The sequence below is a fragment of the Simochromis diagramma genome, unplaced genomic scaffold (genome assembly GCF_900408965.1).
Source record: "Simochromis diagramma unplaced genomic scaffold, fSimDia1.1 OVJJ01000205.1, whole genome shotgun sequence".
In the NCBI taxonomy this organism is placed as follows: domain Eukaryota; kingdom Metazoa; phylum Chordata; class Actinopteri; order Cichliformes; family Cichlidae; genus Simochromis; species Simochromis diagramma.
In genome coordinates this window covers 8,985,368-9,056,626 of record NW_024386782.1, presented here as the reverse complement: position 1 = coordinate 9,056,626, position 71,259 = coordinate 8,985,368, and the positions used below count along the sequence as shown (strand labels likewise).

The following is a 71,259-nucleotide window of genomic DNA, read 5'->3' as shown; positions in this document are numbered from 1 at the left end:
AATAATATGTTTGTAATCATAAAATAACAATACCTGATGTAGATAGCGGCCATTTGTTTCCCAATTATACAGAAGAGCTGGGTCCATGTTGTGTTGTCTGTAGTCAAAGTCTACACCACTACCAACAAGCTGACCATAGGATTGACGATCTATGGTCATGTCATACTGGCCGGTATAGTAATCCTGCATATTAGCTGCAGAAATATCAGTCCTTCCATGCATCCCATTCTCGTGAACACCAAGGGTTCCAATAGTGCTTCCACTCTTGTTCCCGATCCATGAAGGATTCATCATTACACCCTTTACTGCTTGGTCAATCTCAAAAGTGGGACCATTGATGAGACTTGCATCCTGTCAATCAAAGCAAACGTGGCAATTAAATAAATGAAGCAGAAGGGGAAAAGAAAAGAAGCAAATATGGTTTCCTTGTGAGTAACGGTAAGCCAAGGCAATGCTTCCGCATTACTGTCCTTACCACTTCGTCCCCTGGGGCCTCCGTGTTGGATTTGAGTAGGATTCCTCCAGTGTCTGCTGAGTCGTCAAGTTGCAACTTCTCTCTCTTTGTTAGACAGAAAAATGCAAGGAGCAGGACTGCAACAACAAAGCAAGCGTGTTCAAAATGACAGCTCACAGAGTACTTTTATGTGCAGTAAGCGTCACAAGAATAAGCATAGCAGCATTATACACTACACTATTGTATGCAAAATTGCTTTTTGCATATTGGAAACTGAACAAACTACGAAAGAACCTCCAGCTAACCCTTACTACTTATAATTACAGTGGAAGACTCACAGAGCAGTAGGAGGAGGGCCACAGGCAACAGCATAGTCAGTATTCCCAGCGCTCCGAGCGACACAGACCTGTCCTTGCCAGGGCAGACGCCATTCTTGCACTTGCAGACTCTCAGATTCACTGTCTGTGTTTTGCCACTACCCTGAAGATCTGTAACAGTCAGGTCAACGGTGTGCATCCCCAAATAAAGCGGTTTGAGCTGCTCCAATGTAGCTGCAGTGTCTAAGAAGGAAACACGTGATAATTATAAAGAGACTCAAGCTTAACCAAGAAAAGCACCAAAAAAAGACTGAAGAATATTGTTTCAGGCTACATCATGTGACTTTAACATATACTTAATACTAAGATTTGTAATAAAATATTTATACTTCATAAAACAGAGTATTACTGTGTGAATGTATGTGATTTATGATTTTACTGTCCATGCAGTAAAACCCATGTCCACATTTTTAGCCCCCAACATATACTAATCTACTCGTTTTAAAAAGTGCACAAACAAAACAAAAGATGCGTCGACAAGTTCACGCAGTTCCAAGTCTTTTTCTCAACTACATTTGTTCTTCATTACATATTTACTTCTGAAAACCGAGTATTCACAGAGTTGTGAAACAAAACAGCTCCACAACACCCTCACATATTTGTTTCTTTTCTCACCACTGGAATGATACCATGTCACTTTTTGGATCACGCTGTACATAGGGTACTACAAACATTTGTAAAAAAAAATCTTTTCGTTCACATTTGATTAAAAAGATACACTTTGCGCTTCATCGTGTACAAAGACAGCCACTTACCATTAAGACTTTTCACAGACCATGTGCCATCATTGTTATTTGGTAAACTGAAGGCGAATGGGGAAGAAAAGGGACTCTGATCTTTGTCTTCGGCCACCACCACCACAGAGCCGAGCACTCCATCCTCCTGACACAACGTGAGCTCACTAGGAATCGTAGGAATGTTGTCGTTTTCATCCTCCACCCAAATGACAACTGTTCCTGTTGCTGACTTGGAGCCTGAAACACAACAGCATTACTGGTTCTCACGTAGTCGTGTGGACATGTTGGCACACAGGAACAATGGAACACACCATTTTCATTACAACAACGCGGTGTCACCTAAGTGCAAGTTTTAAGTTCTGCCAAGCACTGGGATATGTGCCCAATTTCCACAAAACACTCAAAGGAACATGAGTCATTGTAAATGACTAGCCACTTGATTTTTTTTCCAACAGGTTTTATCTTGTCAACAGGTGTTCTCATGAAAAATAAAGCCGCTCAGACAAACAGCTCAAGGTGGAGCTTGTACTTTTAACAACTTTCGGATTGTTTGACACACCGCAAGAAGAAATGAAGGAACGGCAATAAGGTTTATTTAGTCACACAAGGCACTACCTCAAATGATCTGGCAAATATCCATCAGGTAATATAGAATTGAGTACAGAAAGGACCACTTGTGTATTATTGAAGGTTGTGTTTTCTTCATCAGTACTGAAGTGCCTACAAAAAACTTACTAGCATCAACAGCCCTCACTGTGATGTTGTAAAACCCATCGTGAACAAGCGGTGACTCTCTGTCAATTGTGTTTGCCACCCTCAGCTCTCCCGTGTCTCTGTCAACATTGATCCAGGAGCCCGGGTCTGTGATCTTGAAATACCTAAGAGACAAAAAAGTACTCGCATGTTCACTCTTGTAGTCCAAGTCACGAGAACAAGTGTTATTGGGGCAAATTGAAGTCCTTACTTGATGCCTTTGCTGCTCTTCGTCTCAGGGTCTGTAGCTATATAAGTTCCTATCACTGTGCCATTTGGTGTGTTCTCTTTGACATTGAAGCGGATCGAAGGAGCAGAGAATTCTGGGCCTTCATCGACATCGGTGACACTGACCTTCACAGGGATGGAGTTCCAACTGGCACTGCTGCCACTCAGCGGTGCTTGATTTTGTGCCGTGATCTGAAGCTGTACACTCTTCGTCTTCTCATAATCTAATGGCTGAAAAAAAAGAAAGACATTTAAAAGTTTATGACTATAAATCAGTTTTATAAAGGCGGACTTTCCGTTAGATGTGATCCATGTAAAATGCTACTACCAACATTACTAAATGATAATAACGAATTTAATAAGAAGTCAGTCTCACCTTTGAGACGTACAGAAGCCCTTCATTTGTTTGGGGGTCAGTAACAATCCTGAAATTTCCATTTTCATTTCCTTGAGTAATGACAAACTTTGATATCCAGTTTGGTGTGTTTATCAAATCTTTATCTTGAACTGGAATCCGAAGTAGAAGTTTTTCACCTTCATTCTCTTGCACAGCGGCATCATACTAAAAGAAAAAACACGTTTTTTGGGGGGAGGGGAGATTACTAAACAACCAATGTTCATGGAAAATAAATATGACAAATGTAAGTATTAGTTATTCAGACAGATTACATACTGACAGTTTTTTCAAACACTTACAGATGTTTTCATGAAGGTTGGCGGGTTGTCATTGATGTCACTCAGAACAATTGTTGCTGTTGATGTGGCAACCAGACCATTTGCTGCACCATCCATATCCTGGATTTGTACAACCACCAAATGGTTGTCTGTTAACTTAAAAAGAAATGTTGCAAAATATAATAAGGAGAACATGTCAATGCTATTTTCATTTAAATAAAGTTCACAGGTTTCACTGATGCAGAAGCAGTGCTCACCTCTCTGTCTAGGGTGTTGGTTTTTGTAGTGATAACACCTGTTTCCGGATGAATGGCAAACATGGCTGTTCCAGTTAGGAGTGTATACCTAATCTTCACATGGTCGGTGCCAATTTGGTCTTTGTCGGTTGTATTCACCTTTCCCACCATAGTCCCTGTTTGGAAACCACAATCATTTAGAGCAACTGCACTGAGGCCAAACACCACAGATTTATCTGTTACTCTATTTTGCTTTTCTCACCTACACTACAGTGCTCAGGAACCGTAAACTGTAGAGGACCTACAAACTCCGGTGGATTGTCATTTACATCATCTACAACCACTTTCAATGGCAGATTCTCATCTGTCTCCTTTTTTGTGATCGTGTCCCAAGAACGCACCACAAACTATAAACGAAAAAGACAAACGTGTAAGCAAAGTTAAAGGCAAAAACATTATAAGACATATATAAATTGTGTCACTTCCAGGTTTGAGTGAACAATATAAAAAAATGCGTAATAGAGAATCAAAACTCAAAACTAACAAGTTGACAATCCGTCATTATTTTATTTAATGATAAATCGTTCTTTTTGAATGACTGCTGAACAGTAATGCAACTGACTAAAAACCTTAAATCATTTTCATGTTCACACTCACACTATATACTGGGAACGCCTCACGGTCCACTGCTTTGAGCAAGAACAGATCCCCTGTGTCTCTGTCCAGTCTGAACACTCCAGTTGGATACTTATCGAATCCTTCTCCTTCGACAGTGTAGAACAATTTATATCTGGCTGAGGTATCTGACACCAGCTACAGGGAAAACCAAATAAAACACACATATTAAAGAAAACAAAAACAACAAAAATTCTGTTATTCAATTTTCATAAAGCAGCCTACTGTGAGCTCTTTCAGCTCGTAGCGTTATTAAATAGATCAAAACTGTAGACAGTTTCCAATCTGACATGCTGGTAATGTAACTTAAAAAAGAACATCAAAGGAAATAATCACTGAATTTAATTAACAGGCGTGACTCCTGAAATAATCAGATAATTTGAGGGGGGAAGTGAGAAAAGAGAACAATGTGTACTGAAAATAAACATTTGAATAGCACAGTGCTTATAAATGATATGAATTATACATTTAATTTACCCTTTCGACTAGTTTTGGATAGGGTCCTACGTAATTCTCCACTACGTTGAAGTTCGGAGGTGCCCAGCGTCTTTTAGACCGACTCAGGAATTCTTGGCCTCCGTGCTGTGACATTCCAACAAGTCAAGATATGTTAGAAAAAAAACGCACCATGCTTTCTGAGCTGTATAAACGGCTCACAATATGCAGTTGCCTTACATGTTTTGTCGGCATTGTACTGCGGACAAGGTGAACTTCCATCTTACTTTCCGGTCCACTATTGTCCTGAGCGCACACAAAAAATGTCCGTCCTCTTTCTGCCACTGAGACAGACGTTAAAGCTACCACTGCTCCATTACTGTTTATTGTAAAACTCGGGTCCTTCACAGTTAACAGCGTTGATTTGGCATCACAGCCGACGGTTTCAACTGAAAACCGAAAAAGGGAAAGTTAAAAAGAGCCATAAAACACAAAACAGTCGGCCTACAACACTTTTTCACACAGACGGAATGAAAAAAAAGTAAGCAGAGCAGCACCTTTTGCTACTTGGTATTCAGGTGGAATTGTTTCAGGTACAATTACGTAGAGAGACCTCGGGAGAGAGCACGACTCCACACAGGACAGGATCTGAAGGTGAAAGTGAGTTTCAAACGGGCTTGTGGCGTTTAAATGTTGCTATAGCAAACGGCATTGACAGAAGTAACAGACAGCAAAGCGTATTGGTGATGTAGGAGTGCTATAAAACCAAACTAGAAGCGCTTACCAGCATTAGGCAGATGGTGGAAATTAAAACTCTCCCCATCTTTGGAAGAAAAAAAAAGTAAAAGGCTGACTTTGTCCTGGGTCCAAGTGGGGAGAGTCCGGTTAGTGTTTCAGAGAGTAATAGAAAACAAATGCGTCTAGTCTACTCGAGAGTTTCGTCTCTTGTCTGTTGCTTCACTTCTCTGTTAATGCGAAAAGGCAGGCGTTTCTCAGACGGCTCTATCTGTCGCTGTTGGGTGAGTCAGCGGACACACCTTTGCTGACACACCCAAGTGAAATTTCAAACAAGCGAAGTACCTTTGGGCTGTGCTCGCTGGTGTCTGCTGAGAAAGCCAACTCCCTCAAAGCTGCTGATATTCGCGTTTTTCCCGCCAGCAGGGGGAAACATTACTCTTTTACTGGAAGACATTAAACCGCTCTTTTATTTCCAATTAAAGAATTTTAGCAGGAGCATAAGAGCTAAAATACATGTAATTAAAGCTTTAAGCACTATTTGTATAAATCCATGCATATAACGCAAAAACAATAGTCGTATAACACTAGCGCATGCTGCAGGTACACTTATTTGCAGAAATACTGGTCTGTCTGCCTTTTGTCAAGACTTGTCCCAGGTCTACATAGAAAATTGACCCCTACGTCCTCCTCTCTTCTTTAGCTCTACTCTGTAGGAGGAGCACACTTGAGCTCCTCTCTGCACACCACAGGAATTTGAGCCGAATGAACCCTGGTGTGGGAGAGGCTGTGGTTCCCACAGCAAAACGCTCACAATCTTTATAAACTGCTGATAAAAGTGAAGAGACAAAAACGATGGACCTACGTTGTTTAAAGTATGTCCATCTGGATATACTTTAATAGTTAGATTGTTATTAAAGGAGCTTTTTGAAAGCAGGGTATATGGGTCTGCAACAGGAAAGGTGAGAAAAATGTCAGGAAGACAGTGGGAGTCATGGGCGTGGACATAATGAAGACTTTAAGGCTTTAACGCTTTACCAGCAAATGCAAAACAGACACAGTAAAACCCCATGCGATGTTATTCCCGAGATAAAAAAGTAAAAGCTAACTGCTATCGTACTCAGGCTTCTGTGTGTTCCCAGAATTAAAAGTCTAAACAAGCCTATGTGTAACAAACAGATCATATTTCCAGTTATTCAGCTGGTTTAATCATTACTGATGAAATATCCCCCACAGTATCCTGATAAGATTACTCATAACTGATGTTTTTAGATTGTACTTTTGCTTTTGCAGAGTTGTGCAGTGACGAGAAAGCATAAATGTAACCTTTCTCTGGAAGACTTTTTTTTTTTTTTTTTTAGCTTCAAATGAAATTCCTAAGATGTCTTGGTGTCATTGCCATATGACCTCATGCATTTTACTCCCAAAATGTAGCTTTCTGTTAGTTTGAACTCATCTGTTACGAAATGGTGTGTTTTGCCAAGACTGCACGTAAATGCTGGGGAGCTAAGAAAGGATGTTGTGAGATGCAGTGTTTTAAAGGAAGTGAAACTCTTACAAAGGGAGTATAAAGGTATCTGAGCTGCCACTTCACTGGGTGTGGACAACACATGTTCAAGTCCCACACATGCAAGGTTTCCTGCCACTGCTTTGAAAGCACACACGCAGGTTTTGTGTTCTAAGTGCTTATTAATGTTGCATTAATACTGATAATTAGATGCCAGTTATGAGGATTCTTCAATGAAATTGAATATTTTTATTTCATTTGTTAACATTTAATCCCAAAAAAATACTCTTGCCATGCAACCCTGCTTTAATTAAAGATTAATCTTGTGTTTATTAATGTCAGATAGGCTTGCTATATATTCTAAATAGTTCTATAGTTCAAAATTTGATATAAAAACTTATTATCAGCAAATTATTGACTTGAGTCAAGTTTGATCCTGAACATACTGCGAGGACATGAAATATGAACAGTACACAAGGGTTAACTCAGCGGCTCGGTTTATGACTGTGACACACGTGCTTGACGTTACAAAGTTTCTGGATCCACCCAAAGCAGCTACAACACCCAGCTTTCTCCACCCTTTGCATGAGTATCAAATAAAGTACTCGCGTCATCACGTGTACGAGAGTAGTATTCTACTGAAACCATCTGAGGATTAATTCACTGATGCCAAAGTCATTATTACTAATACCTTTGTGATTTGTAGCGTGTACTCTGTAATCTAGACTGGTCATTCTGAAACGTGAAATGATTTCCTCAAAGATTTTCCTCTAGAGCAGTCATGCGTGTCTACATAGACATGTTGAATTAGTCTGTGTTCATAAGGACTAATACATCAACCAGTTATTTGATCAGTGCATAAGCAAATATCCTTCTTTATGTATTCCTGAATGTGTACTGCACTCAAATCGGCCAAAGAAGTTTCAGTGTTGTTGTTTTTCTCAGAGTTTCAGTGTTGTCAGCTTACTTCTGCTGCATTTCAAAACTCAGTTTTAGTTTGGCACCGCATAATTTGAGAGCCTCGTTTTTTTCTGTCTCCTGCTTTTCATGATGTTATAAATGATCTGTCATAAATCATGTGACACCATCAAAACCACTCTCTGTGTTTTTAAATACTAAGAAAGCCATGGAATGAATGATTGATTGCTTATAAAAATTAAAACAAAACAGCAATTGCATAATTCCCCCATATTATGTGATATATTGCCTCCGTGGTGCTCCCTACCATCCAAAAGTCATTGGGAATTCTTGGTAACAGCCAATGGTTTTTCAGTCTGCTGCTACAGATCTATCAGCATTCAGAGTTGTGGCCAACCAGCACTTGTATCACCACCAAGATTTCACTTAGACTCCACCAAGAATTTCCGATCTATTCACTAACTAAGACATTTAAAAAAAAAAAGTCAGTTATAATATTTCTCATTGCAAATAATACCAGCATAAGCTATGTTTGCTACTTGTGATACCATATATCACAACCTATTGTATAGCTTGTTGCAAAAAATATGCATATATGGCACAAAACATCAGGATCGACATAACAAGGTGGTCATGACTAGATATAAATGGTGATAATATGATATACACAGGTGGCTCAAGCCAAATTCTTGGAACTTTCCTTTTTTTTCTGGCATTTCTTTCTCACCATTATGGTTGTGAATCTTACTTCATGGGATAGGTAGTCTAAATCGAAATCAAGCAAGGTTAGAGAGAGCAATGAAGGAACGCCATGGCCATAATCCACGATGCCAGAGAGAACCCTGAATAGCACAAAAATGTGTGAAAATGAAAAGAAGAAGACCACAGATTCATGCATATAGTGTAGTGAAGGAGGACATGCAGAGGGTGTCATGGTCCTGGGTCGTGTGACCCAGTGTTTTATGTATCTTTTGTATTCATTTATGCTTTAGCTTAGTTAATTTCTAGGGTGCTGTTTAGCCTTTTGTTTCTTAGTTGTTTATGTCATCTCCCTGTACTCAGTCTCCCTGGTTCGTGCGTCTACCTGTCATGCGTCATGTCTGCGTGGTTATGTTTAGTTCATGTCATGTCTAATCTCCATGTTTCCTGTTTTAGTTTGAAAGTCTGTATTCAATGTCAGTGTATTTAGTTTCACTTCTCCTGTCCTGTATTTAGGTTCATGTGTGTCAGCTGTGCTCCCATGTGTGGCCACTTCCCCTGATCATCCCTCATGTGTATTTAGTCTCTGTGTTTCATGCAGTCTGTGTCGCGTCGTCTGTGTTCCCACCCTCCATGGGCTCACAGCCAGTCTTTACAGTCATCGTCATGGTTTTCTGAGTCTTCATAGCGTATCAATATCTGCTTCCAGGTTCGTTTAAGTTCAGTTTAGTCACGGTATTTCTGCTTTGTTTGAAACCTGTCATCAGCCATAATAAAGGCTCGCTTTCAGTTTAAGTTTACTCCGGTCAACTCTCTTGTGTTCGCACCTGGGTCCACCACACACACCGCCGCACGGTCTGTCTCCTCAGATCGTGACAGAGGGCTTGTGTGTGAGAGGAGGATAACAGGGATAATGTGAGATGGAGGCAGATGATCCATAGTGGCGACCCTTAAGGGTACAGTCAAAAAAGAAGATTATTATTTCAACCTGAGATTCCTTGCCTTTGGCCCATTTTGTGTGAAGAACATATAAAATATTTTAAGTGGCTTCAAACTCTCACCGACCCACCCAGCCCTCACATGTTTGAGTCCACTGAACCGAAGGGTCATACAAGGCTAGAAGCACTTTCACCCTGTCCTCCTCCTAGATCACCTGCTATTAGTATTTCTGTGTAAATTTGGTCCGTGTGTCTGTGTGAGTGTGTGTTTATTGTTCTAAGGTGAATCTACATCTCACCTACTATTGTTAAGTTGTTGCCATGGTTTAACTGTTGTAAATTTTAAGATGGTAAACAATACTGAGATATATAATCACAGTCCTAAATACACTCCATTTACTTTATACACAAACTAGTGTGGCTTCAGGGCAGTAACCAGCTAAAATAAACAAAACAGCAATGAACCAGTTAAACCTACTGTGCAATCCTATGACTGACTCCTTATCAAAGTGAAACTGGAAAAATGACAAAACAAACAAAGTCTACACAATCTCTTAGGGCAGCAGATCAGCACGTCCCTGTAAAAAATAAAAAGTAAATGAAAATTGCTGTATGGCAGTTGTAAACCTGAGTTAAGACTTGTATTGATAATAGCAATAAAAAATTGAAATCTGGGTAACTGTCAATATTAGAGATATTTTTACCCAGAATCCATTTTGCAGAATATCGACTGCTGGATTTTTATTTGTGTTCTCGATCTTTATTGTCACAGTGTTAATGCCTTTGTGGATGTTTGGTTCTCCAAGCTCACCACTTTTACACTTTAAGAATTTAACGGGCAGTTTCTCAAAACATATTACCTGGAACCCTCCAAACCTCTTCGTTTTGCACAGTCTTTGTTTTTAATAAAATGCTGACTGGACTCATATGATTCTCCACCAGAAGGACGACAGTTCCTGTTGTTGTCATGGAGCCTGCAATACAACAGTAGCCTAATGTAGAAAATGTGTACATGTTGGCACACAGGAACAATTGCAATTACGAAGTGTCACCTACAGTGCCTCCTTCTTGATTCCATATTTTTTGCACACTTGTCACAATTCCATGTTTCAGATCATCAATGTAGATTTAATGTTCGACAAAGATAATCTGAGTAAATACAATATGCTGTATTTTTTTTTGTTTTGTCTTGTATGTTGTTTTTCATTTATTAAGTGAAATATGTTATCCTGTGTGAAAAGGTAATTGCTCCTAAACAAAATAATTGGTTGGGGCAATTATCTTAGCACCAAGAACTGCATGCAGTCAAGCAACTGGAATAACTGGGATTGAGTCTTTCACATCACTGCGGAGAAATTTTGTCCCACTGTTCTTTGCAAAATTGTTTTGATTCAACCACATTCGAGGGTTTTCAGGCATGAATGGCCAATTTCAGTTGAGAAAGTTAAGACTTTGACTAGGTCACTCCAGTCAGAGATGGACTTGTTGATGCGTTTCAGATCATTGTCGTGCTACATAATACAAATGCACTTGAACTTTATGCAACAAAGTGACAAATGGACATTCTCCTTCAGGATTTTCTAGTACAAAGCAGAATTCATGGTTCCATCAATTACGAGAAGGCATCCGGGTCCTGAAGCAGCAAAGGAGCCCCAGACCATCACAGCATGGTCTCACCATATTTGACTGCTGGTATCATGGTTTTTCTGGTTTTTCTTAATTGTGTGTTTGATGCTAGATGTAAAAGAACTTAAACCTTCCAAAAGATACTTTTGTCTCGTCAGTCCATGGAATATTTTCCCCAATGTCTTTCCAGAAGATGTTTTTGGAAAATATGAGATGAGCCTTTGTGATCTTTTTGGTCAGCACTGAGTTTACCTTGGAACTTTCTCATGGATGCCATTTTTACTCAGTCTCTTTCTTATTGTTGACTCATGAACTCTGACCTTAACTGAGGCAAGTGAGGCCTTCGGTTCTTTAATGTTGTTCTGGGTTCTTTTGGGACCTCCTGGATGAGTAGTCGATGGACTCTTGGAGTAATTTTGGTCGGCCAGCAATTCCTGGGAGGATTCACCACTATTCCAGGATTTCTCCAATTGTGAATAACGGCTCTCACCGTGGTTCTCTGGAGTCCCAAAGCCATATAAATGTCATTGTAAGACTTGCTGCTTCTTTAGGTGGTGAAACAATGTGTAGATTTTTGAGGTTTTTAGCATGCTTTACTTTGTCAGAGAGGGTTCCAATTTAACTCTTTAAGACCTACCATAGAACCAAGTCCGTCAGAGCTTATATTATCTTTTTACATGTTGTAGAGCCATTTTGGGGAGCATTTCAAGTTGATATACATCAATACAACCATTATAGCCCACATTTTAATAATATGTCTGCATTAAGTGCATAGTAATTACATAAATTGCAAAAATTTAAGAGGCTTATCCCTCAAAACTTTAAATACAAAAAAGTTGCACAAAATAGTTTCCCACCACAGGAAATTTATTTTAAGTGTCTTCATAGTTTTATTTTTGAAATACACCAATTTTTATATATTGCAGGAAAAACGAAAATGAATATTATAATGCAAATTTGCAAAAAAAAAACAACAGCATATGCATCAAAATAAACTGTTTCCAGCAGTGCAATATGAGTCCTCAGCATCCCAGAAACGACACAGAAAGTCATAAAGTCAAACATAACTTAAAAACACCAGTATAGGCTCATAAGGCCTTGATGAGTAAAAAACTACATTTCCGCAAAATGACGTCACTTTTGGTTTCAGGCAGGTCATGGCGGACATGCGATAGTTTGCGCTGATGGACGTAGGAAGTGTTACGAACAGCTGATCGGCTCGGCAAAGCATGTTTCTTGAATATTATGTTTTTGTTGCTGCAAGTGCTTTTTATGCAGTTTTTGCAAAGCTATATGTGGAAGGAAACTGTGACCTAGGACAAGCTGATGGCATAAGATGTAAGTACAACTCCTCCGGTTTCATATGCAAAATAAATTATTGCGCTAGCTTACGTGGTTGCAGTGCTACCGGGATTTAAAAATAGTTAGCAAAACGGAGTATGCCCACTCCAACCGGCTTTAAAGGGTTAAGGGATTTGCTGCTCTTCGTCTCAGGATCCGTAGCTATATAAGTTCATATCACTGTGCCATTTGGTGTGTTCTCTTTGACAATGAAGCGGATCGAAGGAGCAGAGAATTCTGGGCCTTCATTGGTGACACTGACATTCACAGGGATGGATTGCCAACTGGCACTGCTGCCATTCAGCGGTGCTTGATTTTGTGCTGTGATCTGAAGCAGCACATTGTTGGTCTTCTCATAATCTAATGGCTGAAAAAAAGAAAGACATTTAAAAGTTCATGAATATAAATTAGTTTTATAAAGACGGACTTTCCGTTAAATGTGATCCATGTAAAATGCTACTACCAACATTACTACAATTCAATTCAATTAAATTCAATTTTATTTATGTAGCGCCAAATAGAGCAGGGCGATATGACCAAAAATATTTATCACGATATACATTTGAAAATTTGCAATAACAATATAACTGACGATATAACTGACACTAGACAAAATACTTTACAACTCCACAACTTTATTAGTGCAAAAAAAACCCATCAATGTATTTTCACTTAAACAAGCAGGTGTTTTATGTGAATTAAAGTTATATAAAAATTTAACAGTGCAAATGCAAATTCCTTGCTGACAGTTAAACCAAAAGGCATTTCCAGTGGAAATTTGCTGACATATCCTCAGCATAACCATGTATAATATCCACAAAACTTAAAAAGAGGTTATACACACACAATACCGTAATATTATGTTGAAGCACAGTACGTATCACTCCGCCAGGCTCCTGACTACAATAGCCGTAATGCTTCGACAATCCATCAAGCAGTCTTGGTTCGTAGCTAAGCAAAGTCGTACTAAAACATCCCATCCATCCATCCATTTGCTTCCGCTTATCCTTTTCAGGGTCGCGGGGAGCGCTGGAGCCTATCCCAGCTGTCATAGGGCGAGAGGCGGGGTACACCCTGGACAGGTCGCCAGTCTGTCACAGGGACAGACAACCATTCGCACTCACATTCACACCTAGTGGCAATTTGGATTATCCAATCAACCTATCCCCACAAGTTGCATGTCTTTGGACGGTGGGAGGAAGCCGGAGTACCCGGAGAGAACCCACGCAAACATGGGGAGAACATGCAAACTCCACACAGAAAGACCCCGGCCTGATGGTGGAATTGAACTCAGGACTTTCTTGCTGTGCAGCAACAGTGCTAACCACCTTGCCACCGTGCTGCCCCGTACTAAAGCATTTGACAGATTTTCGAGCGCCGTGTACTGCATAAAATCGTTTTGAGGTCAATAAACACAACCAGAATTCATACATAAGGCCCACTGGATTATAAGGGGCACTGTCGATTTTCAGAAAAATCAAAGGATTGATTTTAAGTGTCCCGTATTTTCCAAAAAACACGGTAATAACGACGGCCCGCTAGCATGCGCTACCAAAAATAGTGCTTTGTTGTGTCTCGGACGGACGAAAGCTAAACCAGTTCCACACCACTGAAGTTGCAGCATTTTTACAAACCAATTCTGGTTCATCCGTTTCATTCAACGATTTGCTTTCGCCGCCATGCTTTTTCCGACGTGTGCGTATGAAAACAAAGGCACTGCGCATGCGCGTTTTACCCATATTCTATCGCGATATTTCATTTTTCTATCGTTGCCCAAAATTATACCGGTATTACCGTGAAGGGTATGATATAGCCCAGCCCTAGCGCCAAATCACAACAACAGTCGCCTCAAGGTGCTTTATATTGTACCGTACAATGATATAAGATTGTTATAATGATAATAACGAATTTAATAAGAAGTCAGTCTCACCTTTGAGACGTACAGAAGCCCTTCATTTGTTTGGGGGTCAGTAACAATCCTGAAATTTCCATTTTCATTTCCTTGAGTAATGACAAACTTTGATATCCAGTTTGGTGTGTTTATCAAATCTTTATCTTGAACTGGAATTCGAAGTAGAAGTTTTTCACTTTCATTCTCTTGCACAGCGACATCATACTAAAACAATGAGGATGTTATGTTATCAGACAACAAAGTGAAAATTAAGTACAAAAAGTCCTTAAAATGATTATTGTTCAACAAATATGATTTCACTTATTCAGACAGATTACATACTGACAGTTTTTTCAAACACTTACAGATGTTTTCATGAAGGTTGGCGGGTTGTCATTGATGTCACTCAGAACAATTGTTGCTGTTGATGTGGCAACCAGACCATTTGCTGCACCATCCATATCCTGGATTTGTACAACCACCAAATGGTTGTCTGTTAACTTAAAAAGAAATGTTGCAAAATATAATAAGGAGAACATGTCAATGCTATTTTCATTTAAATAAAGTTCACAGGTTTCACTGATGCAGAAGCAGTGCTCACCTCTCTGTCTAGGGTGTTGTTTGTTGTTGAAATGACACCTGTTTCCGGATGAATGACAAACATGCCTAATCCAGTTAGGAGTGTATACCTAATCTTCACATGGTCGGTGCCAATTTGGTCTTTGTCGGTTGTATTCACCTTTCCCACCACAGTCCCTGTATTGGAAACCATGATCATTTAGAGCAACTACACTGAGGCCAAACACCACAGATTTATCTGTTACTCTATTTTGCTTTTCTCACCTACACTACAGTGCTCAGGAACCGTAAACTGTAGAGGACCTACAAACTCCGGTGGATTGTCATTTACATCATCTACAACCACTTTCAATGGCAGATTCTCATCTGTCTCCTTTTTTGTGATCGTGTCCCAAGAACGCACCACAAACTATAAACGAAAAAGACAAGTGGACGCCTCACGGTCCACTGCTTTGAGCAAGAACAGATCCCCTGTGTCTCTGTCCAGTCTGAACACTCCAGTTGGATACTTATCGAATCCTTCTCCTTCGACAGTGTAGAACAATTTATATTTGGCTGAGGTATCTGACACCAGCTACAGGGAAAACCAAATAAAACACACATATTAAAGAAAACAAAAACAACAAAAATTCTGTTATTCAGTTTTCATAAAGCAGCCTACTGTGAGCTCTTTCAGCTCGTAGCGTTATTAAATAGATCAAAACTGTAGACAGTTTCCAATCTGACATGCTGGTAATGTAACTTAAAAAAGAACATCAAAGGAAATAATCACTGAATTTAATTAACAGGTGTGACTCCTGAAATAATCAGATAATTTGAGGGGGGAAGTGAGAAAAGAGAACAATGTGTACTGAAAATAAACATTTGAATAGCACAGTGCTTATAAATGATATGAATTATACATTTAATTTACCCTTTCGACTAGTTTTGGATAGGGTCCTTCATAATTCTCCACTACGGTGAAGTTCGGAGGTGCCCAGCGTCTTTTAGACCGACTCAGGAATCCTTGGCCTCGTTGCTGTGACATTCCAACAAGTCAGGATATGTTAGGAAAAAATGCATAGTGCTTTCTGAGCTCTATAAACGGCTCACAATATGCAGTTGTCTTACATATTTTTTCAACATTGTACTGCGGACAAGGTGAACTTCCATCTTACTTTCCGGTCCACTATTGTCCTGAGCGCACACAAAAAATGTCCGTCCTCTTTCTGCCACTGAGACAGACGTTAAAGCTACCACTGCTCCATTACTGTTTATTGTAAAACTCGGGTCCTTCACAGTTAACAGCGTTGATTTGGCATCACAGCCGACGGTTTCAACTGAAAACCGAGAAAGGGAAAGTTAAAAAGAGCCATAAAAGACAAAACAGTCGGCCTACAACACTTTTTCACACAGACGGAATGAAAAAAAAGTAAGCAGAGCAGCACCTTTTGCTACTTGGTATTCAGGTGGAATTGTTTCAGGTACAATTACGTAGAGAGACCTCGGGAGAGAGCACGACTCCACACAGGACAGGATCTGAAGGTGAAAGTGAGTTTCAAACTGGCTTGTCGCGTTTAAATGTTGTTAATGCTTCTGGGCATTAACATTTTTGCTATAGCAAACAGCACTGACAGAAGTAACAGACAGCAAGCATTAAGAGAAATGTATTGTAGGCGAGACTGAGGATGACTGCAGCCCTTTGTGTATCTGCAATTACAGCTCACAGAATATTTGTGCTGGGATTGTTACATATTGACATTAAAAATAGCCTTGTGTATCAACTACAAATTGGCAATATTTATCAGTATATCACAATTATAATTCAGTTCATTTCCCTCTCATAGCGATAATGCTTTTATCACCGACTGTCTTGAAAAGCTGAAAAATGAGTAGTACAGGGAAAATGTAGTTATTTGTTATCCGTAGGATAGCTTTAACACTTTTTAATATGATTTTACAATCCTCCCTACCCCAGTCATGCATACTTAAAACTAGTTGTAGCAGTATAGTGGTTTAAAGTTAGCATAGTTGGAATGCCTTAAATTTTACCTAAGACGTGGCTCTTTAAAAAAATACAGGTTACACGACTTAACAAGTATCAGTACTAATCAAAGTAGACAAGTGATGAAAAAAAATACTGGAAATCATCGATTTTACTGTAAACTCTGAATTCTTCTTCACACAGCTTTGCAATTTCACTTGCAAGGTCAGAGTGAGTTTTCGTACATGGAACTAATTGCATGTTAGGTAATCCCTACTTACTTAGCTTTTGCATTGAACCTTTGTTATAATACCCATGGTCATCCCTAACAGTGGAATAAAGAAAACTAGAAACACTTACCAACATTAGGCAGGTGCTGGAAATAAAACATTTTGCCATTTTTGAATAAAAAAGAAGAAGCTTTGTCACTTGTCTGTGCCCCTGCTTCTAACATGTGGTCATTTATCAGCTGCAGTATCTGTTGCAACAAGTGAAATTTCAAACAAGCACAGTATCTTTGGACTGTGCTCCTCATTGCCAACTGTGAAAAACAACTCCCCCCAAAAGTTCCAAACATTTTTACGATATATATATATATAGTTTTTTCCCTGAAACATTACTCTTTTACTGCAATACACAACTAAAAATGTAATTTTCCCTTGCTACAAATACACGTGAGGCATGTTGCATTTATCAAAGTGACCAGGTCTCCAAAAAAGTAAATGTGAGCCAAACACTGTATTTGTGTCTGTCAATGTGGGACATGTCAGAAATGACAGGGGGTGGACAGTTTGGTGTCCAAATTAAAAAATAAAAAGGATATATATAAATGTGCCAGTATACCAGATTTGTATTTAGCATGTAAAGGTCAAATAAATGATGGTCAACTCCTTTGCTAAGTAAGGGTAAAGTGAATTTGTTCTTGTGGTCTCATTTGATACTCTTTATATACCCCTCTATTTTTTTCTAGTTGCTTAACTGTCTGGGAACCATCATTGGACTTCAATATGCATCCATAGACTATCAGTGTACTTCTTTTCTTGGTCTCATCCTCCCCACATGCTGTTTAAACCAGTGTTCTGTGTTTCCCCTTTAATTTCCCAGTTTGGTGTCTTTGGCTCCAGCCAGCTTTGTTTCATATTTTCTGTAAGCTCCAGCAGTAAAGCTGTGTTTTAGTTTAGTTCTGCTTCTGAGTCTTGCATTTGGATCCACATTCTACAAAGCAGGACACTGTTGACAGTGCAGTTACATCAGATCACCCTATGCATTTTGCATATGAATGCATCAGTACAAAGCAATAGTAATAGTCTTATAACACTATGGCATGCTACAAGTATAGGCGCTTGAAGAAATACTGGTCTGTCTGCTTGTTTGTGGAGGCTTATCTCAGGTCTACACAGAGACTGACCCTGCTTGCTCCTCCTCTCTTGACTGCAGCTCTACTGTGTAGGAGGAACAAACTTGAGCTCCACTCTGAACACCACAGGAATTTGATCTGAATGAAGCCTGGTGTGGGGGAGACTGTGTAACCACAGCGAAACATTCATTATCTCTATAAACTGTTGATAAAAGTAAAGCAGCAGAAACACTGGCCCTACGTCATTTAAAATACGTCCAGTTCGGAAATACTCTACTGGCTTGACCTTGTTTATGAAAGCATTTTGAAGGCAGGATATATGGGCCTGCAACAGGAAAGGTGAGAAAAATGTCAGGAAGACTTATGGTGGGAGACATGGGCGTGGACATAATGAAAGTGCTTACAGCTTTAACGCTTTACCAGCAAATGCAAAACAGACACAGCAAAATACCATGTGATTTTATTATATAAAAAAAACGTTAATTATCGTTGTGCTCAGGCTTCTGTGTGTTTACAGAATTTAGAGTCTAAGCGAGCCTGTGTGGAAGAAACCTATTGTACTTTTGGTTATTCAGCCGGTCTCCCTATTTCTGACTACTTTTTCCCAACAGTATCCTGGTAAGATTAGTCATAACAGATGTTTTTACATTCTAAAATAACCAACTTTTTGCTTTTGCTGAGTTGTGCAGTTTGGAGAAACCGAAAATGTGAACTTTCTCTGAAATATTTTCAGCCATTTTTCTCACTTCCGATTAAATTCACCCAGTGTCTTTTCTGTCATTAAAACATGTCTTCATCCAGTTAGCTCATCTAGTCTGAACACATCAATTGCAAAATGATGACGAAGAAATCTCCTTGTTTGTTTGCCAGGATTCCACCCAAATGCTGCAGGGCTGAGACCAAATGTTTTGAGAAGCAAAGTTTTAAAGGTACCGAGTGCTAGCACTAATTGAACAGCTCACTTTGCAACAGTGACACACATGTCCCCGAGGTAAGAAAGTTCTTCAATCCACCTAAAACACCTACCACACCCAGCTTTCATCACCCTTTGGATGAGTGCCAAATGAGGCATTCACATCATGTGTAGGAGAGAAGTATTCAGGTGAAACTAGGTGCTTAAGAGGATTGATTCACTAATACTAGTGTATTATTACTAACAACTACGTGTTTGGGAGTGTGTGCTGGAGACTGTGAGGTGTCATAATCAAAAATGTTCCTCAAAGACTGTCACATGTGTCTGCTTAAAAAGTTGAACTGGCCTTTGTTCATAAGGACTACTAAATTAAACAATTATTTGGTCATTATCTAAGATAGTACCTTTATTAGCAGGTATTAGCACCCTCAGACTTTTTATGATGTTTTTTGTCATAAATCATGACACAATCGAAACCATCCACCTCTGTGTTGTGTTTTTAAATGCTCACCAAGAAAGGTATTACATAAATTTTAGTCTTAATTAAAAGAAAGAAAGAAAGAAAGATTTTTGTAATTTTTGTTTTGTAATTCCAGTATTATCAGAAAAATGTCTGATTTATTCGTTAATGCAAAATAAGTAATCAGATTAAATTCCCATTGTACTGTCGCAACACGCCTTGACCATTCAGGATAAACCTTGCGTGTAGCCTGGCAACCAAACTGTGAGTGTGCCAACAGCTAGTCAGCTGGGAACCCAGAAACTAGCGGTGCACTCTTTAGGAATTTCACGGGCACTGGTAAAGTTTTTCATATAAGTGGGAAAGCACGTTAGCCAAAAGGACTGTGATACATTTTTAGGTGCACAAAAAAGGAAATAAAATAAAAAAGAATGTAGTGTGGAAGTGGAAATGTAAAATTGCAGTTTTAGATGGTCAAACGTGAATAGTTTGGATTCACGCGGTCCATTTTGGAGACTTTCTCTCTTGTTTCGGTCTAGTTCATATTGTTTTTCATAACAAACAATGCGCTGCTCGGAGATATTACAGACCAGAACAAAATGGACATAGGACTCCACCTTTCTCTGCCTGCTATCAGCAGTCATGAGTAACCAGAGTGGGGGGGGGGGAGAACCGCCCAGCGCTGTAAAACTTCTTCCTACCCCTCGGACGGTCAAAGTGTAAACGCAGTTAACAATAGGCTGCAGATGCAGTCAAACTGAAGCCGAACTCTTACTCGAGGATTGACAACGTTTTGTTTTATTTCTAGACGCGATGGGATCACTACTGAAAAGCAGCATTTTTATTCTCCTGGCGTTCTTTCAAGCTGTAAGTAACACATTCAGTAAGTGCAATGTATTGTTACGCATTTAGTGTCGAATGGAGAAAAGCGGATCTATACAGGTGTGGCTCTGGCTTGTGGTGTGTATGTGAGCGCTAAAGATGCCGAAGATGATATGTCCTTAATCTTCCTGTTAAAAAAAGAGAAAGAAAAAAAGAGAAGCGTTTTCATCACTTTTATCACTTTTATTCGAAGGTCACAGGACAGTTCATTTGGTTTATTTCGCCATACGGGACGTGGGAGGAAAGTTTCGGGGAACAAAGTCTTAATCAGGTCCACTTGTAAGGCAGACGTAATGATTACATTATTAGATATTCTGCTACATCATAACACAGTGGGAATAATGTGCAGGTGGGGTGGACTTCACATTAGATAGATAGATAGATAGATAGATAGATAGATAGATAGATAGATAGATAGATTTGTATAATAATGTACCTTTTCCTCGTTTTTTGTTCATTTGCAGCTTGTTCCTGTGGGAGCAGAAGGAAATGGACGACTGCTGCACAGGCAGAAGAGACACTGGATCGCACCGCCCCGAAAGCTAATTGAGAACTATGATTACACCGGCCTTGATTGCGTTGCTAGAGTGTGTATTTATTTTGTGAAGAATTCCATTGTAAAATTAATGTTTTTCATCTTACAAATATAAATATACATATTTATATGTATATTATTTTCCACAGTCATACAAATATTTTTTTTATGCTGGCAAAGCAACAGTTTAATGCGTTTTAATGTATTTTACTGTGTGCATCAAATCATTTTCAAGAGCTGCATGTCCTTCAGCCACCTTTGCTTTTCACTTACTTGCCTTGAACAAGCATACCGGTATGTGAGAGTTGCTTCAGAGGCAGACACTGGCAGACTGCCATGTTCATGATGAGTCAGTTCAGACACAGAGACAAATGACAGATACTGCTTTGTGCGCTTTTTTCTTTTACACAACCCTGTTTATTGTTCTAAAGTGTATTAATCTTCATAACTCACCTACTAATGTTAAGTAACGGCAGAGTTTAACTGATGTATGCACAGATGGTCTCAAAGCAGCCTGAATGACAACCTGCAATATTTGTCATGCTTATATTTATCAGAAATATATTCTACTATAATTATGATTTTAAAAATACAACTTTTTAAATATATGGTATAATATGTTCAGTAAATGTTTTCTTACGTTGTTAACTGAAGTTTTTGGCCTTCCAGATGGATTCATTCTGTTTGTGTATCTGAATTTCAGATTCGCTCTGATAAGGACGAGTATGCGAAGATGCTCTACTATATAACAGGGCCTGGCGCTGACCAGGACCCTGTTGGTAGATTTCGTATTGACCATAGCACCGGCTGTTTGAGAGTCTATTCCATTCTGGATCGAGAGGAGATTGCCTTCTATCGTGTAAGAGTCAAATCCTCTTTATAAAGAGCCATGAGCTACAAAGTGAATCAGTTTTTAATACAGTTGTGCTTTATAGTTAAGAGGTGTGGCAAGATACACCAATGGGACCCAGGCTGAAAACTACATTGACCTTAATATCACCGTTGATGATGAGAATGACAACGCGCCAGTCATTCAATTACAGCAATTTGGATATGTCAATGAATCTAGTCGATCAGGTATGTTAAGATTTGTTTGTGTCTTTTTTTATTTGATGGATCCCAAAAACAATCCTGTCCTTAACTGAATTCATTTACCGGAGTTGCTATTTTTCATTTACCTTCGATTTCCTAGGTGTTGTTATCATGAAAATAATCGCTACTGATGCCGATGATGAGAGAACAGAGAATGCCCAGCTCTCATACAGCATTGTTGAGCAGGCTAACACAGCTGGGTTGTTCTGGATGAACTCTCGCACTGGAGAGCTCATGGTTCAAAGTAGCTCACTGGATCGGGAGGTGAGCTCATTTGTGACCTTTTAGGTATTGTGAAAATCATCTTGTGCCTCTACAATTATTTAATGGAAAAGCTTGCAACTCACAAGACTGTAGTCAAATCAGTAACAGTATGTAGATTTTGTCACAGCCCCCAAGTTCATCGTTATAGTACGACCTCATATTATAAACGTAATTTGTAAGAAATTAGTCAAATTTTATTCACCACACTGCATGTACATATTCCAACATATTCATCTGTGAAATAATCATTTCTAACTTTTGTTTTTAGAAACAAGATACATATAAGTTAATGATTAAAGTCTGTGATTTAAATGGACGCCCAGGAGGACAAACGTCAACTGGAGAAGTCGAGATCCGACTTGTCGACATAAATGACAACATTCCAACGCTGGAAAAAGAAACAGTAGGTCTTCCACCTTTACCACATCCAGCCCATCTATTCTTGTGTAAAGTTTTTCTTGTTTTTTGTTTTCATAGTGGTCAACAGTAAGCTTTTTTCAAAAACAGTTGTTGTTCATGTGCACTTTATTTGCAGTATGAAGGGCGTATTGAAGAGAACACTGTCGGTGTGGAAGTTATGAGGATAAAAGCCACTGATATGGACCTAATTCACACAGACAACTGGCTGGCTGCTTTTCAAATCGTTTCAGGCAATGAGGGAGGTTATTTCGATATCACTACGGATGAAAAAACCAATGAGGGGATTATCATGGTTCGGAAGGTAAAGAGTGCTGTGTAAATTAGAGGTAAAAGGAAAAATGTGTTTCGACCAGAAGAGTCAAAATTCATGGATTACCCTTTTATATACAGGCTCTCGACTATGAGGAACTGAAGGTGATGAACTTGCGTGTCATGGTTTCCAACAAAGCAGCGTATAATTTTGGCAGCAGTCAGTCTGCGACAGGGGCAACAGGTATCAAAACCTACCCAGTCACAATTAATGTGGTCAATCAGAAGGAGGGACCTCGTTTCCAACCAAGCGTAAAAGTGGTGACTGTCTCAGAGGAGTACACATCCACCTCCCTCAGCAAAGTCATAACTAATTACGCTGCTATTGACACTGACACACAAAAGATTGCCACCAACGTGAGGTACAGTTAAACTGAAAGTGTCGCCTGCGCATATGTCAACCGATTCTTACACTGAATATGAAAAGTTTCTTTTTGTTCTTACATTAATTTACATGTGTTCTTCAAGGTATGCCAAACACCGTGACATTGACAACTGGTTGATTATCGATGAAAAGACAGCAGATATCAGGCTGAGTAAACTCCCTGACCGAGAGTCCGTGCACTTGATCAATGGAACATATTACGCAGAAATTCTATGCATCAGCAATGGTGAGTTCTGTTAACACGGCAGCAAACATCAGTCTAATCAGGAGTAATATCATACCCAACAGATTAATATTGATCTTACATTCCGCTGGCTTTCAGATCTGCCCTCAAAAACTGCTACGGGGACCATAGCTATTCAGGTGGAGGACTTCAATGATCACTGCCCAAGACTGACCTCTAAAACTCAGACCATGTGCCTTCAGGATAGCGTGATCTATGTCACTGCTGTAGATGAAGACCACTTCCCCAATTCATCACCATTTGAATTTACTGTGGTTGAAGAGAGCACCACAGGGAAGTGGAGAGTGGAGCATTTTAATGGTAATGCCATGTAAACAATCACTGTACGGCAAAGTCCAGCAAAAGCTTGTTAGATCAACCGTCTGAGCTTCCTTTGAGAGTAAAGGCATTTATGGACAAATTGTATATTGTGTTTTAGAAAAAAATATGTTTCTTGCTATTTTTTTAAGCATTTATTTTGAGTGTTATCCATGTGCACTTCCTTACACGTTGCAAGACAAAAAGACAAAAAGTAAACACTTTGTGCAGTATTCTTTTTCTTAATTTACTAATTTCTTTCTTCAGAAACTACAGTCATTCTGCGAGAAGAAAACTATGTGTGGCCTGGCGTCCACAAAGTGACACTGAAGATCACAGACCAGCAGGGAAAGTCATGTGCTGATGCTCAGATAATAGATTTGACTGTATGTACCTGCAATAAAAACACCAAATCCTGTGTGTCGCGCTCTACGTCGACTGCAACTTTTGGAGCTGCGGGTATTCTGCTGATGTTGCTGGGACTGCTGCTGCTGTTTTGTGAGTAGAGCCCTTGTTTGAGGATTTTACTCTTCCTAGTTTATGGGGGGGGGGGTTCTCCATACTTTCACTTAAAAGGTTGCCTAATCGTACATGTTGTAGCAGGCCTAGAGAGACTGACTAATGTGAGTAGTTGTGTCACGCACAGATGCCGGTTTTTTCATAAATACATTCCTTTCCTGTTAAATCTGTTTATTCGGTTAAAGTAATTCATTGATTATTGGACTTAATTTGACCTAATCAGTCGAGCCTATTTTGATCTAGTGGAAAATGTGCCTGTTTTTCAGTGGTGCCTCTCCTGTTGCTCTTCTGCCTGTGTGGGAGTACAGCGGCTATCGGCGATTTCAAGTCTATTCCATACGACACAAAGCAACAGCTGATCTCATATCACACTGAGGGACAGGGAGAAGACAAGGTATTACTGTAGTTTTGATGTGTGCAGGCACCTTCAACTCTGAACATTTGATAATCAAATTTATCTGACTGGATCCCACACTTCTCTTGCAGGAGGTTCCTCTTATGCATGTCCCAGTGGAGGTTGATGGTGGTGCAGTGACTAAGGATGTCAACATGTTTGAGGGACATGGATACTTTGGAGGGCTGACTGAGTTAGGAGGAGGAGCAGGTGGAAGAGGGCCCTATAAAGGCAGTGCTATATACACATCCAATATGACAGCTGACAACATGAACCTGTACAACCAGTACAAATACTCCAGTGGACAGAATATGGACTTCCTGAATACAGGAACGATGGCCAGACAAGATATGAATTTCTCTCAATACAGAGGTGGGGGATGGGATGGCATAGCTCTATCTGAGGAATTTCTATGGGACTACTATTCAAGAGTAAGTGATCCCTAAGTTAAGTTGAAATTGCAGTCTTTCAGGTCAGATAAAGACATTATGTCTGAAGCTGTAACATATTCTTTTTCTTCCCCACTTCTTTGCAGAAATCCGATCATGCTGCACAGCAACCTCAGGTGAAGGACAGTATGCTGATCTACAACTATGAGGGACAAGAGTCGCTGGCAGGTTCTGTAGGCTGCTGCAGCCTTCTTGAAAATGATGATGATCTTGCATTCCTTAATGACCTCGGGCCTAAATTCAAAACCCTGGCTGAGATTTGCCAGGGATCAACCATGGTCACTGAATCTGTAGATGTGGCAGTTTCTTCCACTCCAGTCAGACCCGTCTCTCCTTTCAGGCCTTCCACATCCACACACACACATGTCCGTAGTCACACAGAAACTATCAGGGACAGGGATCGCGTCAATATTAACACCCTAAATACCTCCAATGTATCATCCGGCTCTTCTACCGTTATCCAGGAGGAACGTATCACTGGGAGAGCACAGAGTTCAGCAACTCTTCCCAATGTACACGTCCAGGACAACATAGTGATTCCCAGTCAGACACTGCTCATACAGCAACCTGCTATGTACTATGCTGCTACACCCATGTATGTAGTCGAGTCCAAGCCCCAAGTAATGCTTGTGGCAGGAGGCACGCAGCAGGCAGTAGGTTCAGTAGGCCAAGCTGGGCTAAGTCATGGGCTGGTGCAAGTCAGTGGCCTCCAAAGTTCCCAGGGTGTGGTACTTGTCGATAGACAGGGAGGAATGGGTGAAGCAACAGGGCAGGCAGCACAAGGACTTTCACGAGGAACCATCTCCAGGTCTAGACAACTATTAGTGGTGGAGAATGGATCCTCAGGAGGGGAGCAAGGTGTGCATTTAGCGCAGGGCGTTGTGCAGACTGGACAAAGGTCTGCAGAGCAGGGCTTTGAAGTCCGAAGTGTGCCAGTGAAAGCTCAGGGTTTTTCAGTGGGGTCGCACAGTTCTCTAGGGTCAAATGAGGAAGCTAAGCTGACAGTCACACCCAAGTCACATGGGACCAAGAGAGTGGTTGTGCAGCAGAAAAAGGTCTTGGTGACAGAGAGAAATTTGGAGTCTAGTTCAAGAGCTTAGAGCAACCATTTTCTGTAGCCTCGCTACAAATATTACTCCTGTTTTGACATGTAATGATATACTGACTGGACTGGAATGTACTACAGTACATCAACATGCTGTATTTCTATTAATGCAGATTATTAATTGCGTTATAAACTGGAGTTTGGTCTGCTTGACCTAAAGTCTTATACTGTAGGTTCTCATCCACCGACCTGAGAAGTTAGTATGTAATACAGACTGTAAGGTGCACTTAGCCATCAGAGGCTGGAATTTCAAACTGAAACTAGTTAAAATAACATCTCCTCTTTTTCTATACCAAGCTTGTATTTGTTTTGAATGATATGTCAAAATTCAGTTCTGTCAACAGCAGGGGAATACAATACAGTGTTGACTATAGAGAGGAAAAAACATTTCTACACAGTCTTACATGACTTGTGTTATTAGAACCCAGCCGAGGGGAAAAAAAACAAAAAACATTGAGTGCACTTAACAGACTTATATGTGCTACATTTCTTTAGGTACAAAACTAATATGGCTTCAGGGCAGTAAAACAACTAGTCCTAAACCAGTTTTACGTAAACTTTGTGTCCTTTAAAAAGAGAAAGTAAAGTAAAAACAAGTCTACACCCTTACCTTGGGCAGCAACAGTTGTCAGATCATTGCACCTCCTGTCTATCCAGCCTGCCAAGCTGCTATAGGAGCAGGAACTGCTGCACTGTTTTTAAGTGGTTACGGTACTGAATTAGTCAATAGCCAGAAATCACATGCATGAACTTGATATTCAATTAAAGCGCAACAGATAGGTCTAAACAGATACATCCAAACTCCAAGAAAAACACAACATGAGCGCTATAAATCATAGTAAAGACTTTTTGCAATGAAAATTCCCACACAAGATTGTTCTCTGCTTAGCGATAATTTTTTAACATATAATGTATATATAATTAGTCTTCAAACAAACACGGTTTTTGGCAGAGGGAGAGGCTGTAGATTTTTCATTTATCTTTAAAGGCTGTCAATATTAGATTTATTGCACAGACTGGTGTATTATTTTAGTGTGTTGTGATTTTTAAGGTGCTTAATTTGTACATTGGTATATTTGTTTAGCCATGACTAAAGTTGTCGTGCTAACTGTTAGATCGTTCGCCTACTTCATAATGTGTTCAGAAGCTGTACAGAAACTAGGTAAATACTGAGTGTGCTCAAATAACACATCCTCTATTTGAATTGTTGCACTATTTTTATATTTTTCCTGAAAGTATGCATTTTTATATATATATATATATAAGTATTAATTCCATGAGATCTAAGTGCCAAAGCTGAAGAAATGTGTTTTGTGGGATCATTACCAGATTGATTTTGTGTGTGTGTGGCTGTGTGTGTGTGTAATGGGATGGGATGAGCTTGCCAGTTTAATGCTGCTGTTCTTGCTACTGACCTGTATTTTTAAACCTGCTTTCTAAAATGCTGTAAGAATATAGCAGTGCAGTGCTAATCCACGGGGATAATGAAGATGTTTTTATTTTAAGGGGTTTTTCAACTTGTATCACAATAAACTCAAACAGAAAAGAATCTGCTTGACACGTTTTACTTTCTGATTTCACACATGACACGATTTATCGTACATCTTTGAGTTAAAAAAAAAGTTAAGAACTATGTTTCAGAAATTACTTGCATATCACCCTAACTGTTCTTTTTACAACATTATAAGCTTTTGGATGTCATGTGATATGCAAAATTATGCGAATTGCTATCCAGAGGACTGTTTTGCAAAATATCAAACATTATACTATTTGCCAGATAGAATGAAAATGAGCATTAATTGGTATTTCATTGTTATTGTTAAGTTATTTATATAAACATATTTGTAATATATTTTATTATATATTTCATATATAAACAATTTAGTTTCAGATTCTTTGGTTACATTTGAAAACGTTTATACAATAGTAAACATAAATGGAAAAAATAGTCCTTATTTGAATCTGACCATAAGCTGATATAATATTTCTACATAGTTTGTTAATTGAAAGAGACAGTGTATGTAAAGCAATTCTTCAAAGTTAAAAACTTTTTTTTTCCAATAATGTGTTTTAAGCATATGGCTTGGTGATCACCAACAAATTAACTGCATATTTGCATGTCAACTAAAACATGCCACAGGTAGAGACGTTAAAATGTAAGCATTAGCTTCAGGGTTTTCCAACCCGACAGGAGTGTTTCTGCATAGAAGGGATACAACAGGTTTCTCTGTGTTTGACTGACAAAGGTTCATTCATGCTTCACATAAACAGAGGAGAAAGTAAAGTAGAAACTCAGGTTTCAGTTACTGATAATGCAGGAACAGCGCTTTCCTTTTTTTGTGTCTTTTTTTCCCTTCGAGAAACAAAGTAAGCATTATATGCTCGCTATCTGTGAAGTGCACAAAGTAAGAGGGTGTTCTGCCTTTAGCTCAAATTTCAGATAGCAGTCTGTCCGCATAGGGTGTCTGGGTGTTAATGCTTGACCGACTGAGCTAGTGTGTGGTATGGAAACAAACAAACAGTAGTTACAACTTCAAATGTGTCATTAAATGTCAGGAATAGTAATCAAATTAAGAAAACAGTACTGTTCAATAACTTCAAGTGCTAGAGAATACATTAGCATCACAGAGGCTGCTCAGCTGCAGAGGGGACAGATCACAGCCTGTCAAGTATGTGTATTTGAGAAGCCGAGGCTCAGTTTATCCATATTGAATGTGGGGAAGCATTGTTTCGAGCTCTCAGAGGGTTCTTGACGTATGGCCTTTTTGATGTGGAAGAAGGCAGCTCTTGTTGCCACTGAAATCCAAAATTGGCATTAACGTTATAATCATTAAACATGTTTTTTAAAATTATCGGGGGTTGTTTTGTTTAATTCCCAAAATAAAATGTAGTTGTGATACATAGTTTAATCAACAGTTCCAACCGTCTTTTTTAAACCCATTTAATGTTTTGTTTCTGGCGACAATGTACTGCTTTGTTTCTTTGCTCCTCTGTGGACAGAAGTGGATCACTTGCAAAGTTTTTCTTTTCAAACCTCAGTCTGAGCTGTCAACATACAAAGCATTAAAGTAGACACAGCTCTGAGCAACTTTGCTAATCAACTTTTCTTCTTTTGTGACATACAAGAAAAAGGTGGTTCAATTTATGACCTGTAATTTGTAATTTGGCCCCATGTAAGGTAATCTGACTAAAAGCTTGTAACGAGCCAGATCTGTTTCTCAGTCATAAAAACAACTTCCTTGTTTTCTTTCCTTTGGGATAACTGGTTCAGAGTAGTATTCTGTGTTATTCCCTGGAAGATTTACCCAAAATAAAATTTTTATTTATTGACATTCTGTCTGTCTCCTTTTTGTCTCTCTCTCTCCAATGGAAAATTTTGGATTCACAGTTCAGACTAGGGTGTGTCAAGAAGCATAAAATATTTTAAAAGTTTAAAAAACTTTTCACGCACTTTGAAAGGTGTGTGTGTGAAAGTCACAACCCTGACATGTTCCTTTGATATTACGCATTATAGTGTGAGATTATCAGCGATCACTGTGTGCTTTGAAATTCTTTTTTAACTTTTCCTTTGTGCACTGTACAGGCTGTTTATTCGCTGTTGCTGGGAACCTTCCTACTTGGGTTGGGCTTCTTTGACGTTGATTGGATGGGTGGCAATCTGATACCTGCTTGCAAAACAATGCAATAGATCAAGATGTCATGAGCTATGTGGGTTGTACATATTTTGACGTAGCTTTTGCACATTATGTACCTTTGAAAAAAGAAACCTGACAAGACGTACAGACTGGATCTTTTATTAGAGACATGAGGAAAAGAATGCACATTTGAGTTATTGTTACAAAACTGTACTTGCTTGTTGACACTGACATAGCATGACTTGGATAACTTTAGATTCTAACACCATTCACCGTCGTTGTCAGTAAAGGCTATATTTATATTCAGCGCAATATAGGCTAAACAACTATAGTTGACCATAATCTGCACACCACAACATTTATTGAAATCAGCATCCCTAGCGTACATCTTGTGGTCTCATTGCACTCCAACAGCTGTTATTATTAGGAACTGGCTTGTTGTGTTTTAGAATCAGTGGTGAACATCATGGCGGACTTCTTCATCATCCTCCATTTCATCTTCTTCGTATTCACCCATTTCATCAGCGGTGGCATCCTGGTACTGCTGATACTCGGACACAAGGTCATTCATGTTGCTCTCGGCCTCAGTGAACTCCATCTCATCCATTCCCTCCCCTGTGTACCAGTGGAGGAAAGCCTTGCGGCGGAACATGGCGGTGAACTGCTCTGAGATCCTCCTGAACAGCTCCTGGATGGCGGTGCTGTTGCCAATGAAGGTGGCGGACATCTTGAGGCCACGGGGCGGAATGTCGCAAACTGCAGTCTTGACATTATTTGGAATCCATTCCACAAAGTAGCTGCTGTTTTTGTTTTGCACACTCAGCATCTGTTCATCCACTTCTTTCATTGACATACGGCCACGGAAGATGGCTGCCACGGTGAGGTAGCGTCCGTGACGGGGGTCACACGCTGCCATCATGTTCTTGGCATCGAACATTTGCTGTGTGAGCTCTGGCACGGAGAGGGCACGATACTGCTGACTGCCCCTGCTTGTCAGAGGTGCAAAGCCCGGCATGAAGAAATGCAAGCGGGGGAAGGGCACCATGTTGACAGCTAGCTTACGGAGGTCAGCGTTGAGCTGTCCAGGGAAACGGAGACACGTTGTCACACCACTCATGGTGGCTGATACCAGGTGGTTAAGATCTCCATAGGTGGGTGTGGTTAGCTTTAAAGTGCGGAAGCAGATATCATACAAAGCCTCGTTATCAATGCTAAAGGTCTCATCTGTATTTTCCACTAGCTGGTGTACAGAGAGAGTGGCATTGTAGGGCTCCACCACAGTGTCAGACACTTTCGGGGAAGGCATGACACTGAAGGTGTTCATAATGCGATCAGGATACTCCTCACGGATTTTGCTGATGAGCAGTGTGCCCATTCCTGAACCTGTGCCTCCACCCAGGGAGTGGGTGAGCTGAAAGCCCTGAAGGCAGTCGCAGTTTTCGGACTCCTTTCTCACCACATCTAGCACAGAGTCCACCAGCTCAGCTCCTTCGGTGTAGTGACCTTTAGCCCAGTTATTTCCTGCTCCACTTTGACCTGCATGAAATAATTTTTAAAGACAATTGATGTTGAAAAATATTGTTTTAGTTAACACATCTATACACATAAAGGTTTTACATTTGTGACCAAAGAATGAATTGACTGACACGAAGTCTTGCACAGACAATAGTGATACACAATGGATCATAATAAATTAGTGATTATTTAACTTTTTATCTGGCATCAAGATGAAGTTGATAGTTTTGATATGTCTTGTCAGTTGTTGGATACAAAATATGTTACAGTTATTCATAATTATAGCCCAACAATTTATCGATACGTTGATACTATCAGCTGATATTTGCTATTTGCCAGTCTATCGGTATCAGCATTAATAAAAGAGACAGGAGAAACACCCTTCAACCATGTTATGAGTGTTGTGGCTGCATAGTTTGTCCACCAGAGGGCACTCTTCAACTTCCCTGTACGCAGTAGATATTCACAGCACTACAAAGATCATAGAATGTCGGTATCTATATTGGTCTTGAAAATCATCGACTGGATGGTTCGACATGAAATTAAGACCAGTGGTCAACACCTGCCATCATTTTGTCAAACGTTGTCAAATGAAACTGGCAAGATAATAAAGGTTCCCACTTGTCTGATATGTATCGACAAGCTAAGCAAAACAGCAGCTGTTGTGAAATTTTAGATCTTCTAAGTAACAACATCAGCATTGCCATCTTAATAATATTTCCATGTGTGCACTACCAGTTCACTCAAAACAAAAGTGAGCCTTGGTGTAGTTTTACAAAACTTCTTAGAAAGCTGATTAAAACTTGGCAACCAATTTGTAATTCAAAATAACTTATTTCTCTGGAAAGCATCAGTAAGTGATTTATCTGCCATTTTCAACTTGTTAGCACTTGTTATCCAGTGACAAAATAGATTGTCATCTTGGGATAAATGTTTTTGGCCCTCATATTATTATTTGCTTTGTGTTCTGCTGCAGAATCTCCACATAGACTGTATTTTTGCTAAGTCACCACAAGAGCTGTCTCAGTCGACACATGGGCAATGCATCACCGAGGGACTGCAGGAGCTGTGTGCTCAGAATATATAGTACTGTGCAGTGCAGTGGAAACGAAGTGCAGCTTCATTGTCTGTGACAGTAGGTCAGACACATGCTGCACACATGCACGGATGACTCACACATGTGGAGTCGGTTCAGGATGAATGGTCTGATCCAGATTTATTGTCAACTCACCGAAAACAAAGTTGTCAGGCCTGAATAGCTGCCCAAATGGACCAGAGCGAACTGAATCCATGGTTCCTGGTTCCAGGTCCACCAGAATGGCTCGGGGCACAAATTTGCTGCCTTTGAATACGAGGACAGGGAGGGATGTGGAGGGGTAATGGATGGAAATATCAACAGTCTCAGTAACCTCAGCAACACCGGCAGTAAACCATGAAGAAAAACCTCAGCATATTTCAAAAGATTCGCAAGCAGCATTTCCTTAAAGATACAAGCCTCTCAATTAAGCTGGGAATTCAAAGCGTCTTCTGTTCTTTTCTTGCTTTTTGCCTTGCCCCACCCTTTCTGCCTGTCACCCTTCTTGCAAAACTGCTGCAGCGTGCTGCACAGCTTAATCTAAACCAGTGGGGCTTTCAAAGTGCTGAGTCTTGCAGGATGTATTCAGACACAGAAGCAGTCTTCCTTGACTTTGCCTCGTTTCACTTTCTTGCTCAGTGCTGAAGTTTTAATGTTGCTTATGAATCTGCACTTTTTATTTTAAGGACAATTTGTTTTGTTCAGTCTGCATTAGGTAGTTACCTCCCATGACACTGAAGCCGGCATGCAACGTGGAAACAAAGAATCAATAATGCATGCTGCTGGGAAATAGGATATGGGTAGATTGTTGTCCTTTATTGCCAATGCAGATGAGTAAAAGGTTGGATATCAACCCTGGGTGCATGTGGATTGAGATGTTGACCGAAAACATGAGGCCTAATGATGAAACACAAATACTAATTCTTTATTATCCCTGCGCCTTTATTTACCAGGCACTGATTGGCTGCTTGATGTACGACAGCTGTGAGCAACAAAGCAGGTTGTATTTAGAAGGACCTGCAACACAGGCACCAGTAAAATCAGATACTGAGCATGAGTTCAGCTATACTGAGACTGCAGATACCTGTGCTCCCTATAGAGAGACGGAGGGGGAGGGGTGAGACAAGGACACAGAAAAAGAGATTTTTAGCAGGTGCACTGTCCTCATTTGTGTCCCTTCACTCATAGCAGAACCTAGTTTCCACTGCAGCTAAATTAGTGACATGAGCAAACTGTGACAGTCAAATGAGGTCTGTGTAGCATAAGGCCATGCAAGAATAATGATCAGTGGTTAAAAAAGCTGCTTTGTGTATAGTGGAAAATTCAGATGCAAGCATGTGGTTTATATTAAAGCAACATTTTCCTTCTCACCTGATGCCTCATTGTAGTAGACATTTATCCTCTCCAACTGCAGCTCACTGTCACCTTGGTAACTACCGGTTGGATCGATGCCATGTTCATCACTTATCACCTCCCAGAACTAAGACAAATACATTACTATTCATTAGCATTTAAAAAAATAATTAATTTACTTATTTTTTTTAGAGTAACACAGCAAAAACGAAAACATGAAGCAAGTTTGACGTGTGTGCGTCAGGCCTTGTTTTAGTTTTTGCGCATCTGGTGGCACAATGACGCGCAGCAGCGCAGGCCACATCACCTGAAAGATCAACCAGACTGAACCGCTCCATATAGGTATGTTAATCCGTGATTGATCGATATTAAACTCTTAAAGACAGATTTAAATGTGCCGAACTAACCGCGCTTTGTAAACTATTAAGGCACACAAACGCGGTGACGTTCCGCATTTAAATGAAAATTAGTCCTTTAGATCCCTTCTTCAGAGATTAAATGAAGACATTTATACCTTGGCCCCAATCTGATTTCCGCACTGACCAGCCTGGATGTGAACGATTTCCCTCATGGTGAACTGCGGGTGCGTGCAGGCAGCGTCCTTTCTCGACTTTAACTGGCGTCCACTCTTCAGTGTCTTGCCGCGGTGTTTCTCAAAATCAGGACTTGCCTCATTTCTCGGGTGAGTGTTGAGCCGGCGAGATAGATAAACGTGCTACTGGTCAGATGACGTTATACACAACGCAGCATCCTCAGCATCCCTGTTAGCCAATGGGAGCGCCCCGGTTTGATGCAGTGGACCAGCGGATCATGCCGCATCATGGCCCTGACATCACCCTGTCCCATACAGGCAAGCATTAAAAAAAAAAAAAAAAAAAAAGGGTTGGCTTTCTCACTCGAATGGGGATGTTTTAAAAGATCCACATAATTAATTTCGCTATTAGAAGATGTCAGACTTTACCAGCTTAATGCTCCAGACTGCAGCTGCTGATTCATCCCAGTCGTCTTTTAATAAGCAGCTACCTGTAGAAACGAGCCCAGTTTTTAAGGCTTTTGTGGGTTTTAAGGCTTAGCTAAGGCTAGTAACGCACCTTTCCTTAGAAGGCACAGATTCTCCAGCTAGTTGTGCCACTGTATGTTACCTAAATGTATTAAATAACCGACTCTATGTAAGACTGGTCCTCAAGAGATAAGAGGTAAAAGTCAACCCTAGGGAACTTTCCATGTGACTGTACCTCCATTACTTTGATGCAGGCTAAAAAGGAAAATATCTTAACATTCAGGAAACGTGAGGAGTTATAAATCCTACTTTCTGATGCCATTGATTGCGAAATGTCTCAGCTTGTCTATAACGACTTGAAGCCTAAGGGCTTCGAGTCATAATAGACTGCATTCAAGTTCGCCCATTCCCCCCTTGTTCATCTTCTTTGAATGTCATTATTAGAATACTTGAATAGACTTTAACTTTAAAATGATTTTTTTTAAAAGACACAGAGAAGTCATAAATGTCATAAAAACACATCAATATCAACAGTTGATCAATAAATAGTGGTTTATTTTAACAACAGGTATGGCTTATATACAAGTGCATGATGACTGTTAAACTGAAAACAATATGAAACCAAACAACTGGAATTTATAAATGGTACAATCCATGTTTTTGTTTTTTTTTTGTTATCATTTTATTTATTTATTTTACATTCATTTAAATCTCCCCTTTAAAGAGATCTTAAGTCGCATGGTTAAGAGAAGCAACACCTGAAATGTGTATACTGGGGCCGTCCTATGTGAGACTTTCATCTGCCGGGTTCAAAACAAGTCCTTGCTAAGATCCAGGATCCTTCATCTTATTTAAGCTCGATGTTTCCACACATTTACCGTATTTACAAAAGACATAATCTTCTTCTTCCTCCTCTTTTTTGCTTGCTTTTCCAACAATTAAAAAATCCTATTCTATCGCTGGTGCTAACATTGCTTTGGATTACTTTCACTAAACTTTCATTTTGCTTCAAATAGAGTCAAATAAAAGGATTATTAACAAAAAGTGTAGTTACTCCCATCTGCATGGGAGAAAAGTGAGGAAGCAACATTTCTCAGAAGACACCGGTTGCATCGTGCTGTGTCATTAACGTTACAGATGTTGCGTGGGATTTAGTTGATACACACTTCAATTTTTGCAATACACACTGAAATAGAGAGAGATCAACATTCACCGAGGAGGATTCCGAGTAAAATGAAGCTACTGACCACTGCAGTCCACCCACTCTCAACTGCAGATGCCAAGATTTCCTTATTAAATCTAGTGTCAACACCCTTTTCAACATTGTAGACTGCATGCTGATCTATTGCGTGCAGTCTACAACGTTGAAAAGGGTGTTGTCAACCCCAACAAAATCTGACATCACACGATTGCAGGTCATTGTGCTTTCACGTGTAGCAGCACAGCATACACAGGTTTAAATGATCTCAAGAAATATTTAAACAATATTAATGACTAGATGGTCGTCGTTCACAGCCACCCTAGATCAATCAAAAAGTGGAGCCATCGTGGTGCGATTTAAGCTGCATTTGAGTAAAACAACCACAGGTAGGCTTTCGCAATCATTCAAATAAATATCAAAGGATATGCAGGCTTTAGTCAGTGCAAAGTTGAGTTTGATAAAAGCAAAACTTAATTCTAGTGACTGAAGTAGCTGTAAGGTTTACGGAAAATCTTCCGTCAAGTCGGCTGTTTCGTTTGACTCCTGAATGACACCTTAATAGAACTCCAAAATACTCCCTGGATATAAGTAATTATGATACACTGTGATCATTTTAGCACATTTGAAATGACAACACATCACTCAGTTGGCTCTAAAGTTTTACAGTACAGTGTAATTATTATTATTATTAATAATAATGATCATTATTACGAGGATTGTTGTAAACAGTGGATTATCTGTAATCACACATCCTTCCTTAGACAAATATTACAACCTCCAAAGCACAAAGTACTACAACAACTGTCAAGTTTCACACACATTTAAGTCAAGTATAATGTTGTCCGCAGACGGACATGGGCTTTGGAAGGAAAAGTGCCTCCTCAAGCAAAAGTCTATCAATTTAAGAATATCAGTCGGTTAATCTGACTGAACGGTTGTGACCTGTATTTTTAAAATGTCGTTTTGACAAATGTAAGAAGTATTGCATTTTTTTTTTTTCCTTCTTTTAAGGTAAACTTAGTTGTGCATGTGAAAGTATGAACACCCCGACGTTAATAAGCTCTTAATGTCGGACCACGATTCGGAAAACACAAGGTTAGTGGTGCTGCGACATTTGGCAATCACGTCAAACATTTTCGGGTTTAGGTTCAAAAATTATTTTTTTTTTAGGATTTGATTTTTTTTTTCTTCTTCTTTTTTTTAAGCTTTTTTGTTTGTTGCCGACACATTCACAATAAATTTTCATGCTTAGTCCCCACTTCGAAAGATAAAGTGCCACCACACCGAGGTGCCACAAATACTGTAAGAATGAAGTATAGCTCTGTACAATAAGGGCACGCCATGAGAGATTATTCAAAACAATACTTTGAATTTAAAAAAAACAAAACAATCAAGCGTAACAAGTAATTATCAATATACTTACATTAATACATTTACAAAAAAAATCAAAAAACATTTGCATACCATAAATTTCATTGGCTTGAATGATTGGAAAAATAAAAGTTTCTTCTGACCGACAAAATGTGGGTCATTCTTTTTCACCAGTATCACTGCTCATATGCATCACAGATATGCTTTCTGTCAATTTTAATTCATCAAATGGTGATAAATTGTTCATTCTTCTTCTTTACTTCCTAGTTTTGGAATAGGTATCCACATATAGCCTATAGCAGGGGAGAGCACTTAACAGTATTCTCCCAAACAGGCAAATACTATATCACTAAAGTTTTGGCACTATTTCTACACTTTATTTTGGTCAGGGTAGTTTTTTGGCATTTTCTTTTTAAGAAAAAAAAAACTATTCCAATTCTGATTGCTTACCTCTATAGCAACAAAAAGCACTTTGTAACATTCAGATTTACTTGTCCATACATATAAAGCAACCTTTTTGTACAAATATCTTGACATTACCTTTGAGCACAAGTACCAGTGATTTTTGTTTGTTTGTTTGCTATTAGTACCATTGCATTTCTTCCCCAGTGCTGATGACACGTCTCAGTAATTATGGGAATTGCTTTAAGTCTCTTAAAAATGACAGTGATTTTGTCCCCGTTCATTTACGTCAGAGTAGTTAAAACGCTGGTGATTTCCAGTGACATTCAACGAAGCGCAGAAGTTACTGTCACATTGTCACATACCAGCCTGTGGCATTCTCCCGCTTGCATGGTCTCATTAGGTGGCTAAATGCACAAAAGGGTGCAGCAGCACTGAAAAAACTAAATACAAAAAACCCCAAAACAAAACAAAACCAAAAAAAAAAAATGAAACTTTGCAAACATGTTAACTCAACTCCAGGTGGGGAACAGTCTTCATTAAGTGCCTGCAGTCTAAGCAGGCCAGTTCCTGTTCCCATTGATGCAATGTTCATGTGGGTGGCTGCCTCCTGGTGAGACAATTAAAGCTTCAATTCCTGGCTGAAGAAGTGGATCACGATGATGCTATGCCGTTGACAGTGCTGTTTTCTGTGCTGGCACTGTCCCTGATCGAGAGAACACCCGAGTCTATGGGGGAGGACACCGTCCAGTCCATTAGAGAGGAGGGAGTTGCGTCTGTGGAGGCTGAATCTGTGATGGAAGATGGTACTGAATCTAAGACGAGGCGAGCGGCTGATCGTGGTTCAGTGTCTGTGACAGTCAGAGTGGTTGATTCTAGAGTGGAGCTACGTGCAATGTCTGTGACAGGGAGAATGGAAGGAGACTGTGTTGCATTGTTGACTGTATTTATGACAGCGCGAGTGGAAGAGTCCTCTGAGTCAATGGATGGAGGAGGTGTGTTTGGAGGTAAAACGTATTTTTCTTCAACGCAGGGAGAGGTAGAATCTAACTGAGGTGGCCGGGAGTCTATGAGAAGGAGGGTGGGTTGATCTCTTATGGAAGGAGGAGATAAATCCTCATCTCCTCCATCCATAGGAGAAGAGGGACTGTCTCTTATGGAAGGGGGAGAAGGAGAACCCGCTGAAGTGGCTTGAGTATCCTTGAGCAAAGGCGGGTCAGATGTTGTGCTTATATTTTCGATGTCATTATCCAGCGGGTTCGGAGATTTTAAAGTGGAGCTCGGTGGGGGCTCGATGATGGGCGTGGTGCAGATCAGCAAAGAGGAGGGTACAGTTTGAGGGACGGGGGGAGTGGAAGAATCCAATGAAGCAGCAGGTGTAATTTCTGCTTCTCTTGTTGGGGATTCACCACTGTCGTTCATTTCAGGTAGGGATGAATCTAACAGTGGTTCCACAGACTGCAGGACGATTGCAGGAGGTTCTTCTGCAGCAGCTAAAAGTGGGTCTGTGACACACGGGGCTTTGTGTAAAGGAGTGGAAGACAGCAGGTGCTCTTTACTGCCCTGTGTGACGGCGTCTTTACCCAGTGTCATCATGTTGCCCGTAGATGAAGATGAAACCGAGTGACCGTTGGGATCTTTAGGGCCAGCCACACAGGAGTGCATCTCGATTAACTGCATACCTCCAGTCAAATCAATAGCTGAAGAGGGAGTAGGGTCCATGATGATGATGGGCGCTTCATGAAGTGGTGTGTCACGCACTCTTGTGTAGTCCCTGGTGCTGTCAGACGTGTGCAGCAATCCAGGTTTCCTCGGGGGAAGCAGGGGTGGACGGGTGTAGTTCTCGACATCAGCCAGGGTCTCGGGGAGTGGCTGATTGCGCGTTTCAGGCAACAGGAGAATGCAGATGATACAGATGAGAGTGCAGCAGGCAAAAATTATGTGGTGAAGGAAATAGCCCTTCTGATTGTGGAGTTCCATGATGGGTTCAGTAAGCATGCCAAAGCCAGCGCTGGCCAGGACCAAGCCTAAACCACCACCCCTATGGGAAGACAGAATATTTATTAGCTTGTAATATCAATAGAGAATTGGGATGATCTCACAAACCTTTAAAACCTCTCACAAATATTAAAATTACTGCAATTTAAGTGAATCACAACCTGCACGTTGTTCTGGAAAGCTAAATCTGGTATTTAAAAGCAGTTTTGTTTTACCCTCCTCTTCTTTTCTGCCTTTTTCCCGAGGAGCAGCAGAGAGTGCTGCAGCACCGTCTACACCCTCTACTCCATGTTGGAAATTCGCTTTCCTGTCATTGCCAAAGTTAGCCACTAGATGGTGCACTTCACACATTGTTAGCAGAGCAATGCTTTTAAAAAAAAAAAACTATATTTTTATACATCAAGTGCTGTGTCACACATCCTCAAAAGGCTGGATAATTTGTGCAAGTTGTGGATTACATTTGATACGGAGTTGTGAGTCTGTCTTTTCTAGCAGTTCAGGAATTTCATACCGATATTAAACAGGAGGAGGAGCAGAATGGATGGTCACGATTAAAAACAAAAACAGCAGCTACACTAAAAAATGAATTATAAGTTCTCCAGAACAATGAAACAGATTTTTCAAACAAAGATTTTGAATTGTGAAACACTTGTCAGCCTGAATATTGTTTTACTCCTCTGCAAAATAAGAACACATTTTCCACATTATCTCCCCCTCCTCTGGTGGTACAGTCTTGCTCTTGCAGTGGGTTTACCTGATCACAGTGGGAGTGATCTCAGCACAGAAGAAGATGCTCAGGGCGCTGACTGCGTGGGAGGAGAACATACCGATAGCGGAGAAGCCAATGGTGAAATGCGTATTCATTGTACTTGTGGTATCTGCAAAAGAATCAGGAGACACAAACATGGAGATTCTTCACTCAGTATGCTGTGTAATCAGTGAAAGGACAACAGTGGTGTATATGTAAAAATGTGTTAAATTTACTTTTCAGGGAAAATGATTGCAAGTATTTGCCAAAATTATTATTTTCAAAAATTATAATGTTACAACAATTCTGGTAAATTCAATGGAGTTAGATCAGGCAATGCAATGACAACAAAGGCTATTATTTTAGCTTTTATTTTGATGTAAGTTCAACAAAAAGAGATATAGAATGAGGAGCTGTTGAGAAATGAATCTGCAAACAATGAGCCAATTTAGCCCAAAGACGGTTTAAATAGGGTGTTTTACAAATAAGACATACTAAAGATGGCATAATGGCATAAAGAGGTTTAGAGGAGAACTACCCTGAAATCAGCTCTCGCTTACCACAGGGGGATTAGTGTGGAGAGATTACAGCGATGGATAAACAGAAGAGAAAAGTAAAGGAAGGCTCGTGGTGAGTTCATGGTTCTGTAACAAAGAGGCTCGCCCTCTTTAACATAAGGGGATAAATAAATAAATAAAAAGAGAGCCTAGAACTTCATCATGAGTCTCCACAAGGATATATATATATATATATAAAACATAAGCTAATATATTTTTACAAAATGCAACACTTATGAATATATATGAATATATGAGTATATATGAACAGATAGACTTACTTATTTTCAGGTGTTCACTGTATTTCCCCAACACTAGAAAAATATTGAAAATATGAGGAATTATTAGAAAAGAGTGACAAATAGTGAGAATTAACACATGTTGAGCTAAGCCTTTCAGCACAGCGTAACAAAGGGAAAATAGAACATGAGCATAACCTTGATGTGTTGACTCAGGTTAAACATTAAGTGTAACTCGTTTGTAACTGAATAAACTGTTGCTGGCTGTTTTGATCATCTGAGGCACTTCTGGTACTCGCTGACAATGTAATCAAGTTCAGGGACTGAACAGGGACAAAACAACTAAAGGTAGCAAATCTCGTAACAACCATCATGTTTAATGTGTCTATGAATAGCAAAAATGTAGGACTTTTTTTTTTTTTTTTTAGACGTATGCACTTGTAAGCATGTGTCAACCATGTGGCCTTTTTTCATTTACACAGCCAGGCTGGCTGGTTGGCCTTGCTTTTTGCTAACTCTGTTGAGTTGAGACTTCATTTTAACTAACAGACCTCAGATTTTGCTGATTTTGATCTAACTTTATTTCCCAAAATGTTAAACTATTGCTTCGATTTATGTGACTAAGAGTTCTTTTTGGGGGGTTTTAATATTGTGGACTTTAGACCATAGTCAATCTCAATAAACTGCATGAGAGTGGCCTCCTCAAGAACCGCTAGAGCTTTTTCATGTTATAGGAGTTCCTATGTAATACTCACAGTTAAGTAGACCCAACTGCAGCAGAGATGCGAGGGCAGTGATGATCATAAACAGAAGAAGGCCACCGCGACGGCCCATCAGGCAGACCGCTGGACATAGGGCAATGCATGATGCAACCGCGATGCCTGCCATTGTGTAATAGTGTGTATAGAAGTCAGGGAATATGGTGGTTCCCTGAGCTTCAGGATCCATCATGCTGCGGGCAAAGCAGTGGTGGATCCCATAACCAGTTAACCTGAATAAAAAACAGAGAAAAGAGAAAAGCAAGTCAAAAAAAGCGACATCTCAAGCAATACAACGGCTACATCAGGAGACACTGAACTACATCTTTCATAAGGGTACCAAGTAAACTGTGTAAAGCAGTGAAGAGCCGCTTTATTTCATGCTTTCTCTAATCTCAGTGTATTTTGAAAAAACCCCCCAAAAACCTCACATGTGTAAACACAGATTTATTGGCACACAGAAACACACCGTATGTACACACAAAAAAAAACAAAAGCAAGCCCTCACACCCTCCTTCCGAGTTGTCTAATGTTTCATAAGGACAAAGCTCATGTAAAATTTATGCAAACAGGGAATCAGGGACACTGTGCACCAAAGCAGAGGTAGAGCTCGGTCTGCCAGGCAAGAGATGAGGTCTCAGATCGAAGGAAGAGTCCATTGGAGATGAAAAGAGAGAGCAGCACAAATATGGAAGGACAAAAGAAGAAACAGCTAAAGATCAATCCTCTATCCAGCCTGCAGGTTAATAGTGGCATCTTGACTCCACAAAATGGCAGGTCTGAGTGGCATTGCACTCCAAGTACCTGTATTATGTACATCTTTTCAAATCCTGACACACTCACAAACACACACACACACCCTCGTTAGCACACTGACACATATAACCCTGTTCTCAAAAAGACAGAATACACTGTAAAAAGCAAAAAACAGACCCTTTATTGGATCCTATGTTGGACTGAAAATGAACTTTATGTATATTAGACTACATGTGTTAGAAACAGGAAATGATGTTTCTGTGTGTCTTGGGTTAAAGAGGAGGGTGATTGGCTTGTTACCAGTATACACGTCTGTGTTTTTTTTCCTTTTTAAATCAATCACTATTGCGCCAAACTTCAAAAGCAATTATCTAAAAGGCTTTAAGAGGGCATTAGTGCACTTGGCATGGAAAACAAACACATCTGCAAAGGCACTGTTAGCGCTGTATATTATTACAGTACATGGGTTTTGGAGAGATGATTGTCCCCATTCACATGTTTTTTAGGGAAATACTTGCTCATTACACAGTACACATGTATTACAACTGCATGAGTCTGCAGTACAAGAGTCCAGAGGCTAAACCAGCGTGCCTGTAGTAGAGTACTGTGACCGACTGAAAAATGTGAATCATTAAATTATAAAACTAAAAATATGACAGAAAGGAGTCTGCAAAATGCAGCAGAAATCCTATATCAAGGAAGCAAAGCATTATGCTTTCATAACCACACACTTGGCTTCATGCTTACAGAGTGTTAAAATGCATTAAAATAAGAACTCTCTTTTTAAATGATCCTAGCATCAAATTCAAGGTGAACAATTATCAGAAAAAGTTAGAGACACAAATAAAGATACAGCTTCTTGGTTTATGTCACTGATCTACCATTTCAAAAATAATTACATGATTTAAATGATTTGCATTCTTTAACACAGAATTATTTTTACATTTTAAGACAGCCACTTACGAGGTGACACAGAGCACAACGATATTCTTCCAAAGGGTCCTCGTCCCAACCATTTTCACAATGCATGTTTTCTTGGGCCTCTGTTGAAGAGATCTTTGTAGTTCTGGGAACAGGAAAACACAGATATCATTAAAGCTTTGCCAAAAATAAAAAAAAAATATCATAAAAATTATAGAACTCACATTTGTTTCTTTTCCCCCCCCTATTTACTGTTTCACATATGCAACCGGGCTGGTTCTTATTTCCCCACTGAGGGACATTAAATAAAGGATACTTCTATTCGATTCTATTCTATTCTATTCTTATATAACACTATTCTACTCCTCTTGAGCACTCAAAGCACTTTATACAAGTTGCCTCATTCACCAAGTGCTTCCTATCTAACATTAGAGAAATTAACAAACTGTTATTTATTTAATAAATACATTGAAAAAGGAATGAAATGAAAGTGAAAGTGGTAGAATATTTCTTTTTTTTTTCTGGCATTTCGATTGAAAAGTCAACATCCATCTGTTGTTGCACTGCAGTACAGTAGTACACAAACCTGAATAATAAACTAAGTAGAATTACCTTAAAGTGTAGGCAAAATTCAAATGTTTAAAACCCTTCTAAAAGAATAGGGTTCTGGAAAGTTTTGTATTTGAATGATAGTACTGTAAATATAATGAGTAAAAGTTGGACAGTTATCAGGGTTTGAAACCACAGAAACTCCATGTTTTGGTGAGCTCATTCATTCCACACAGGTACCATCCCACAGCTTTGTCAAACAGGTATGGTAACACTAACAGGAGAGCAGCTACCAGCGGGCAACACCCCTGAGCTGCTCGTGATACATGATATAACACACTTAATGTTTTGGTATCAGTCTGCCGGTTGCCACAGTAACACACCTCTGCCTCATGCTAGTCCATTTTTCACATTGACTCAGGCATGCGAAGGTTATCTCTGGCTAACCACTCAGGTTTTCCAGTGATCCCCTGAGTAAGATCAACTGTGCTCAGAGCTGTGCAAATCATTCCACTTTTTCAAAGGGGATCAAGGAAATTGTTCTACATGAGTAAGACATGGTTCAGTCTGCTTCTATAGCATAATTTAGTGCTGAGCAATTGAAAGTAGAGAAATAGCTCATGCTTCTCTACCGTATGGGGAAGTTTATACATTAAAAAAAAAAAAAAAAGATAAATCTGCGTCTATGGTAATGCACTTATTTCCCTAAATGCTAAGAGTCAGCACAGAGACTCCGACTTCTAAAAATATGCAGTCAATTTCACACTGTGGCTCCTCTTAAAGCCTTTTATCTCATAGTGGCAGTTCCCTTCCCTCATTTTTCAAAAAGGAGTGATAACTACGCAATGGCAGGACAAGAACAGGGAAACAAAGTATATATAATAAACAAACCCTTATACAAATCTGCTATTGATTTTCACAACAACACAATCCAAACTGCTTTGTTCTGGCTGGTCTGAGTACAGTTAACATGGGGTCAAATGCCCGACCTACAACCATCTGCCATCTGCCCACTATTGTGTCAGCTCATGTCCACCCATCCAAGCTATAATGATATTAATGAACATTTGAGAGTGCCATAATCCAATGTTCAACACCCAATGCTACCTTTGTAGTGGATTATTTCTGTGTTAGCAAGATGGGAAATGTATATAACCTTGTCAATCTGTCTCATTTGGATAAGCAAAGCTGGGAATAACAATGCAGACCACACCATTCAAAATAAAGGCCTAGCAGACACCTTTGCAGGGAAGCAGTATGTCGCGCAAAACATATCAAAATGTAAAATGCAGTCTGATATCTTTAAATTACTGTTGAAGGATTCATTACCTGCGAGGATGTTCTCTGGGTCAAGCTCCACGTTCACTTGATTTTTCTCTACTATGTGTCCCATGATCCACTTGGAGCGACCGTACTGCTGAGTGGCGAGCAGCCAACGCAGTGACTCAGGGAAGATCCTGTCAAAAAGATGGGGGATGTCCTTGTTAATATGACATGAAAAATGAGTCAGGGGGAAAAAAAAAAAAAAAAAAAAAAAAAAAAAAAAAAAGAGTTCTCCTTTTATTAGGTTGTATGTAATCTAACTTTGTCAGGGCTCGCAGTGCTAAATCTTGTTTTTGTCTGTCATTGCACCATTTCAACGCAGTTTGGATATGAGGCAGAGAAGAAAAGTGCAATGTTAAGCTAAAGCTATACACCAGATCCCAAACAGCCGATGGGTTGGCTGCGGTGTGACACACACAACACAATTTACAGTGGTACTGTCTCACAGCCAATGTCACCCCCTGTGCCGCTCTATTATTTGTATCTATCATTTTCCATAATGTTGCATAAACTTCTCAAAGAGGTTAGGTATCAGCTTGCAGAAAGAGTACGTGTGTATATGAAGACAGTCAATAACATAACGACTGGTGCTGCATTTGGATGAACCTCTGTCTACAAAGTAGATGTGCAGGTTTCATCATTTTCCACATGTGTGGTTTGCAACTATCCCTCCCCCCACCCTCACCCAACCTCATTAGATCACCTGCAGCGTTTAAATTTTCAACCTAATCAGCTGTATTCCAGATGTTTGCAGAGTCAGCCACAGTTAATCAGGAAAGTTAACACAGCTTTGGAAATTACCTCAAAGGCTCTTGCCAACTTTTGTGTGCTAAAAAAATGTGTGCTGTGTGACAGAGCCATCACACTTTGATGACACAGTATCACATGACAGATTGTTAGATTGCTGGATTGATAATAAAAGTTTACAGAGAACCTCTCAGGCTGAGTTCACTGTGCAATGTCCAAACTTGTGATACCAACAGAAGTTCCACAAGTTTCACAACCTGCTTCATGTCCTTGAATTGTGTAGTCTTTAGCAAACAAAGCCATGATTGTGTCACAGCATACAACTGTTGCAAATCCCATTCAACAGCTGAGCCATCAAACTGCTGAGTGATAATGAATGCTGTATTTTTTTTTTATGATCGGAACAATGGAACTGAGGACATATCAACATTTTTTTATTTACCAAATCACAATGACTAACCTGACATGTGCCCGAGGTGTATTTCCATCCCTTCTCCACACTGTTTCTTATGCTAATGAAAGTGTATTGCATGACAAAGACTGATGTTTGACAAGATGTTTGCTTTGAATTACTTCTGACTGTTACTGAACAGAACCCCCCTTTGTTTTGCAGGGACATCAAAGATACCAAGGCCTTTGAAACTCTGGCAAAATCTATATTCCTGCCATCTTTGTAGACATCAGCAGTATTACAGAACTGTGTTCAGTGAGGTAGAATAAATGGTGTATTTATTGCTTATGCTTTGGAAAAAGTCAGAGCAGAGGTTTAAGTGTAAAAGATACCTCAGCTTGGACTTTAGTACTATTTTTTAAGCTTGTAAAAATAATAATAAGAAGAAAAACCTCTGCAAGTGTATCTTTTGTTAAACAGTGCTTAATTTACTGAAAGGAAAATCGATAAATGAAGTCACATCTGATCGCCGTGGATGCATCTATGTGTCTTTTTTAAACTGTTGTGTAACTGAAAAAAAATATTTTACGTTTAACAGAATATCAAAATCAAGATAAGATAACCCGGTACCAAAGTGCAGCGAATGCTAAGGTCTTTTCCTTACCAAATGTAGGACAGCATAAGCAGCAGGGGACAGATGATGACAGCTTGAAGTACCTGCCAGTTGCGACAGAGGTACGCCACTCCAGGCATCAAGAGCCGACCACCCAAAACCACAAAGCTGGCCACCATGGTCATGGAAAATCGCCATCCTGGCAGGCACAGCTCGATCCCTGGCAAAGAGAACAACGAAAAGGGAAAAAAAGTATAATGTGTTTTTTTTCTAGTCGAGACATATTTAGAAAAATGATATAAAACGAGTGGAAATACCAGAATTTCAAAAATTTCTTGGGAAGATGACACATGGGACTGACACTAGTTTTTGTATGTTCAAACTAGCTATAATCTTTGGAAATTTTGGAGCACAAAATAAAATGAAGTTGCCTCAAATAAAAGGGTTGCCATAAATTAGTTGTTCTGAGATGTTTGTACCCATTCATATGCAGTTGAATTACCTGGCAAATGTAACATTATAATGATGATATTTACCTTTTTGCAATGAAGAAAAATATTTTCAATCACTTTAGAGAAAAACATAATGCGCTCATTGACTTTTGGGGGAATGAAATGTGCAAAGTTGATGAGTAAACGGGAAAAAAAACAGAGCAACAACTCTGACTAGGCGAGGCAGGCAGGTCAGAACAGGGATCCTGGCACTGTCATCAGCAAATGAGGTTTGTTGTTTCAATGCAACACATCCTAAAATCCAGAAATTACTGCTGTTGCAGCGTGGCTTTTTACACAGAGTAAAACTAAGTTGACACCAAAAACACTCACACACCAGAGAAAATTGTTATCTTTTTAATAAGTCTGGAATATTCCTAGTTTATCAAAACAGGAGGATGGAAGCTACACTATTGTGCTAATCTTAGTTTTTGAGATTTAATTAATGAAACGCTTAAGTCATCAGTCAGAAAATTATATAACTCCAGTACTTACTGTGTACAGTTTTTTTTTTTATTCTGAGACAGTACAGAGATGAAGACAGTAGGCTGCTGAACAAACTAGAAAGGGGTTCCTTGTGCTCCTTTCCCCTCGATCAGAATGGCACTGATTCATTCACTTGGTCATTAGCATGCACACCCCACTGGCAGCCAGCAACCACAGACAGTTCAGCCCTTTAGTTACTGCAGTACAGAGAAGTTGTTCACACCACACCATAGAAAGCCAATGCTGCTGTAATGCCGCTGCCCTCATACAGCCAGAATCTTTTGTCTTGCTTCATTGGTCCCTTTTGTTATACATCACTTTTCTTCTACCCAGGAATTTTAACCGTCTCCAGTGGGCCTTTCAAGGTGACAGGCCCAGGATAATACAGTGGATGTCGGCTGCTTCACTTCATTCCAGTGGAAAAGACTGGAATTTCAATTAGGACTTGCCCCCCTCTGAGGACATGAATAATGCTCTCTGTTCACAGACACTATTGCAGCTGGTATGACAAAGCCAATGAGTGGAGAGCAGGGCGATGGGTGCAAGACCTGCTGAGTTTGAACCAACTAACCTCAAGACTCCTTCACTGTGTGCCTGTGGGAGAATAGCACCGGCTCACTGGTTAAGGACCACATGGGATTTGAATTCTTTGGTTTTGTATTTATGTACGCAAGGCATGAGGCACTGAGACTCATGCACTCTGACCAGAAAAGTACATCCCGTGGTGAGGTGTGGAAAAGCGTTAGGCAAAGCGGCACAAACTTCATTAAGATATCAATTATGACAATAAGGATATTTAATTAAACTAAATGCAGAATAAGAAGCAGAAGCTGTGGAAAAGAGGCCTGAGCTTCTTACTCATGTTGACCCTAATCCTCCACAACCTGCTAGATCAGCATTCCCATAATGCTCTGCAGCAGAGTCTGTCCTACTGACATAAATCTACCAATTACAAATCTAATGTTACATATAAGAAATTGGCTAAACTTGGAAACCCAAGGCCTCCCGAGGGGGGCGGAAAAGTGACACATAAAAGATAATAGGAAAAAAAAAAACATTTAAATGTATTTGTACCACTCCCATTAGTAAAAATAGAAATTACATCATCAATGATTAGGCTAAAAATCCAATTAATGACAATGATAATCCCCAAAGAAGATTTGGCTGGTTTGCTGACTTTGGCAATGTGAGAATGTGAATCACACTCAAGCACAAAGTGCAGCAGCTCACCAGTAGCTCATGAGTCCCTCTTTGTAACAGGGATTTAAATGCGTCTTCTGAGATCTGGTCACAACTCAGACTGCAGAATGAGCGAGAACGCAACCAAAATACATTGAGGATACATTAAGATGTGACCACTCAGAACACCTCAGAGTGGTCCAGGCCACATATGGCTTTAGCCTTTTAGCGGCACGCGTGCATGTTTCCTGTGCCACATTACAGTACAATACTACACTGATATGTGTGTGTGTGCCACTGCTGAAAAACAATAGATTTGGCAGTCTTGCACCCTCAGCTGTTATTTCACAACTGCCTTGCATAAAGCTGCTAGCTAATTGCATAAATAAAAGTAAAACCCTTTAAGACGATTGACTGTGTAGCCTATGTGTTTAATCATCAGCTCATCGAAGTTATTAATGGGGTGAAGCAGATCCGGCATTTGTCTTTTAGCCGTCTTGCAGGCATCACAAGGCACAAGGCTGCCATTGATCAATTACGCCCTTCTTCTCATCACGTTTCCCACACTTTGCTCTGAATACCTACGCTTCAGCATCAATATATTTTGATTTTGAATCACCAAGGAGTTCTCGGATTCACTCAGCAATTAAAACACATCTCGCGTCTGCTCATTAAATATCATTTCCCCCGACTGAAGAAACAATGAATCAATTACAGCGCTCCTGGTGGGTTAAAAAGGGACGGAAAAAAAACCCGTCATATACTTGTAAAGCAAGCTATAGTCACATACAGCAGTGAAAGGAAATAATCACAGTGAAATCAGGAATGGGATCAACTCAGCTGTACATCTGTCACACAGCTGAAATCTGCATATTTCTTTGCTAATTGTTTTAAAAGAAGGCACCAAAAACAATTGTCGCCACAGCTTCTGCATCAAGTGAAAAGGAAATAGGCAGGGTGTGCATATCCCTTTGCTACTAATTCCTTACTAAACACAAATAACATCCCACACAGAAATGAGTTAAAATGAACAGACTATCAGGCTGTGTCAGTGCCTCCAGTAGTTCCAATCAATCCGTTTGTAGCTTGCAGATTCTAACCAATATCCTGAAGAATCTCTTAACATTTTAATTAAACAGTATTTCCAAATGGAATTCCTTCAGTGTGTGTAGTGATAATAGTTGGAGCACACTCTCTGGAGATTGTGGTATGCTTAAAGTGGTTTACAGAGTGCATTGTCTGATTACATTGTAAGGCAAAAAAAAGGTTACAGATAGTCTGAGTGACCACATTAAAAAGTAAGGTAAGAAGCCTACAATAAACATTTGATACTTTGCCTTTGACAGCATTTATGGTGTTGCCAAAGTTAAAAAAAAATCTAAATTAAAAAGCACAGTGCAGCCTAGGCGGAGTAGTCGAACGCAGATTCACTGAGCGCAGGGCAAGCTAGCGAGACAGAAGTTAAGCTGTCGTTGCAACATGGCAAATTGAACCTCCCCCACCCTAATTCAGATCTGGCGTTTGGAACTATTTTGGTTTTCATGTGACGTATGACCCTGAAGGTAAGCGCGTAATGGACAAAAGTAAAACAATATGTTGGATGTGCCATGCAATGCTCAATTACATTGGTGGGAACTAGTGTGTTAGCGCAGTTAGCTCGTTAACGTGTTGGCCGTCCAGCCCCATGCACAGGCGATCCAGTAGCTCGTTAACGGAGATTTGCCGTGTTGTGGCGTTAACGTCATTTCAACGAGTTTAACGCTGACAGCACTAGTGGGAACACAACGAATATGACTGCACATTTACTCCAACATCATCCTAGTGCAAAGACAAGTGGAAGCAGACAAAAACAACAAGCACGCATGCTACAAACTTTACCCGAGTCATTTAGACAGCCGTGAGCACATGATTCTCATTATGGGGACCTGATATGTTTAACCCAGGATTAATATGCTGCTGAGAATATAGCCCAGAAGAAGTGTACAGTATAGCTTTTATTTTGGAAAGAGACATTTCTCTGTAATAAACTCTCTTTTCCAAAGATGAGTGATTCCTCAATCAGATTTATTTTTTTTATTACTTTGTAGTTTCAGCAACATTAAATTTAAAAACTGTACTTGTGAGTTAAAATATATATTTATAATTTTAATAAATGACAAATTAAAAAGGCATGAACATTTTTTTTGTATCGAAAAAATATCGAACTGTGACACCAAAGTATCGAACCGAACCGAACCGTGAATTTTACTGGGCAGGTATGCCATTCACTGCATGATCAATACACCATTAAAGTTCAAAGGATAGATGGTCACAGATGGAAATGCCTAGTGAGGCTAAACTCAAATCAGGCATGTTTAAAGTTTCTGATGAACATCTGAAGCATTTCTTCTGAGTGGCAGACCAGTGAAGCATAGTCAGCAAACAGCATTTCCCTGATTAGGGTGAACTTTGGTCTTTGGCTGGCATTACTATAGATCAAATAAGGTGTTTTCCCCCCAATAGGGGTAAACTCTATCCTTTGTGGAGGACATCTAAGAAGAAATAAAATATTACTGGCATAGATGTACAAGCTGTTTGCCGTGCAGTTAGCCATGAAAGTCTGTGAGAAAAAAGGAATGTCGCTCTTAAGATATCCTTCATATTTTAGTACAACATAATCACCTAAGAAGACATGGCAGAAAGCCAGTTCTCTAACAGAGCATGAAAACATTTATCCTGACAAGGTTAAACATCCTCAGGTCAATTAAAGGGCAAAGTAAAACTATCTTCTCTCTCTCTCTTCTGTGGCCTTTCTTTAGAATTAGTGCAGTTAGATAATTGTACTAATTGTACTACTGTAATTCTGGGTATAAATGACCAAGAGCAAACTGATAAGTCATTCTGGTAAATAACCTTGATACTTTATTTTTTCTGCCCGCTGTGTATTTTTATACACACAAAAATGTTGATGTCTCCTCTCTCCCTTTTTTCAAGCTCCAAATAGGGGCTATTGACTAAGAATAAGGTCGTGCTTATTGATTAGTCTCAGGAGCCGAGCAGAATGTCAAACAATTCCAGCTATCCACAAGCCCTTTCCTTTGATTCATGTCCTCAAATTCTCAGTAATCAGGACAGTAAATCCCCACCTGGAGAGTATATTCTTGTGTTAGTGTGCTGTGTTGGCGCACAGCATATTCCAAAACCACTCCATTAAAGAAAGATCAACACAAAACAACCTACTGGCTGTTCAGAAGACACTGTTTGTGAACTGAGTGACTGAGCTTACATTTGTCACAGTCCTAGATTTGCTTAACTAAACACAACTTCAGCCTAACCAAAGAAGAACTGAAACTGCATTGATTTTTTTTTTCTTCCACTCATCAAAAGAAAGTGCAAAGGTTGCCAGTAAAGATTTTACCAGTTACTGGACTTCACTCAGGAATTTGTGGTTTGAGATAGTTTGAGGTTATGTCATGCAACAAAGGTTTAAAATTATTTCCACTCCGGGCCAATTAGAACATGACCCTTAGGTCAGTACTACTGCTTTAAAACTTAAAAATAAATGCAGCCTAATGTTTTAGCAAAGTGCATTTGCTGAGCCACCAAAAATGTAATCTTAGCACAAAAAGGGAACTTTAACCCTGCTCAGAGTTTAACCCTCCACTCATTTATCAGGAGACAGCTAAAGTGGATCATGAGGAAGACTGTGGTCAGTGTTTCATCAGCAACAATTGTTTTTTGTGTGAAAGAATTTCCACTCAATACCAGGACTGCCTCTTTAGGGTATTTCACCGTTCAGTTTCTTTAATTCATTCTAAGCATACAGAATGAAAAGACAGTTGAATTAGAATGGTCTGCCGAATGTTGGTAAACTATATTAGCAGTGGTGTGAGGCAGACTTAGCTGTGATTTTAGGGAACATAGCTACTTGGTGCTTAATGAAAAAATTCTGTTTTTAATAGTCCAGATCTTGCCCACACTGAGCAATAATTATATGAACAGTAAGGAGAACAAGCAGACCAACAAAGAACACCGTCTGTCAAAGCAGGAATTCGCCCCAGACACAAAGGAAATCACTGAGGATAAATGAATTTGCAGAGACCTGTTTTGGGGGTTTTTTGTGCCTTGAGTATCTTTATGAGTGAAAGAGATAAATGTTTGCTGTAAGTGGAGGGTTCCACTGACAGGAAGCACCTTATTGCAGCTAACAGGGGAGAGAGATGAGAAAAAGGTTAGCCTGGCCTGGCTAAACTGACAAAAGGCAGCAGAGCACTGCAGCAGGAAGTGTAAAAGACCGATCATCCAGCCTGACCAGAAGAGCATTGCCACTCTGTTGAAAGAAGGAAAAAAATCCCAGCAGAGCACTAAAGGGACACTGTGCAACATCAAATCTCACAATGGCATGTTGTAAAAATATCAACCAATTTTTTTGCTCTGGGCATTTAAAAAAAAAAAAAAAAAAAAAAAAATCCTCTGACACCCTATTTCTGAATTTTTTCCACACCGTATGACTTTTAAAAAAAATGTGCTGAAGAGTGCTATGATACAGTTCATTATCATGCAGTTTGTACTTCCCCTTTCTGTCCATCTAGATAATTTCCAGTTGCACCTGTGTACTTACCACCTACACATACAAGCCCAGTGCATATACCAAAGGTGTGACAGTAAAAACAATATCCACACAGCGAGTCTCTCGGCATGTCAGCAGCAATATTTCCACACTGATGCAAATAAAAACAATGCCCCTTTTCCCCAAAGTAACCACTGCTGTTGAAATTTATAGCTAAACAAAAGCCAAGTCTTTTTGGGACAACACAATGTGTGCAGTGTGCATTTTATCTAAGAGCAAATATGAAAAAAAATACCCTTTCAGTGCAGGACTTAATAATTTTTTCTGTCAAAGTCCCACTTTAACATAAGATATACTACGTAACCAAGCAAAGTGTGTGTGTTGTTTTTTTTTTCTTTTTTTGACATAATCATCTGGTGAGGTTGTAACCAGTAATTTATTTTTTTTAAATGGTAGCAACTATTTTCATACACTAGACTTTGGAGGTGCCAGATCCCAGCTGAAGTGAACATGAGTGAACAGTGATTTCAGGATTGATGTGTTTGACAGTATTCGCCATCAAAATGAGGGGATATCTTTTTCTGGAGCAATGGTTTTCCACTCTTCTGATAGAGACTCAATGCTGTAATGCATTTGTAGACTTATTCTGGCAGCATATGGTGGCTCAAACCCTTACAGACACTTTGTGCTGGTTTTTATTTTGCAAATCTGTAAATATACAAAAAGGTGGACTAGCAAATCAAGCTAACAAACAATGCGCTAAAAACTAGTTAGCTGCGCTAGCTAACAACTGTGAGTTCTCCATTATCCCCCAAACCACACGAGTCATGAAGACTATAACATTCAGATGGGCTCTACGTGGAAAACAGATAAACGTCTGTCATTTTTTTTCTCCGTCGCTTTTCATTTCTCTCTCTATTAAGGCATCTAGGCTCTTATACACACACCCATGACATGATTAGGCATGCAGATAATTCAGAAAGTGAGCAAGCATTCTTCTTCTTAAGGTAAGCTTAATGCAAACTAGTCCTTCCTTCATAACAGTAAGATGAAAAACATTGAGCTAGTGTGCACAGTTATACATACAAAAACATTTAATCTGGCAGTGTTTTGTAACAGAGAGAAACTACTTTAACTCATAAATGTTTCACACAGTCATAAGGGCTGTGGACTACTGCCCTAGATCAGAATCACTGTGCTCTCAACCTGATCACAAAATTCCCCAGCAGCCTGTGCAGTCTGCTACCATGACTCAGCTAGCTGAAGCCTGTTTGTAAGTGGGGGGGGGGGGTTGGAAACTGTGTGGCAGGGGTAAGGGAGGGGTTTGATGTTTACTGTAAAAATGCATTAGTGCGCAGCACCACAAAGCTATAAGCACAATGAGGCCTGTGGCGTGATGCTAAAAAGACTAGCTTACACTGATGGAGCAGTGGGGTATAAATAGCAGCGCTGCATCAGATGATTTTCTATAGCCATTGGCCTTTCTTTTGTGCTCGTTATACTTCGAATCAGTGAAGTAGAGAGATGCATCAACTTGGTTGATATATGAAAGAGGCTAATGTTAATATACAAAACACTTCACTTGTGGTGTTGCTGTAATTGCATCACACTATCTCTTAGTCAAGCATTCTTCAGATGTGAAAAATGCTACTCTAGCAGCTGTGCAACTTCCACAAATCTCTCAATCTTCTTGATCGGTTTATTTTATTTTAGCCTAATCAACCTTTCCCACAACCTGCCTTATTCCACACAACCAGAAAATGCTCCTTTTAAATTTATTGTCTCTTTTGTAAGAGTCATATAGCTGTCACTCTGCATCTGCTATGTTGGACCATGCAGTGGGACGGAGTTTGACTGGGAACCCTAGCACAACAGATAAGATGTGTATCAGTCGCTCCACAGTCTTACAAAAGTCAAAGACTAATGGATTTCCTGAATGATGCCTCAAAGGCACAAGGAAATAATATACACGGGTGGGTGGGAAGGAGCTGTATTCTATTAACTCCATTAGCATATACTAGCTAAATAAAGATGATTAAAACTTTCAGTTAAATTAAACAGGAAGATTGCAATCATCATAAGATTTTCTAGATCAAAATTATTGCACATGATGTTTCCCACTCTCCATGGTGCATATAATGAAACTAGCACATGGATGGATGAGAAATGGGGGATTAGTGTAATGTCTCCAGTGCAAACACAGCTGAACTTGGGATTTGACTCTGGCTTCCTGTTGAAAGCAGGATAAAACAAAGCAAGCCACAAACGAAGGTCATGTGGTTTACAATGCTGCATGTGATATGACTGAGTGTCAAGACTACAATGTTTCCTAAACTTTTAAATATGTGACACACTTTCTTGCGAAGGCAATGCATGTTTTCCACAAAATAAAATGATCCATTCTCTCTAACAACATGTTGCTGCATGACCGTGTTCCTACTCTTCGAGCAGCTGTAGAGCAGTTTTGTCAATACAGAGTGGCTGCAGGGAAAATATCACGTGACAGGGGCCGAACATTATTAGAAATAAGGGCGGCAGTATGGCAACACAAAACCTGCACAAAGATCAAACATACAGCTGTCCAGCTAATCCCTGCTCAACCTGAGTGTATTACATCTTACAGTGCAGCAGGACTACAAAGATCTGTGGTATAAAAGGATAATCATAACGATGTTAGAAAGATACAAATCCTACTGAAACTGATTTGTTGTTTTTTTGCTAAGGAATGTGTTTTTAATAAGTATGGAATGAAATGGGAAACCCTGCACCATCATGGAAGGATTATTATATAATACTGTAAGACTGCTGTTTGGGTTTAACTGCCTCATTTTTATATGTAAATGAGGAACTAGTAATCTTTATTCTAATGACAGACTGAAGCAAGTTAACTGAGAAGATTCTCTGTTTACAGTTAATGCAAATGGATCAACATCAACGATTGGGTTATCCACCTCCAGTCCTGGCCCTGGGGATTTATGATGAACCCAACTACCTCTAGGGTTAGTTTTCTATAAAGCTATAAAGACTCTAAATATAATGTTTGATATATTATTGGCAAACACTAGACCTGCCAGAAAGGAGAAGGAACACATCAAATTACAGCATGTTTATGACAACTTTATTCACTTTACTACCATTTAGATTGCAATAAAGTTAAGCCAAAGTTAAGTTATATTAGATCAAATACGAAAAAGTATTGAATGCGATTAAAGTGGAAAACATCTAACAGTAATCTGTGTGCATATTTTATGCTGTAGGTTATGTAGAATGTGCGCTACGTCTTATAGCGCCTCTGCAAAAAACTAAAATTTCCTCTCTTGATCAGAATAGCTACTTCAACGAGGAAGTGTTTAACTAATTTTTATGCACTTGTGTGTTCACTGGAACCAGGGGAACAAATGTTATCTTGGTCTCTGACTAGAGATGATTCATTAAAATGGTTCTGGAATGTTGCAATGAAGCTTTTGAGATGATCCCATTTTTATTTACAATTGACTAGCTCAACTATTCAATAATTACTCTTCTTGTTTTGTTTGACTCTCCGTTTTGCAGTCTGTTTAATGATGACAAATATAACAAAAAAAGAATGTAAAAAAGAAAAGAGAGCAAGAGGGGGGGGAACATAAAAAAATAAATATGATGACTCCAAAACTCTCCAACCACTCTGCTGAGAATGATTAAACCACAAACTTGTTGAAAACGATGACTAAATGTCAGGTTAATTTAAATTTGATGGGTTCAAGTCTACCCCTTTGCCTCTTTCCATCTCACCCCTTTGTACTGGGAGCAGACAAAAACAGTCCCACCATTCTGGGTGTGCTGTAAAGCTTTTCAAGGTACGCAGCGTGGATTAAATTAGAATGACAAGGATGCTGAGGGCCCCGTCCTTCATCATCTCGTCCTTGCTCCCTCTTTCTCATTTGTCCTTTTTCCCTTGCCTCTGCACTGGTCAATTACTGCAGCCAAAGAGGCTCTTAAGGATCCACCGCTGAGCCGAGAACGTTCATCAACTGCATCGCCAATTACTAGGACGCAGCACAGCACAACATATTCACAAACTATTACTTTACCGTTCAGATAGAAGGTCACATTAAGAGAGATGATTCATCTCCAGAAATATTACAGTGTCTACAGACTCGTCCTGCAGTGATGGGAAAGTGTAGTGAAGACAACCACTTTTGTCCTTATTAGATTATTGAATAGAAGTAACAAAGATTAAAGGAGGAAAAAAATGGTGGTTCACGTAAATGAAAATGAAAGAGTTCAATTTAGAGCTAAGCAGGTTGGTAGTTTGTAAGTAATGAGAATTTATGCCCGCATAGGCATTCAGTTTAATAAATGTTAATAGGTTAGTGCAACATAATTACTCTTCTTTCAGCTGATCACTATCCTCGGCTACAGGCGAGTATTAAAGTGGAATACCTTCAATTCAATTCAATTTTATTTATATAGCGCCAAATCACAACAACAGTTGCCTCAAGGTGCTTTATATTGTACAGTCGATCGTACAATAATAGATACAGAGAAAAACCCAACAATCATATGACCCCCTATGGGCAAGCACTTTGGCGACAGTGGGAAGGAAAAACTTCCTTTTAACAGGAAGAAACCACCGGCAAATCTGCTGCGACCAGTTGGGATGAGAGAAGGAAAACAGGATAAAGACATGCTGTGGAAGAGAGAAAGATTTATAACAGATATGATTCAATGCAGAGAGGTCTATTAACACATAGTAAGTGAGAAAGGTGACTAGAAAGGAAAAACTCAACGCATCATGGGAATCCCCCGGCAGCCTACGTCAATTGCAGCATAACTAAGGGAGATTCAGGGTCACCTGGTCCAGCCCTAACTATATGCTTTATCACATAGGAAAGTTTTAAGCCTAATCTTAAAAGTAGAGATAGTGTCTGTCTCCCGAATCTAAACTGGAAACTGGTTCCACAGAAGAGGGGCCTGAAAACTGAAGGCTCTGACACTCATTCTACTTTTAAATACTCTAGGAACAACAAGTGAGCCTGCAGTGCGAGAGCGAAGTGCTCTAATAGGGTGGTATGGTACTACAAGGTCATTAAGATACGATGGGGCCTGATTATTTAAGACCTTGTATGTGAGGAGCAGGATTTTGAATTCAATTCTGGATTTAACAGGAAGCCAATGAAGGGAAGCCAAAACAGGAGAAATGTGCTCTCTCTTTCGGGTCCCTGTCAGTACTCTTGCAATTTGGATTAACCGAAGGCTTTTCAGGGAATAATTTTTTATTTTTTTTTATTTTTTTTTGGGGGGGGGGGGGACAACCATGTAAGCTTGTTAGTAAAAACAGTGACAGTGTCGCACTTTACAAAATAAAGAGGGAACAGATAGACAGAGACACCGAAGCAAACACGTATTTGTACGACGTATATAGACTTAATACACCTGATTCGCACAGTATCAACAAGGAACTCTGATCATGATGTGTAAACAAACTGGCTCTTACTTCCTCTGCAAGCAGCCAAACCGAAAACAAACCAGTTTAACTAAACCACCAAGACCAACCAACCAATATGTTATTTAGGAATGAACAGAGGAGTGAAAGGGAAGATTTTGATTTGTTAAAAAGCAGTTCTTGCATTGGACACTGTGAATAACTGTTGAGTGGTCTACTGCTTTTTTACATTAATGTTTTTAGTTTATCATTATTAAAAAACAAAAACAAGTACTATGAATACACTGGTTTTCATATGCAGTAAGCATTGCATGAGCAGTTAAGTAATTTGGCACCTAGTAAAAGTTCAAATCCAGGTACACACTGTAAACAAATTATCTTTGTAGCACATTTAATTAAGTATGGTGATGGCACTGGGTCGTGCCCTTAACATGATTTACAGAAGTTTAATTCCAGTCCAGCCAAAAAGCGCTTTTAATCAGCAGACTCTTTTCAAGGCAACATTCTTATAAAATTATGAGCTCTTTCAGAAAGCTGTTAGCTTAAACCTATTTCCATTAACATTACTTAGCTACAGTCACATGAAAAAGAAAGTACTCCAGAAAGGACTACACAGTCATGTGAAAAATCAAGTACACCCTTACTGCTTCCATAGGAATTAAGAGGGTACGCAGCAAGCAGCCAGATGCTGCTAATCAAGCCCACTTGATTAACTCCTCATTAATAAGTGGGACCACTTCAATGAAAGCAGAGATTTGGGCAGTTCGCTGGTATGGGGTATTCAGATAAGTGTTAACACAACCACAGTCTTTCCTGGAAATGTACCCGAAGACTGTGCACTGCTCAGAAACCTGCAAAAGGTCTGTAGAACCTGAGCTACATACCAGATTATACAGATTTAGAATCTGTAGAACACTGAGAAAAAGAGTGAATCAGTATAGGTTAGGCTCAGCCTAGTTTTTAAAGTTGCATCTGAACAAACCATAAAATGTCTGGAATAATGTCCTTTGGACAGATGAGACTAAAGATGCCAGTGTTTGGCCATGACGCACAGCGCCATGTTTGGTGAAAAGCAAACAAAAGATATCAGACCTCAAGACCTCATACTGACTGTCAAGCACGGAGGTAGAGGGGTGATGAATTGACCTGTGCACCCTGCAGTCATTAGGCTGACGATGAACTCTTCTGTTTACCAAAGTAATCTAGAGTCAAATGCCTGACATCTAAACCTTGACCAAAAGTGAGTAACGCAACAGGACAACGCTCCTCATTTACTAGTATGTGTGTGGAAACATTCTTACCCTTAGCCAAAAATACGTGCGTACAAAATAAATTACTGTCAGATTTATGAAGCATGCGCACCAACCTATTTTCTTTCTTATGTGTATGGTAGTAAATCAGAATCATTCCAGACCAACAGCCTGGTGCAATCTGCATACCAACTGCCACACTCAAATTTCTCTATAAGGAAGGTGTTTAGGAAGGCAGAAAAGGCACAGCGTTCCAGAGAGTCATCACTCCCATGGAAAAAAAAAGTGAGCCTCAGGCTTAAATAATGGTCTTTGAAATGACTTTTGGCCTAAGACATTCAATGTGGCCTAAGTGGGGGCATCAAATAAGAAAATAAATAAATAAATCAGCAGTCACTTAGTCAAAAAATTAGACTAACTGATGACATCCAACAATGGTAGAAGTCACTGTTGATAAGATGATATAGGAGAATAATATTTAAATCAAAGGGTTAAAGGCTGTTTTTTTTTAATGGTGGATTCCAAGTATTTTGTGGCTTATGGTGTTTGTGAAAATTATAAATAATGACCAAAAGGTAGCAAGCATATTATTATTAGTAGCATTAAGAGTAGTAACAATAGTAGCAGTAGTAGTAATAGTATTCAACCTGAATTTATTCTAATTTACCTACTACTAGTACTAACAAATAAACTCGGGTAAGAAAATTTTGGTAAATCACAGATTTTTGTGTGACACTTTTGTACGTGCAAATTATGCATCATTTAGTAAATGAGGGCCTAAGGTCCCAAGCACAGCCTAAAATCTGCAGATTTTCTACAAAAAAAAGAAAAAAAGAATTAAGGTGTTGCAATCAATGGCCCACTCAAGTCCAGGCCTCATCCTGCAAGAAATGTTGTGGCAGAACGTCAGGAGAGCTGTGCATAATTGAATGCCTACAAACCTCAAAGAAATGAAGCAATACAGTGAGCCAAAATTCCTCCACAAGCAAGTGAGGGACTGATTAAGTCAAGCAGAAATCCATTACTTCAAGTTATTGCTCCTAAAGGTGGCCGTACAAGATACTGATTCATGACGCGTACTTAGTTCTTTATGACTGTGTATAACCATCATATGAATATTTAAACAGCTGTAGGAAGTTGGACTTGTGAAAAAGAGCAACTTGGAGGTTGAAATTTTCAAATAACACAACAGAGTGTAAGTTAGCCAACTAACAAGCTACCTACAGGTAAGATTTTCTAACAATGTGTTTATATATCAGTCTACATTTAATCATAGATTATTATTAATGTCTGGCTCTCTTTCACAGCGTGCCTTTTGTCCTGTCTTTGTTCCTTCACCTCCAACTGGCAGGCAGCTGAGTGCATCTCCCTAACCCTGTTTCTGCAGGGAGAAATTTCTCTCCTGAGATTTCTTTCCACTAAAAGAGTTTCTCCTTCCCACTGTCGCCAAAGCGCTTGCTGATAGGGGGTCATCTGATTGTTGGAGTTTCTCTGCTCTCTCTGTATTATTGTAGGCTCTTTACTTGACACTGTAAAGCTTGGGGTGACTTTTGTGGCGATTTTGCGCTATATAAATAAAACCGAATTGAATTGAAAAGCTGCCGTCTCATGTAACAAAACTGTTATTGTGTTTTTCTAGGAAACCTTCCATTGTTTTCTTTCATGTAATGAACAAACAACCTTAGCAACTACCTGAGGATATAAGGTGTTTGACAAAGGAACCCAAGGGACTTTTAGTAGGGAGTAACTGAATTACTTACTAAGGACGTAGAGAGAAAGGGTGATTCCTGCCAGGCAGAAGCCCTCAAAGAAACGCAATGTGCTGAACATGGGGGCGTTCCTAGAAAAGGCCACAGTAAAACCAAACACCAACATGAACAGTACTGATATGATCAGCACTGGGTGGCGGCCAAACCTACAGAATAAGGTAAGAGCAAAAATGACACTTGTAATAAGCATAAAACACCTTTAAGGTTTGCATGATCTTTCAATTAAGGATGGTGCGAAAGTCTTACCAGTCAGCTAATATTCCAAACACCAGATATCCAAAGATGGATCCAACCAACAGAGAAAACTTTGCAATATGGACTTTCCATGCTGAGTCACCAATCAGACTCCACTGTAGAGACAAATAAACAGGTATTAGTTTCAAGAAAATGATGCTGTGTAGATAATGTAGAGGACAAAGATCAATATTATTTTTTGAGTATGCTGCATTTTTATCTCTTGATTAACATTCACCTCTAAGTTTGTCTAATTCATTGACAAATATCATCACTCATAACGCTTTGATATGTAAGAAGGATATACCCTGCAACAGAAGAGCTTCTTGGTATTTAGTCTATAGCAACACTGACACAATATCAATATATTTTTTTCTGTTATTTAATCCCGACAAGACACCAATGCTCCAAAACAGAGCATCTTGCCAAACATGATATTTCGCTATAGTTCACTTATGATTACTTATTTAAGCACAAATTCTTCAATTACATTCTGCCTGGTTCAAAAGCAATGCAATATATATATATATGATGAATTACACATTAGGCGTTTTCCTTTATTAGTTGGAGAACCTTACTTAAGTCGATAATCAAGGTTAACTCCACATAAGCAAACACTTTCTTATTACATCATTTATTTTTGTTTCTATGTAGGCTGTCAAGATGGTGACCTATAATACAGTAACTCTACTTTTACTTTGTGACTGAATCCCTGCAAAAAAAAAAAAAAAAAAAAAAAAAGTGATTCCTAGAATATGACAACGATGTGGTTCAGACTTGTCTCTGCATGTAGGTACACCCTGTTTTTTTCTCTCCAGCAAGAGGTTGTGACAAGCAGACTCAACACGCACGTCTTAGATTTGAACTTACAGCTTTGACTACCACTGGCATTGTAATGATTATGCATTTGAGGAAGGGGTAAAAGTTGGCACTTTTACAAAAAATGTACTAATGTGTGTGTGTAAACATATGTGGAAATGCGGTATATAAAGGCAAAAACTGAATTTGTGTAATCTATGAAAAGTTATTATTTAGTCTGCCCATCTTTATTCTTTAACAGCGTTTATTCAAAAGCCTGAACTCTCTTAAGTGTGATTTAGAGACACACACACACACACACAAAAAATCTACATTGTAACTTGTGTTGTAACCAGAAACCCCTTTTAACCTTTCACCTTAAGCTTTTTTCAAATTTACATAAAGGTTGGCTCAAGCAAGTCTATGTATGTAGTAAGTCTACCATACGCTCAAGTACAAAGTGAAATTAGCAAAAGGCTTTTTGTTTCTTTTACTTTTGTATTTGGGTTGTTTCTGAAGGGTCATAACCTATCGTAAACTCTATCATAGTGACATGCTCAAAATGGAATGCCCCAGGAATTACACACCAAGCAGTCACATGACTCGCACATCCCACTCATGCATGGTTTCAGTATCGATGTCAGACACAGAAAAACGCAGAGGAGAAAACAAGTTTCTTTTGCGCAACCGCAAGACAGCAAAGACTATAAAAAACAGAGACTGGAAGCTGGAGAGACTACCAAAATAAAACTCGCATTTCAATCTACAGTAAAACACACTATGACGACATGTATCAGCAGAGCTGGAAGACTGGTGACTGAGCAGAATTGACATATGTAGGCGACCACAGACAGATGACCAGTGTTATAAAAGACGAACATCAGCATTCCCCAAGTCACACGTTACAGACAAAGCAGCAATGTCTTACGAGTGTCAAAGGCAGTTAAACTGTCTGTGGCTTCATTTAGATTGCTTGGCATCATTAATGTGCTTTATTTCAAAGCCTTTATTAACTTTAACGGTAATTAAAAGTTTTGGAAAAGAGAATCCTACAAACTACAAAAAGCGGGGTTACATACTTTGCTCAATGCTTTTAATATACCATGCTGTTTTATGCAACCTTTATAAAAGTGATCAACCCAGAATATGAATGTTAGTTAAAAAATAAATTAAAAAAAAAAAAAATGGAATTTACAAAAAGAATATAACTTACTAGTCAGGAAATGGACTGACTAATAAATAAGCTCACCCTGCTATCTGCTCATATTTTTACTTTAACCATTGCCTTCATTTGGACAAAGTCAGCCTAAAAATGAATCAGGGATCATTTTAGAGGCTGGTAATAGAGCAGCACTCAACATGAGGAAATAACCATTGCAGACAGAGTTACACAACAACCACTTGGATCATTTCAATATAACAAATTATCTTTATTTATAGAGCATTTTTCTAAAGACTCACTGCAAGTACATCACAGAAGGCAACGCATTTATAGGAGCATATAAAAACATTCATAATGTATCTGTAGATTTAATGTAAAGAAAAAAAATTTAACAGCTCACACACTGGAATTCCTATTTTGCCCATTTATTTTGCATGTGAATTTAAAAAAAAAACAACTGCTGAATGTCAAAAATATCTGCATTTTAACACGCTTTAACAGAAGCAGGAAAACACGGGTGTAATTTGCATGATGGCTTCTGTCACTTATCAGTTGTATTACATGCTTGTTCCCAGGGAGAGTCAGCTAACATGTCTCTTTGAATTGTTGGACCGTATTATCGGCCTTCCTTTCATAAAGTATGTGTCACTGTATCCTGTGTTCATAAAGGACCTTTCTACAGTAGAAGGCTTGACCAGCTGTTATTAAGGTTACTTCTAGATCATTTAACTCTGTTTCGAACTTTGACTAAAACCTGGTTCTTTATCTGTGCAACAGCCATTACTGGGCATACGGTTTTTAGAAAAACCAGGGAGACATGGGATGACAAATATTTAAGCCATAACAGAAAAATAGCATCTTTAAAATTTAGATTCATCATCACCTTGAGTCAGATCCATGCTTTTTGTCAGGTTTGATTTGTCACTTGTTTCCTTGCTATTGTCTTGCTCATTTTGTGAGTAATGAATAGAAGTCAGTGAGAGAGACTGCTTCTGTACGCATGAATCACTTAGCTGAGATAAGATGCAAACCATGAAAGGGCTAAGATCAAATCAGTCAAAATCTCAAGGAAATCTGTTGATCTCGTACAAAAGAACGGCTACCAGTGATCAGTCTAGACCATCGAGTCCACTGAGATGAAGATGCTCAACCACAGCTGCACATTTTTGCACTCGCTGAACTACACAGTGGTGGGTGGGGGTTTCAAAGGAGAGGGAGCAGGCCACAGAGGAGGGAGGGGGGGAGAGAGAGAGATGAAGGCAAGCACAGGGGGAAGGAGGCATAATTGTACAATGTAACCACAGAACATACAAAGATATGGAGGGAGAAGCAAAAAAATAAAGCAGGCAACACATTTATGCAAAAGATAACTGGATAGAAAGAGACAGAGAGAGAGAGACAGAGAGAGGGGAAGAAATGCTCAAAAGCAGTTGTGAGGAGACAGCAGAAAACACAGGGAGAGACTGCTGCATAGTTACTGCCTAGCAACAGACCATCACTGAGGTTATCTGACTGTCTGCTTCCAAGTGCAAGTTTTACCACCGCTGGAGGGGTGAAACCCTATATTGTGGTGGTAGCTGGGTGAGGATATAACAAACTATTGTATAAAGAGGGTGAGTTCTTGGAAAAACATAGACCTATAGTATGCGTCCCATAACACACTGAAAATATGGGGTAAAAGAAGTCAAAAAAGGGAACATTACACATGTGATGCTGGATCTGCAGCCTTAGGGACTGAACCTGATGTCACATTATCAGTGTGAACATGTTTCAGATGCAGGTTATGCTAAACATTACATAAGATACCATACCATGTTTGACAAGTTGGCTGATGGCAGTGTTATTTTACTGTGATCAACAGTGACAGCTTGTGAAACAACAAAACGTTGCCTGTCCATGTATTATTCATGCCCTCCTGTTGTTGATAGTTAGCACAACTACATATATCTGTCAACAGTCAGACTTCATATGTATTGAAAAGCCATTACTCCTATTACCCAAATTCCATCACACCATCTATAGAAAACACAAACTTAAACCATAGCAAAGGGTCACAGCTTTCACCCCTCCCTGTTCCAAAACAGCACTTATCAGAAAAGAGCGGCACAGCACACATTCTTGTCACACACACACAGCGCCTCAGCAGAGTTTTATCATCTGGTCACACAAGCATCTTTCCTCCCAGCTGACACTGTGAGAGGCTGTCATTGTGTGCTGACTGGGTATCTGCAGCGGGGTCGTCGCCTTTCGACAGCTGAGGCTATTTCAAAGTGTCCCGCACTGATCCAGAGTCTGTGGAAGGAGCCAACCAGCTGGGTAAACAGCATGAAGGGACACAGAGCAGAGGGGCCTGCATGGGTGTTCAGCTACAGTATCATCTTTCAGATCTATGGGTGTGCAGCCTCGAGTTAGAGATACCGTGTCTGGGTGTACCCACCAAGGCTTTTAAAACATATCGTCCTTATCACATTCATAAGAACCTAACCTACACTACGAGGAGAACAACATGAAGATGGCACAGTTGTATGAGTGCAGTACGGGCACAGCTAAACAGTTGTTTGATTGGTTAATCAATCCGTCTGCTCCTAACAGTTATTCTAATGTTCTCAATTATATTTCTCAATTATTAAATAAAGCACGGGGCTCCAATTAACTAACTGATTAACTGGCTAACCATTTCAGCTCAGCAATTAGCAGTTCTTTATTTAATCATTTAGGTCATTTATTATTTAAAAATGCCATTTCTTGTTGATTTCAGTGCGAGGAATACACAACTGGTTTACAATGCAATGCAGTGCAATTTAGAGACACATCAGGAGATACTTCATCTTTTTTTTTGTTTTGTTTTAATTTTTTGACAACGAAAAAGTAATTCTTTTTTAAAGTGTCATGATAGTCCAATTCCCAAGAGGAGAATCCATCATGTAAATATTACATCATCATCAGTCCTTTACTGCCCGGTGCATCCGATTATCAGACAACAACCAAATTGATAAAGCATGAGTTAGAGAGGTTAATCTGTCATTTGAAGAGGTTCTTAGGCCACTATTTCAGGCAGTATGTGCAGCTGCTGCCCATCCCAAAGCAAGATGAGTAGGGTAGGTTGCACAGAGACTGTGTCTGAGTAATGGTATATTCTGATTTCAAAGGCTCGGTTCAATTAAGAAGGACCCTGAGGAGAGCTTTGACTCAATTAGGATGGGTCTCCACATTAACCACTTTGGATCTTTCAACGCTGCCTTCTTTCTGTGTCACCCTGAGAAAGCACTGTGTGAGCAGTGGCACCTCATCACGTGTCAAGTTCGGAAAAATGGCACAGAGTTTGAATATCTACAAGTATTTAAGTGCCGACCTCGTGCAGAGCAGTGTGGGATTAGATTGTCTTCAGACAGTGTGTAAGAGACACTAAGGCGTTTCGTCAGAATTGACACTCTGTTCTGCTTTTTAGGGATAGTGTGTCATGGATAGCTGAGACCCAGGCGTGTGCAGTTTTTCTGTGGCAATCCAAACACAGGGATAAAAGCCAAGTCATCACTTCCTATTCGAGTGCCACATTCTATAGCTTGTGTTCTATGGTGGGGGAGCAAAAAAGGAGGCCTGGAAGACTGAGGGACAGTGTCAAAATAGAAAAAGAAAATGACAAGTACAAGCACAAGAGATATTTTTGCTTCAATTTCAGATTTTGACAGCGTGCCATTCGATTCAGCTTCTCCTCACCGTGACCTTGTCTGAATGTGGACAGCCAGGAGTTAGAGAAGACGAGCATTACCAGACACTTTTAGCAACTGTCCAGGCCCGTTACTGATCTACAGAGGTGGTAGTGTCAACATGACATTCTCAGTATGTGTTCAAAGGCAACACAAATCTTAGCATGTACAAAGTTGCAACGGCAGCGTGAGCAGAGAGCAATGACTGTTTTCAAATCATCAGCCTTCATATGGGAAACCTGTTTTCAGCTTTAGCCACAGGGAAACTGAAATGTTCTGATTATTAGTAATTTGCATCCACCCAGTCAAATTCTTTCACGTATGACTTTATATTCAGCTGCACTTGTGAGAATCCCCTAGTGCGTGAGAACAGTTTATCACGCTGGCCTTTTATGTAGCCCCGGCCCTCAAATTACCCTGTGGACAGCAAATGAAATCAAGATTTCAACTGCCCCAGCTCCCACAGCTAAATTAAAATGCCACAGCTGCATTTTATTTGCTTTATTGTAATAAGGGACATTATCAATGATAAGCAGACACCACAATGGAGGCGAGCAGTGTGCAATACAGTGAAGCTTCCAAGCTCATCCTTTTTAAAAAACCCTTGAAAAGGTACAGCTGCTGCCAGCTAGAATGCGACTTGCTGTGCTCTTCAACTGAGTGTGTGTGTGTGACAGCAAGAGTGGACATTAAAGGTTTTAAACAAACTGATTATACAACATTTAGATTATTTCTAAGGTTTAATTGCACTTTGTTCTAAGAATTAATAAGTATTATTTTTTGCATATTTCCAATAATGAAGAAGGTCTGCTCTTCTTTTTTCTTGTACAAAAATAATAATGTTTGTATCCTCATATGCACATGCAGCATCTGCAGCTGGAGACAAGCAGACTGGCAAAAGGAGATATAAAAGTGTTCCTCCTGCAGCTCGCAGTCCAACTACAAAGACTGCAGGCACAGATATTGGAATGCAAAGGCCTCAATCCTGAGTCACAAACAACCCGAAAGTGTCCAATATGCCATAAGAGCCATAAGATTATCTTACTGCTGTTTGGTTAGGACAGCAATTGGCCGGGTGATGTTTGATCAGGGATGGGGTTGCATTATTCTAGAGAGTACAGTAATGACCTTTGCTCCAAATCAAATGCTCCCTGTCTATTATATCCATTACGACAACTGACCGGCAAATTCCACTAGCCCTGGCAGTTTGCCCCATGTGCCAATGGTGGCTTGTTTCTGTGACAGGTCACCCATTGTGTCAGATGGTGCGATGACTCACTGTCAGCACCATGCATGCCCTCACCTGAATCCTACTACTTTTAGGTCCAACGTGAGCCAATTCGTGGCTGTGTAAATCCGCACTGGAGATGACGGTGCTAGACGCCCCAAAGTGGAGAGAAGACTGCAACAATGGAGGCATAACCACAACCACTACCGAGGTGCTTTCACAACACAATCAGACAGAATTTTAACGTGGCCGTTTAAGGCTAACTGTTTTGTTTTTTCACTGTAACTGCAGCGTTAATAAGCGCATCTTACTAATGTAATATCGACCCTATTATTAGGATGCATAACAAATTATACAAAGGACCCCCCCCACCCTATCCTCAAGATGGATAGCTTACCTTAGTAACCACATTTTCCTTAAGTCCTGTGTGCAGCTCGAATGTCAACTCATTGTTGTTACAAGACATTCTGGTCGTGATGTTGTTTGTGGAACTTCCATTGACATAAATTGGATCCGGTCGCTCACTCATGTTTTTTGGCCTGCCTAACAGCGAGGAATGAGCTCTACTATGGTTAGTCAGATTTGCCAAAGGCTGGATACAAGTGCTGTTTGGCTGGGCGAGGAGGAAATTATCAGAGAACTGACTGAATCCAATAAATAACGCCGGAATCCATGTCAGCACAATCAGCTGTTTCTGGTACTTCCCAAATCCACCTAGAAATGGCAGAACAGAGCCGTCGATGCGTGTCAGCAAATCCGGCGACGTGGTTTCGGGTGACACGAAGCCGTTCTCAGGTTGATGGTCCCCCGTTTCGAGCTGCACCACGGCCATCGCGGTTTCCCCTACAGATGCCTCCGTTGTGTAGCGAAGCCGGGGTTGCAGTGCTACCCCCTGTCGACTCCACAATGCGTCAATACCTCCAGTTCCGGCGGTGAAAGCCGTGCGCAGTCAATCACTGGAATGGAAATAAGACGCACCTCCTTATTATCAGGAAGCACTTCCCTCCGTCTGACACCAAAACCCGTGCGGGAGTGACTGCAGACACGCGTCCTGAAACAAAAGGCGGATTGCGATGAATTGGGAAACGACGACATAAACTATCCCACGCTTTTTTCTGTCGGCTGATTCTGTTTGTGTAGGTGAGCTGTAGCACCAGAGCGAAAGAATTGCTTCCTGGGGAAGCCACAGGTAACGCACCTGCCCATGGAGGATGTGGCTAATCACTTTAACCTAACGTGGCCACTTGTAACCAGTGGTAACTACCACTTTGTCTTGCAGTCAGACAATGAACAGTAATGTAATCACATAGGTTAAAATAGGTCCTGCATAAAGAAAAAAAAGGAATTAGTACAAAGTTTGTCTGAGTGATGCTATATATTTTTGATAAATGGTCACATTTCTGTCTCGGTGTTCTTTGTAGCCTATTTATATATTTC

The 71,259-nt window shown here is 39.7% G+C and overlaps 5 protein-coding genes across 6 annotated transcripts in view; 1 reads left to right on the top strand and 4 right to left on the bottom strand.

The window, feature by feature from the left end:
* The window catches only part of dsc2l (desmocollin 2 like), a 7,481-nt gene extending 1,781 nt beyond the window's left edge, over positions 1-5,700 (bottom strand). Inside the window, exons 1-15 of the mRNA XM_040021478.1 lie at positions 5,355-5,700; positions 5,128-5,218; positions 4,811-5,019; positions 4,613-4,717; positions 4,118-4,273; positions 3,723-3,867; positions 3,482-3,636; positions 3,246-3,380; positions 2,926-3,111; positions 2,533-2,780; positions 2,304-2,446; positions 1,587-1,805; positions 793-1,014; positions 476-591; positions 34-351 (exon numbers count right to left, since the gene is read on the bottom strand). Of these exons, the coding sequence (XP_039877412.1) occupies positions 34-351; positions 476-591; positions 793-1,014; positions 1,587-1,805; positions 2,304-2,446; positions 2,533-2,780; positions 2,926-3,111; positions 3,246-3,380; positions 3,482-3,636; positions 3,723-3,867; positions 4,118-4,273; positions 4,613-4,717; positions 4,811-5,019; positions 5,128-5,218; positions 5,355-5,393 (2,487 nt within the window). The 5' untranslated portion in view covers positions 5,394-5,700. The remainder of the gene's footprint in view (positions 1-33; positions 352-475; positions 592-792; positions 1,015-1,586; positions 1,806-2,303; positions 2,447-2,532; positions 2,781-2,925; positions 3,112-3,245; positions 3,381-3,481; positions 3,637-3,722; positions 3,868-4,117; positions 4,274-4,612; positions 4,718-4,810; positions 5,020-5,127; positions 5,219-5,354) is intronic.
* Positions 5,701-12,407: 6,707 nt separating this feature from the next.
* Positions 12,408-20,141, bottom strand: LOC120722785 (desmocollin-2-like). The gene is given in 10 exon segments (XM_040013928.1): positions 12,408-12,701; positions 14,265-14,450; positions 14,591-14,725; positions 14,827-14,981; positions 15,069-15,378; positions 15,718-15,822; positions 15,915-16,123; positions 16,232-16,322; positions 17,128-17,208; positions 20,088-20,141. Coding segments are annotated over 10 exon segments (1,521 nt in total). The 3' UTR covers positions 12,408-12,506.
* LOC120727237 (desmoglein-2-like) lies at positions 14,021-27,941 on the top strand. Its single transcript, XM_040021456.1, has 15 exons — positions 14,021-14,033; positions 20,237-20,364; positions 20,844-20,966; positions 21,618-21,773; positions 21,850-21,991; positions 22,107-22,270; positions 22,539-22,673; positions 22,806-22,991; positions 23,081-23,361; positions 23,468-23,610; positions 23,707-23,928; positions 24,193-24,423; positions 24,711-24,838; positions 24,931-25,269; positions 25,374-27,941. Exons 2-15 carry the CDS (start codon positions 20,311-20,313, stop codon positions 26,385-26,387), a joined length of 3,318 nt encoding a protein of 1,105 aa, XP_039877390.1. The 5' UTR covers positions 14,021-14,033; positions 20,237-20,310; the 3' UTR covers positions 26,388-27,941.
* A 2,229-nt stretch (positions 27,942-30,170) lies between these two features.
* On the bottom strand, positions 30,171-34,796 carry LOC120727261 (tubulin beta-2A chain-like). Of its 2 annotated transcripts, XM_040021491.1 has the most exons (5): positions 34,485-34,796; positions 33,989-34,097; positions 33,702-33,710; positions 32,774-32,884; positions 30,171-31,563 (listed from the first exon to the last, which is right to left on the bottom strand). In XM_040021491.1, exons 1-5 carry the CDS (start codon positions 34,539-34,541, stop codon positions 30,479-30,481), a joined length of 1,371 nt encoding a protein of 456 aa, XP_039877425.1. In that variant the 5' UTR covers positions 34,542-34,796; the 3' UTR covers positions 30,171-30,478. The 2 variants fall into 2 exon arrangements, with proteins under 2 accessions (XP_039877425.1, XP_039877433.1); XM_040021499.1 differs by lacking the exon at positions 33,702-33,710.
* A 708-nt stretch (positions 34,797-35,504) lies between these two features.
* On the bottom strand, positions 35,505-71,044 carry LOC120727248 (solute carrier family 22 member 23-like). Its single transcript, XM_040021465.1, has 10 exons — positions 70,220-71,044; positions 62,940-63,043; positions 62,685-62,839; positions 47,596-47,764; positions 45,800-45,927; positions 43,964-44,066; positions 42,242-42,477; positions 41,529-41,561; positions 40,697-40,820; positions 35,505-39,985 (listed from the first exon to the last, which is right to left on the bottom strand). Exons 1-10 carry the CDS (start codon positions 70,652-70,654, stop codon positions 38,599-38,601), a joined length of 2,874 nt encoding a protein of 957 aa, XP_039877399.1. The 5' UTR covers positions 70,655-71,044; the 3' UTR covers positions 35,505-38,598.
* Between the last annotated feature and the right edge of the window lie 215 nt (positions 71,045-71,259).

Bases quoted from the DNA above. Each gene is read 5' to 3' on its own strand.
- LOC120727237 (XM_040021456.1), top strand. From the start codon at position 20,311: ATGGGATCACTACTGAAAAGCAGCATTTTTATTCTCCTGGCGTTCTTT. The intron at 20,967-21,617 runs GTGTGTATTTAT...TCTGAATTTCAG, and splicing joins GCCTTGATTGCGTTGCTAGA to ATTCGCTCTGATAAGGACGA. The intron at 23,929-24,192 runs GTAATGCCATGT...TTCTTTCTTCAG, and splicing joins GAGAGTGGAGCATTTTAATG to AAACTACAGTCATTCTGCGA.
- LOC120727261 (XM_040021491.1), bottom strand. From the start codon at position 34,541: ATGAGGGAAATCGTTCACATCCAGGCTGGTCAGTGCGGAAATCAGATT. The intron at 34,098-34,484 runs GTATAAATGTCT...TATTTGTCTTAG, and splicing joins GAAATCAGATTGGGGCCAAG to TTCTGGGAGGTGATAAGTGA. The intron at 31,564-32,773 runs GTGAGTTGACAA...TATTTCATGCAG, and splicing joins GCCTGACAACTTTGTTTTCG to GTCAAAGTGGAGCAGGAAAT.
- LOC120727248 (XM_040021465.1), bottom strand. From the start codon at position 70,654: ATGGCCGTGGTGCAGCTCGAAACGGGGGACCATCAACCTGAGAACGGC. The intron at 45,928-47,595 runs GTAAGGAAAAGA...TCTTTTTGACAG, and splicing joins CTTATGCTGTCCTACATTTG to GATCTTCCCTGAGTCACTGC. The intron at 40,821-41,528 runs GTAAGTCTATCT...ATTCTTTTGCAG, and splicing joins CAGTGAACACCTGAAAATAA to ATACCACAAGTACAATGAAT.